This window comes from Trichosurus vulpecula, chromosome 1, assembly GCF_011100635.1.
Source record: "Trichosurus vulpecula isolate mTriVul1 chromosome 1, mTriVul1.pri, whole genome shotgun sequence".
Classification (NCBI taxonomy): domain Eukaryota; kingdom Metazoa; phylum Chordata; class Mammalia; order Diprotodontia; family Phalangeridae; genus Trichosurus; species Trichosurus vulpecula.
Window position 1 is genome coordinate 515,641,571 of NC_050573.1, and position 72,089 is coordinate 515,713,659.

Below are 72,089 nucleotides of genomic sequence, written 5' to 3' on the forward strand. Positions count from 1 at the left end.
CTAATTTTTAAAGAATTAGTTTGAACTTTATGTTAATGTTGGGATTTGTTCTTGGGAAGTTAGGAGTGTGTGTGGGGGGGAGAGAACCACTGTTTCAAGCTTCAGGCTTTTTCGCACTACTATTTTCAGAGCTAGCTTTGGGGGTTTGGAGGTTTTTGGTGCTTTCAAGGTGGTTTGATCTGGGGGCCAAAGTGAAGTACTCTTCTGGTCTGCATTCTGGTGCTTACCCAGTAAGGGTCCCTGTTTGATTGAATTATGATGAATACTGCTCCTCAGGTCCTCTGCTCCCTTCAGACCAAAAGAGATACTCTTCCTCAGGGTTCCTGATCCCTTGCTATCAAAAGCGATACTCCCCCTCAGGACTTCCATTCTCTGTTAAGCATTTTTTTCCTACAAACATCTCATTTCATTCTCACAACAACTCTGTGAGGTAGGTACTACCATTATCTTCATTTTTTTACAGTTGAGGAAACTGAGGCAAACAGGGGGTTAGTGTCTTGCCCAGGTCACACAACTAATAAGTGTCTGAGGTCAAATTTGAACTAAACTATTCCTGACTACAGTGCTGTATCTGTTGTTCAATCAGGTACCTCTGTACCTATCACAGTACCTGGCATAAAAAAATGTGTAATGCTCTCTGTCATCTATCTGATACAAAATGAAGCAAGCATGAACAGGAAAAGAATATATAGAGTGAGTAAAACAATGTAATTGCAAATGTAGAGAATGATAGCAAATCAAAATGGTATGCTGCAAAATTGTGACGAAGAATGGTCCCCCAAAATAAATGTAAGAAGGCACTATCACCCAGTTCTTTGCAGAGGTGGTGGACTATGAGTGTGGAACATCGGATGTAATGACTGACTTCTTTAGTTTGCTTTTCTGAACAGTTTCCTCCCTCATTTTTTTTTAATTCTTCACTATGGGGAATGTTTCTCTTGGAGGAAGAGGGGAATTATTGGGAAATATAGGTGATATAAAACAAATCAATAACATTTTCTTTATAATAAATGTTAAATAAAAATACATTTTAAAATTCTGCTTTTGCCCATAATGATAAAACTAACTTTCCTATCCCTATTGCCCTAAACTAACCTTTGAGGCCCTATCCCTATGGAAATAACATAGACTTCAAACCAAATGAATTAGTCTATTATGATCTCCTTCCCTAAGCTTTGTGTCCCTGTACTGCCTCCATTCCAGGTCCCCTCTTTCTTGAGCTTCTCTTTTCTGTCTAATCATGGATGATCGGTCAGATTCCTGTTTTCAGAATCCTCTGGCTCCCAGATCATACACGTAGAAGCCAATAAATATCTGGCATTTTTTCTAACCTTTTTATTGTTCTACGTGACCTTCTGATCTCAAATTAGGGGTTTGGAGCTTAAAGGAACCTTAAAGACCATCAATTCTAAATCATACATTTTATATTGAAGCCCTAGGAGGGGATGTTACCCACCTGGGTAGTAAGGAGCAGATACAAGAATCAAAACCTCGGTCTATGATTCCAAATCCAGCGCTGTTTCCCAGAGCCATGACTCGGAATTGTACCTGGATGCAAACAGCATCAAAGTCACTCTCAGCTGAGAGTATGGTGGAGACCAACTTGTAGGAAGAGATAAAGATCCCAAGAAAGTATGAGGCCACTTCTATAAAGACTTTCCCTCCCTCACTAAAAGCTTCTCCTTCAGAAATAACAAGCCATTTGGCAGCTTCCTATTTTAGCTAATTATTCCCCATAACAAGATGCTAATTTCAGTTGTTTCTTTACAGTTGCACTCAGGAAGCCTGATTATAGTTGTGGGAGTCAGGGTGCAGTGGTAACCCTTAGGGCCAAATGATAAATACTTTGGGAGAAGAGGCTGACCATGGGATTATCTCCTCCCTTCCTCTCCTCTTGCATACTTTTAAACGATCACTTTAGGGCTGAAAGGGACCTTAGAGATCATTTAACTCAACTCCTTCATGTGGCAGAAGAGAAAACTGGCTTCAGAGAGGAGAAGTTACTTGCCTAAGATTACAGAGGATCATAGATAGAGTTAGAGCAGAAAGGGAACATGTTTTTCAATACCCTCATTTTACAGAGAAGCAAACTGAGAGACAGGGAAGAGATTAGGTCCCTGGTCTCCTGACATACTGGCCAATCTTTCTTCTCTTTTCATGCACACACTGATAATTAGAGCTAGAAAGTACATTATAGACTACTTTGTCCAATCCCTTCTTTTCGTAAGGAAGGAAAGCTAGACCTAGAGTTAGTATCAAATGGGGACCAGAGTCCAGGCCTCTAGGGCTCTTTTAGCCACATTGTTGAAATATGTTCACCCTCAGAGATACAGCATCATTGTTCCTCCTAGAGCAGCGATCTTTAATCTCCTGACTTAAGACAAAGAGTTGGTCCAGAAAGAGGCTGTGGGCTTTCTAGGTCCCCTTTGGCCAAAAGTTCACTTGCCACTTCCTCCTCTTCTGCTCCATGAGAAAGTTTGAACATGTTGGGAGGGTAAAACTTCCCGGCAAAGATAATGTTCCCAGGATTAGGGAGCAAAGGCATCTCTATGAAAGTAAGGGCTTCCAGCAGGTCCTAGGGGGCTAGGTCCCTCTGCAGTTTAGGACTACAGGAAGTCCATCTCACACCTCATTGTCCCTCTCCCATGGTCAGAAGCAGCTCAATCAAGTATTGGAAAACCATTTTCCCCCTACTGAGCCCCAGGTCTCCTTTCCTTCACATTTCATATGGCTCTGAAATGCTTCCTCTCAGCTAAACCCAGTTCTCTCAACCAACAAGTTTGAGAAGATGAGAGGGTAAAACTTCAAAGGAAAGGGAAGGTCACCAGATTTGGAGAGATAAAGGCTAATCAAACAAGGCCCAACCCTCTAACATGAGTAGCAATCATGGTCTCATTCTCTTTTCCTTTTGCTGCCCCACTCTCCAGGGAGATGATGGATAAAGTCTGCTTCTTAGGCCACCAACAGCCCACCAACAGCCCAGTCTACCCTGGGCTCCAGGACTACTAGGAAGACGTGTTGTCTTCTCTCCATCCATGCAGTGAGTAATGCTATGGGACAACCCTTATCCAGATGAGGCAATAAGGTCTATGCTGAAAGGACCCAATTCCCTGGGCTAGGGTCAGGGATGGGTCCCCTTCTTCGCTTCTATGCTAGTTCTAACTCCAATTTCAGTCTGCCATAACCTCTGCCAATTCCTAGGAAACACTGAAAGATTTTTGGGCTGTGTCCCCAGAAGGTGTTTGCTTTGCCCAACAATACATCATCCCCAATAACTCTACCTCCATCACCAGGCCCAAACCCATCTCATCAGGTTCTGCTTTCATCTTCTTACTTAAAAAAAAATACATGTATTATCATTGGCCCTTTTATTTCCTTCCCTGGGGCAAATTTCTTTCTCTGGGGCAAATTCTTTTCCATGAGAAAAAGCCTCAATTGTCCCATCCTAGTTACAGCTCTGTTCTTTTCCCTAAAACATGCTACTTTCCTGGGAAACAGACTTTCTAATATACAGACTTTATACAATTTAAAGAAAAATATTTCAGCATTTCAATAGAGTTATACAGAAAAGTTGTTTTTACATTGCCTAAATTTACCTCTTTATCCCTTCTCCTGTGCTATCGCAGAGACCTAGCCCTCACAACGAAAGCAGGACCTGGTTCTACAGGCTGAGTTTGGCATTAAAGTTTTATCAGAAAGCATTCATCTTATGTGACCCTCAGAATCTAACATCAGCAGGTTAGGCCTCCAAGCTGGGCACCAAAAATGTTAAACACTAGTAGCATTTTTCTTCTAGGATATGGAGCTTCTATTACACAGCAATTAGTTTTCTTCTTGAGCATGTTACCTGATCTGCTGTTGTCTTCAGCAGCAGCACGTAGCCTAATAGAGAACTGAAATGTCCATACTAAAGGGGGGAAAGGCATTTCTTATTTTTCTTCTGTTCTCTATTTTTAGTAGCTAAATGATCTCATAAAAATATCTTAAAGGAATTTGATAAACCTAACTCAATGATTCATTCAGATCACTGTGTGACAGAGCTCAGTGATTGGATGACAAACTTACATTTAATATAGTCCCCCAAAAGGAATTGAACAAAACAGCAAACCTAGTAACTACACGTAAACATTCTCTAGGTTTTATTTATCAACTTCATAACACCATGTTTAGTTTAAGGAAGGAGGAACTAATATGCCACATTTTTTTGTACTTCAAAGTCTCATTTTATTTTGCTTTTGTTCATTGATTTGATTTGGAAATTATTCCCCATAAAATACTGAAATTTCCTCAGAATATTTTCTTTAACAAGTAAATTTTATGAAGCATAAATGTTATTTCTTTTGAAAAATATCACATTCAATTTGACTCAACTAAATCACTTTGAGTTTTAATTTATTTTATTGTGAAACTTCACATTAGTAAAATGTACATTGAATTCAATCAGAAAATCCTCTGCTCAAATCTCAGCCTGGATGATCTTAGATACTTCACTTAATGACTCTGGGCCTGGTTTCATTGTCTTTAAAGTGAGGGAATGAAACTCTAAGCTTTATTCTACCTTTAAATCCCATGCTTCAATGCTTTCAGATAAAGATCTTATATGAATTCCAAGATATGATATTTAATTTTTCTGGTCTTGCTCTGGACCATTATTTGCCATTTTTATGATGGTACTTTAGAAATAGAGTTATATAGAAAAGTTGTTTTTACAGTGCCTAAATTTACCTCTTTATCTCTTCTCCTGTACTATCGCAGAGACCTAGCCCTCGTAACAAAATTTTAAAGGCATATTTGCTATGCATCTCCTCATCTTTCTAATGGAAAGGACAATAACATTATAAGCATTGTAAAGTTTACACAGTGTTCATGTCACAACAACTCTATGAAATAGGGAAATCATTATTTCATTCTATAGAAAAGAAAACCAAGCCTCAAAGACATCCACTGATTTTCCCATTCTGTTGTCACATTCTCTGTGGTGGAATCTAAGATTTGATTCTAAATGTTCTGATTTCTAATACAGTGTTCTGACCATCATGCCCGTGTGGCTTTCATAATACTACCTTGGCTAATTTTATTATTTTGTGTATTTTGTATTGTAAGTGAAATTGTCATAACATTAAAGTGCTACTATCATCACTATCCTTATGTGAGTGGCAGTTTAGTGGAAATGAAGGCTGACTTCACAGTCAGAACCCATTGGAATCAAGCCCTACCTCTGAGACAAACACATTATGACGTTATATAAGTCAGTGACCTAGATAACTCTCTATGACTATAAATTGTAGAGCAGTTATCTGATGAAATAACAGATCTGGAAAAAAAGAGCTGGGTTTTCATCTGAGTGGGAACTCCCTCTGCTAATGATTTCACATGTCTTAGTAAATGGTTTCATGAGTTATTATGTCCAAAATTTTTTTCATCACCTCATAGCTTATCTGATGATGATGACGATAGTGGTGGTGATGATAATAGTGGTTGGGTGATGATGATTGCAGTGCAGGAGGGCAGGGACTAATGCATTTTTTACATGTGTGTTGCTAGCACTTAGCATAGTGCCTGGAACTTAATGTGTGCTTATTAAATTGTGGTCGATTAAAAGGTATCATGGCATAGGAGCTAGGATTCTTGACTTGAAGTCAGGCAGGTATGGGTTTAAATACCACCTCAGATACTTATCAGTTTTTTGACCCTTGGCAAGTCTCAGAGGCTGAATCTCAAATACGGATTTCAGAGGAAAGAAAGAAAGAGTAGGCACCTGTGACAGGGACCTTTGTGAGGGAAAGAGAAAGGGGGCAAGGGAGCAGAAGCAGATTTTACTAAGATTAGAGCACAGGTCTTGAGTGTACTTCTTGCCCACTACTCTTTCCTGCTTTGTAAATAAGGGACAGGAAGGAAAGAGATTAAAACATAAAAGAAACTAGGATGGATGAGGGAAATAATTAAAAGTTTTGAATTTGAGTGCAATAAACTCATTCATAAAACAGAAGAATGTAGAGGAATTGATCTGAGAGAAGAATCCCAACAATATTTTGTTTTCAAAATCATAATGATGCACATATGTACATGTATATATATGAACACATACATACACACAGCACTGTTGTATTGTAAGGGCCAATAAAAAAGGATTGAAAATTAATTGGAGATTAAATAACTTAATCCTAAAGAATCAGTATGTCAAAGATTAAATCATGGGAACAATAGATAATTTCACTAAAGAAAATGACAACAATGAGAAAACATACCAAAAATGATTAGATATAGCCAAACCAATCTTTAGCAGAAAATTTATAACTCCAGCAAAAAAAGAATGAACTGACCAACAGGGCATATGCAAAAAAAAACTAGAAAAGACTATAATTTTCAAAAGCATAATTTCTAAAAATTAAAGAAAAATATAACAAATTAAAAGCAAAAAATCCATTAAATTAATATTACTAGAAACTGCTTCTGTAAAAAAAAAGAAAGACACCAACATAGATACATAAATAACTCATTTGATTTAAAAAAAAGAAAGAAGGAAAGCAAATTATTGGTATCAAAAAAGTAATAAAAGTGAATTCACAACAAATGAAGAAGAAATAATTAGAATTTTTGTTGCGCAATTATATAACATAAATACCATATAAAACTCACAACCTAAATGTAATGGATGGATATTTAGAAAAAACCTTAAAATGTACAGATTAACAGAACAAGAAAAAGTCAATCTCAGAAAAATAAATTGAACACTATATAAATGATCTTCTAAAACAGAGTCGACATGGAAAGGGAGAACAGGAGAAGGTGGACTCATAAGTGAATTCTATGAAACTTTCATAGGACAGTCAATCAAAAATTACTTATAGTCTTTGAAAAAATTAGAAAACATCAGTAAGTCAATAAACATTTATTAATGTGTCTACTATGTGCAAGGCACTGTGATTAGTGCTGGATAAAAAGAAACTTAAAAGACATTCTCTGCTATAAAGAAGCTCACTATCTAATGGAGGAAGGCAACATGTAAAAAGAAACAAAAAAAGGGGAGGAAAGATGCCATGATGAAGTCCTGTAGCTGCGTGGGAAAAGATGAGATGGTATTTCTCCTTAAATGGTGGATCTTGGAGGAGCTCTCCAAGTTTACCCTCCATCTTCTCCAAACAGAGAGAGGGAAGAACCTTAGGGTCTAGGGGCATGGAGAAAATGTGAGTTACAGATTTGATGTAAACTTTCAGGAAGATGAATTTCTAGAGACTGTGATGAAGTCCAGGAGAGCTACTATGTAGGAAAATAATGTGCTTTGAACTGAGCCTGACTCATGTCAGTGCACTTGTAGTTTAGTTTGATGTTGCAATAAAATGAGACATACATACATCATTCAACTTTTAACAACAACAACAACAACAAAAAGATTTACTTAGCCATAGCAGGAGATGAATATTCAACAAGGATAGGTGATAAGAATCTCTTGAGTTGATTCAGCTGAATGAGGCTCTCTTCAAGATTCATAAGCCAAGCATCTGAGAACCCTGCCAGCTCCATATAGCTACTTTGCACTCAGATAATGACAAAGAGACACCAATAATCTGAACCTTTACTTCTCTGAGCCAATAAAGGCTCAAGGAATATCTCAATACAGTTTAAGGAAAAAAAAAATTAAAACTAAAACTAGCCTAACCTGCATTGGTGAATGATTTAGGCTATTTCTTCCATATTGAAAGGAGTCTTTCCAAATTCTTTCCATGATTTTGATACATTTACCAGGTAGACTTAAAAGAGAGAAAGAGAACCATTGCTCAATAGCTATAATGAGCATTGGCACAAACATTTTAGATAAAATATTAGTAAAGAGGTTACTGCAATACATCAATAAGATGACACACGTTGACCAGGATGAATTATAACTAGAATGCAGGATTGATTCAATATTAGCCAAACATCAACCTAAAAGGTCATATTAATAACAAATACCACAAAAACATATGATTATATGAAGAGATTCAGAAAATAATACTTTTGGACAACATACATAATTCATTTATTTTAAAAACACTAGAAAACAGGGACTAAATGGACCTTTTCTTATTAAGATAAGTAGCATCTATCTAAAAGTGAGAGCTGGCATTATTTATAACTGGGATAAATTAGAGACATTTCTAATAAGATCAGGGGTAAAGCAAATATGTTCATGATCAATACTTCTATTTGATATAGTGCCAGAAATGTTAGGTATAATATGAAAATAAATTGAAAAATAAACTAAGCAAAGAGGAAATTAAACTATTGCTTTTTGCAGATAATATGATAGCATACTCAAAGAACCAGAGAGTCAACTAAAAATTAATTGAAACAATAAGTAGAAAATTGCAGGATATAAAATATATCAATATTAACCATTAATATTTAATTACATTACCAATAAAGCCCAGCAGAAAGAGACTGAAAAGGAAATTTCTTTCAAAATAATTATATAAGGGGGTGAAACCAAGAAGGCAGAGTAAAAACAGGGACTCCCCTTGAGCTCTGCCCCACACTCCTCCAAATACCTTTAAAAATGACTCTAAACAAATTCTAGAGAAGCAGAACCCACAAAATGAAAGAGCGAAACAAATTTCTGGTCCAATAAAACCCAGAAGGTTGACAAGAAAGGTCTGTTGCATCGGGATGGGAGAGGAGTGCAGACCAATGCTGGATGTGCCAGCACAGATCAGCCTGGGGAAAACTGGAAGAGGCCTCAGGAGACTGAATCACTGGTAGCTGTGGTGGTTTTCAGACTTCTCAACCCACAAATACCAAAGACAACTTAGAAGGTCAGTAGGAAAGGTCTGTCAGACCTAGGTGAGAGAGGAGCATGGTCCAGCCCTAGCCCCAGGGGGTGGTGGTGGTGGTGGCAGGGCTGGGGTGGGGGGGTAGGGAATGGCAGCAGTGGTGGTGGCTGCAGCATCAGCCTCTGCTTCCAGAACATAGACAGTGGGGGATTGAGAGGCTGATCAGAGGGGGATTACAGGGATGTCTGCTGGTGCTGAGGTAGGATTTTTTTTGCTTTGCCTGTGCTTGGATTGGGTCACAGTCTTGGGTGGTGGTCCTGGGGCAAGGAGGAGCACTGGCTTGGAGGAGTTTGTGGCGGTGATGTAGAGGTAATCCTTACAGTTCTAAGGCAGAAAAGAGTGCTTGTGAAAAAAAAGGTGGGGGCAGCTAGGTGGCACAGATCACTGGCCCAGGAGTCAGGAGGACCTGAGTTCAAATGTGGCCGCAGACACTTGACACATTTACTAGCTGTGTGACCTTGGGCCAGTCACTTAACCCCAATTGCTCTGCCTTTCCCCCTCCAAAAAGAAAGAAAAGAGTGCTTGTGGTCACTCAGATACCAGAGCACAGACCAGAAGAAGAGAAAACACCTTTCCTTTGATCATACAACCTTGGAAGAACTGAAAGTTTACAGGTCCCTAGAATTGTCTCTGGAAACAGGTGCATAAAACCTCTGAAGGTTGTGACAGTACACCATTCACACTGGAAGCAGAATCCTACCTTAACAAAGAGTTAAAAGGTCAGGTGTTGGCTAGGAAAATGAGCAAACAGTAGGGAAAAGTCAGACTATAGAATCTTACTTTGGTGACAAGGAAGATCAAAACATACAGCCAGAAGAAGACAACAAAGTCAAAACTCCTACATCCAAAGGCTCCAAGAAAAATATGAATTGGTTGCAGGCCATGGAAGAGCTAAAAAAGGATTTTAAAAGTGAAATGAGAGAAGAAGAGGAAAAGTTGGAAGAGAAATGAGAGTGATGCAAGAAAATCATGAAAAATGAGCCAACATTTTCCTAAAGGAGACCCCCCCCAAATACTTAAGAAAATAACACCTTGGAAAATAGACTAACCTAAATGGGTCCAAAAAGCCAATGAGGAGAAGAATGCCTTAAAAAGCAGAGTTGGTCAAATGGAAAAGGAGATCAAAAAGCTCACTGAAGAAAACAATTCCTTAAAAGTCAGAATGGAGCAAATGGAAGCTAATGACTTTATGAGAAATTGAGAAATTATGAAACAGAACCAAAAGAATGAAAAATAGAAGACAATGTGAAATATCTTACTGGAAAAAAAAACACTGACCTGGAAAATAGATCCAGGAGAGATAATTTTAAAATTATTGGACTACCTGAAATCCATGATCAAAAAAAGAGCCTAGACATCATCTTTCAAGAAATTATCAAGGAAAACTTCCCTGCTATTCTAGAACCAGAGAGTAAAATAGAAATTGAAAGAATCCAACCATCACCTCTTGAAAAAGATCCCAAAAAGGAAACTCCTAGGAATATTGTAGCCAAATCCCAGAGTTCCCAAGTCAAGGAGAAAATACTGCAAGCAGCCAGAAAGAGACAATTTGAGTATTGTGGAAACACAATCAGGATAACATAAGATCTATCAGCTTTTACATAAAGCGATAGAAGGGCTTGGAATATGATATTCCAGAGGTCAAAGGAGCTAGGATTAAAACCAAAAATCACTTACGCAGCAAAACTGAGTATAATACTTCAGGGGAAAAATGGATATTCAATGAAATAGAGGACTTTCAAGCATTCTTGATGAAAAAAAAACAGAGTTGAATAGAAAATTTGACTTTCAAATACAAGAATCAAGAGAAGCATGAAAAGGTAAACAGGAAAGAGAAATCATAAGGGACTTATTAAAGTTGAACTGTTTACATTCCTACATGGAAAGATGATATTTGTAACTCATGAGATCTTTCCTAGTATTAGGGTAGTTGCAGGGAATAAATATACATACACACATATTCATATACATATACATATATACATTTTATATATATATATATATATATAACACAGGGTCAGTTGAATATGAAGGGATGATATCTAAAAAATAAAATTAAGGGGTGAAAGAGAGGAATGTACTGGGTGAAGGAGAAAGGGAGAGGCAGAATGGGGTGCTTTTATAGTGGAGGAGAAGGGGGGAGGTAAGAGGGAATGAGTGAACCTTACTCTCATTGGCTTAAGGAGAAAATAACATACACACTCAATTGGGTATGGAAATCTCTCTTACCCTACGGGAAAGTAGGGGGGAAGGGGATAAGAGTGGAAGGAATGATAGAAGGGAGGGCAGAGTGGGGGAGGGGATAATCAGAAGCAAACAGTTTTGAGGAGGAACAGGGTCAAAGGAGAGAATAGAAAAAATGGGGGTGGATAGGATTAGCCTTTCATAACATCACTACTATGGAAGTGCTTTGCGTGACTACACATGTGTAATCTATATTGAATTGCTTACCTTCTCAGTAAGGGTGGATAGGGAGGAGGAGAGACAATTTGGAATTCAAAGTTTAAAAATGAATGTTAAAAATTGTTTTTTACATGAAACTAAGAAATAAGATGTACAGGTAAATGGGGTATAGAAATCTATCTTGCCCTACAGGAAAATAGAAGGGAAGGGGATACAAGAAGGGTTGTGATAGAAGGGTGGTCAGATGAGGGCAAGGGGTAATCAGAATTCATGCCATCTTTAGGTAGGGGAAGGGGACAGATGGAGAGAAAATTCGGAACTCAAAATCTTGTGGAGGTCACTGTTGAAAACTAAAAATAAATTAACAAAATAATTATAGTATATAAAATATTTAGGAGTCTATCTAAGCATAAATATTCAGGGAGTATATAAATTCAACTACAAAATGTTCTTATAAAAACAAAAACAGATCTAAATATTTGTAAAAAAAATAGTTGTTTCTTCTTTCTCATGATTCATTCCATTGGTCATAATTCTTCTCCACAACTGGACTAGTGTATAAATTAATTCAATGCGAAGTTATATGTGGTAGTTATATGAGATTGCATGCCATCTTGGGGACGGAGGAGGGAGGGAGGGGAGAAAATCTGAAACTCAAAATTATGTAGAACCATGTGTTGTAAACAAATAAAAAAATGCAAAAAAATAGTTGTTCATTGGAAGGCCAAGCCAATGCCCCCCAAAAAGACAAAAACAGTACTATCTAAATTAATTTACTTATTCAAGGTTTCACCAATAAAAATTTTCTTAATATAGCTTGGGAAAAAATGAATTTCATCTGGAAGAACACAGGATCAAGTATCTCAAGGAAAAGAATATGGGTAAAAAAGGGATTATAGTAGTAGCAGATTTCAAACTCTTCTACACAGATGTAATCCTCAAATTTCTTACCAGTTTAAAAAAATAGGCTAAACAGTGGAACAGCATAGTGAAGCAGAGGAACAGAATAGCCTAGTTTTGATAAGCCCAAAGACTCAAGCTATTAGAGAAAGAACTTAGTATTTGACAAAAAACAAAAACAAAAAACCCTAATAGAAAAACTGGAAAGCAGTCTGATGGAAACTTCGTATAGATCAATATCTCATACAATTTACCAAAATAAGCTGATTATAGAAATATATATGCATATACATGTTTATTATATTCATACATACACATTTGGTTTTATATATATATATATATGGATATGTGTATATTGCATACATACATACATGTACAATTATATTATACATTTTAATCAACTTTGCAAATCTTATGACAGTGCAATAAAACATTAGAGTTGTTTTAGTTTGCATTTCTCTATTAGTTATTTGAAATATTTTTCACTTAACTTGGTAACTTGGATATTTTCCTATGAGAACTATCCACTCATATTTTTGAGTATTTGTTAATTGAAGAATAGATTATATTCTTATAAATTTGAATCAGTTTCTTATATACCATGGAAATTATACCTTTTTCTAAGAACTTGCTACAAAGATTCCCCCTTGCCATTTAACTATTTCCCTTCTAATCTTATATATAATTATATGCATACATGTATACATACATGTATATGTGTGTATGGATGCAGGTAGGTGGTACATTGGACAGAGTCCTGGGCCTGGGTCAGGAAAACCTGAGTTCAAATGTGACCTCATTTACTTACTAGCTTTGTGACCCTGGGCAAGTCACTTAACCCTGTTTGCTTCAGTTTCCTCCTCTGTAAAATGAGCTAGAGAAAGAAATGGCAAACCACTTTAGTATTTTTGCTAGGAAAACTCCAAATGGAGTCATGAAGAGTCAGATAAGACTGAAAAGAATGAAACGACAACAAAAATGTATGCATGTGTGTATGTATCCATTATTCAGTCTAAGATTAGAAGGAAAATAATAGTTAAACACTACTAGTTAAATAACTATCAACCAATGGGCAGCTAAGTGGCACAGTGGATAGCCTGCCGGGTTGGGAATCAGCAAGATTCATCTTCCTGAGTTCAAATCCGGCATCAGACACTTACTAAGTTTTTGAGTCTGGGAAAACCAATGAACTCTGTTTACCTCGGTTTCCTCATCTGTAAAATGAGCTGGAGAAGAAAATGGCAAACCACTCTAGTATCTTTGCAAGAAAACGCCCAAAATTGTCATGAAATATTGAACGTGACTGAAAAGTTACCGAACAAAGACAGCAACAATAGTTAAACAAATGCTCAAAGCTATGAACAGGTAGTTCTCATAGGAAGATATCTAAGCTACCAAGTTCTATGAAACCGTGTTCCAAATCACTAATGTAAAAATGTAAATAAAAAAAAAACTGTGATGTACCACCTCACCTCCATCAGTCTGGCAAAACCGATAAGAAAGTAAAATAACCAATTTGGAAGGGCTGAAAGAAAACACCTGTATTGTTCAATTGTTCATGGATATGTGAATTGGCCTAGATTCTAGCCTTTCTGGAAAGCAATTTGGAACTATACCCTCAAAGTTACTAAACTATGCATCCTTTATTTTTTTTCATTTTAAATTTATTTATTTATTTTTACTTTTCAACATTCGCATACATACATAAGATTTTGAGTTCCAACTTTTCTCTCCCTCTTTCCCCTTCCCCCACCCCAAGACAGCATGCAATCCTATATAGGCTTTACATATACATTCATATTAAACATAATTTCATATTAGTCATGTTGTAAAGAATAATTAGAACCAATGGGAGGAACTATGAGAAAGAAGAAACAAAAGAGAGAGAGAGCAAATAGTATGCTTAGATCTGCATTCAGACTCCATAGTTCTTTTTCTGGATGTGAATAGCATTTTCCATCATGAGTCTTTTGGAGTTGTCTTAGATCCTTTATGCATACCCTTTGATGTAGTGATGCTATTACTGCAAAGATAGGAAAGAAATAGGAAAATGATGCACACTGAAAATGACTTATAGCAATTCTTTGTGGTGGCAAAGAACTGAAAACTAAGCAGGTGCTAGGGAATCAACAGGGAGTATATGAACAGTTTATGGTATATGGGAGTACTGGTATACTGTTGTACTGTGTGAAATTATGAAAGGGAAATTTTCAGAGAAACCTAAGAAGACTTGTATCAATATATAGAGAGCAAAGTGTGCAGAAATAGAACAATTTATACAATAACAAAACTATAAATCCAAACCACTTTGAAAGACTTAACCACTCATGTCCATGTAATGACCAATAATGATTCTAGAAGAATGATGAAAAAGCATGATGCCTATCTCCTCACAGAATGGTAGAGGCAGGGTGCAGAACTGGGCATATAAATTTTGGTTATGGCCAATGCATACATTTATTTTGCTTTACCATGCGTTTTACAAAGGTTTTAAAAATGTTTTTATCTTGTTTTGTTTTCAGTGGTTCATTAATGAAAACAGAAAATAGATATATTTTAAATAAAAAATTAATTTAAATATTTCCAGTTTTGTTTACTAACTCTGTGACCTTCCACCAGTCATTTGCTCTCAGTTACATTTTTTAAAAATCTGGAACATGAGATGATTGGATCAAAATACCTCAAAGGTCACCTTCACTTTTAAATCCTCTGACCTAGAAAAAAACAAAGGAAAATGATCTTAGACTGCAGAATAAAGTAGCTAGATGAGATATTTCATGATGGTGACAATGGATTAACCAAGGGAAAACGTCATTTTCTGAAAGCTTTAATTTAAAATAGCAATAGAAGGGATGATTATATACTAAATCTATTTAATTTTTTAAAGTTTCTTTTATTTTAATTTCTGAAATAAAACAAGCACTTCTATAACGTAGTATGATAAAAAAGCTGATTGCACATGAAACTGCAAATCTACTGTATACAACTTACTATTTCTCTTATATATACACAACAAAGTTATCATATAAATTTATTTTCTCCTTTTTCTTTCCTCCCCTGCTCCAGAGATGGCCACCATTAGACACAAATAGGTATATCTATATCTGTATCTATCTATCTATCTATCTATCTATCTATCTATCTATCTATCTATCTATCTATCTATATATATATTTATACACCCCAAATCTTAAGTCTTTACACTTGTCATATACAAGTTTATTATGTTTATTTGCTGCTGTAAATTATATGTCTATTCTATTTCATTGATCTACCTTTCTATTTCTTAGCCAGTACCAAATAGTTTTGATAGTCACTGCCTTATAAGATAGTTTTAGATCTGGTACTGTTAAACCTCCTCCTTTATATTTTTTTCACTTTTTCTTTTGAATTTGAACAATATTTTGAAGTGCATAGTTGGGCTAAGGTACCGAATCATTTCATCTTCATTTCTTTTTCCTTTTGGCTACTTATAATCACTCAATGTTTTGAACAATCCAAGTGTGTCCTTACTGACAGTCGCTATTATTCAACATCTATGTATCATTTTAAAATTTTTATCAAAATGTACCTGTCCAACATCTTATTTCCTCAACACATAACTCATTGATTTCAAGGCAGTATTTTATAGCAGAAACAACACTAGTCATGAAGTCAGAAAACCTGGTTTCTCACTCCATTTCTCCTACTTTCTATGTGATTTTAAGCCAGTTGATTACCATTCCACCATCTCATCCATAAAATGGACGCAATAATTCCCAAGTGCCTGAAACAGAATGAATTTCTGATGGTTAAAAATTCACTCACTACAGAAGACTGTTGAGGGACATATATTAAGGTAGGAGGCCTTGGCATGTAAATCCAGCTATTTACTTAAGGAACATGTAAATGCAGCTATTTATTTTGCCTACCAGCACACCAGCTTTGTGTAGCTTTAATTAAAGTGAAGTTTTTTTTCAGGGTTTCTATGACTCAAATGACTTGATTAATATTCTTTTAAATAGAAAAAAAAAGGATTATACTACTCTCTGTAATTGCGGAAAATAAGGTTTTCAGGCAGAAAAATCTAGGGTTTCTGAACTGAGGGTTGCAATCATGCCATAGACGGAAATGAAATCAAATACTGCATCACTTACAAGCAGGTCATCTGAAGGTCATTTATTCATGGCCAGCAGTGTCCGTCCCTCTTCACATGAAGAGAAAGTTTTCCAAAAAATTGTCTTTATAGGCCAATCAGATCCTTAAAAAAGACCGGGTAATTTCTCTGCAGCTTGAAACAACTGATTTGTTTCAATTTCCTAAGAACTTTTTAAATTCTTAAACCCAAGTGTTCATTTAAGGAATCGTGTGGGTGTTCCCTTGTGAAATGTGGTCTTAGTACTTTTTTTTTCCTTCTACAAAATTACTCATTTTAAAAGCCAGTTAAACAGCCCTGGGTACTACAGATGTAAGATTGAACTCCAGTTTGCCACTTTTTACTGGGAAGAGTTAAACTTTAAAAAAAAAAAGGCTCCACCCAGTAAAGAGAAATGTTATCCTAAGAACATGCTCTATTTAGAGATACTCCCATTATTTAGCTCTGGCCAAAATGATTCAAATCCTCCTCTTCCCCTGCAAATGACAAACCTTTGAGTCATCAAATCAAAGTCAGACTTCTTGAACTTTCTTAAGCCAAGTAACTCAGCTCACAAAACTTGTTTCCTTTCTTGATCGATTTGCTTCTGTTGTAGTATCTGTATTTAAGCCTTTTCTCCCATCCTTGTATTTAAGGCATCGGTTATATAAAGACTTTAAAAGTAACAAATGCCCCATAGCTACATTTAACTCACTATAGTGTATCCATATATAAATGTAGCAAGCTAAACCTTATAGTTGAGAGGAAGTGGCTTGAAACTTTTCCCTTAGCAAAGTCCACGAGATTGTTCTCTTGCTCTGCATTTAATTTCCATACTGCAAATATCAAATGCTTTCGACAATATTTGTACAACCCATCTTTCCAATCCCAGGATGTTTTACAAGCTCTCCTGCTGCCCCCCAGACTAATCTTTTATCCCTTTCAGACAGAGAGTACTTTAAGTAAATTTACCTGTGTTCACAGTAAACAAACCACAGCTCAAGGCAGCTGACTTCTTGTTCACCCAGATGGAAATCAAACTGAAATGTGGATAATGCAGGCACCTGCCACAGTCTTCTTAAAAAATGCAAAACCTTAACCAGGCAACAGGGTCCTGTTTCAAATAGAGAGAAAAGTCTATGAAGGGTCATAGAATCATTCACTCTCTAAGCTATCAAATTCCATGCCACTCACTTCATTGTTTTGGGGATTCCTCCCCTCCCCCATGGAGACTTCATCTAGAATTCTAATAATTCTAATAAGTGTTTCTTTTCCTTCCTTCCTTTCTTTTTTCCTTTCTTCCTTCCTTGCATGTTTTCTTCCTTCTTCCTTCCTTTCTTTTCTTTCCCTGGAAGCACGCATGGTTGCGTATCAGAATTAGTAAGAATGTTAGTCTATATATGTTTATTCAATGCTTTAGGGAAAACTACTTGAAATCTCTATGTTGGTCTTTCAATCAACAAACATTGTTAAGTTGTTCTGTTCAGACATTGTGCTAGGTACTGGGGATACAGAGACAAAAATGAAACATCTCTGATCCCAAAGAACTTGCATTATATTGGAGGAGATGGCACATCCATGTATAAAGTTCCTACCATACAAATACCAGGCAAGATAGAGAGGCTGGCACCAATAACTGAAGAAATAAGGGAAGGCCTCGTGTTGTAGCACTTAAACTGAACTTTGAAGAACATTTCTATGAGCCTTCTAAAAGGAAGAAGGGAGGAAGGTGCATATTCCTTATCTGTAAAACAAAAAGGTTTGTAAGCGTTTTCACTCTTAACCTATGATTGTATTTGGTGAAGGGAATTTCAGACATCACAATCATGGAGTTAGTACAATATGGGGTGATGGTGAGAAGAATAAAAATATGTTCACTACCACTGGTGGATGAATTAGAAAGAAGACAAAGATCATAGGAACTGAGAAAATGGATGATAAAGGAAGCAAGATGTGAAGGGTATGGGGGTTAAAGAGAGACCCTTAAGAATGATCTAGAGGTTAATAGATCACAACAATCATGTTCCTGACCACTCGATGTAGATCTGAATCTCAGAGGATGGAATGTAAAGTTATAGGAGTAGATAGTTTAGAAACAGAAGTGAGGACCAAGAGTTTTATGACCTCTCCTCCTTAACCAGTGTTAAATGGTTAAACACCACTCATTTTGGAGTTCTTTCTGTGTCTTTGTTGGACTAGCCATAGGAAAGAGCTAGTTTGTATGGCTTCCTCCTATCCCACCATCTTTTTATTTTCCCTTTTGGCTTTTTTTGAAAATTGTTGACCACCTTTTCCTTCTAGATACTCTCTCTTTCTTTGGCTTCTATGAAACTTCACTCCCCAGTTCTCTCTCTACTTTTTGCCAACCTTAATTCTCCTTTTCTATATTATCATCCACATACTGCCTACTACTCTTATGTGTCCTCCAAGGCTATAATCTGTCCCTCTTCCTGGCATCCTTGATACACTCTATCTTTATGAGCTCATGTACTCCAATGAATTCAATAATCAACTCTATGAAAATGGCTCACATATCTACTTATTCATATCTAATATTAATCCTGAACTCAAGTCTCTCACTACCCACTATTTTTTGAGGCAATTGGGATTAAATGACTTGTCCAGGGTCACACAGCTAGTGAGTGTCCGAGGCTGTATTTGAACTCAGGTCTTCCTAAGTCCAGGGCCAGTGCACCTCTGCACCACCTAGCTGCCCCAATCCACTCACTTTTGGACAGCTCTACCTAGATGTCCCACCAAATCTCATATAAAATGTGTCCAAAAGGCAATGCATTGTTTGCTCCGCTAAAGTTGCCTCTTCTCCAAATTTTCCTTTTTCTGTTTCAGACACCAGTGTCTTTCCAGTCAATTGGGTACATCTTTTACTGAGTTAATTTTAATTATTTTTTTCTTGCTTTCCCTGTCTAATACCCAATCAGGTTCTAACTCCTGACAACTCTATGTTCCAGTTAAAATCGATAATTAGGTGTTCCCTAAATTCAATTCACCATCCTTTTGCCTTTCTACCTATGCTCTGGCTATTCTTTATTACTACATTTTAGTGACTGGAAGGACATTGGGGTCTGAAACAGAAAAAGGAAAATCTGAGAGGCAAGCAATGTTGTTAGTTTCATTTTCATATCCTTAGTACCCAGCCCCAAGACTAATTGAGTTGATTGTACTTTCTGCTCATGTCTACCTCTCACAATCCTTATCTTCTTTTATAGCTCATTCTAAGCATCTCTCCTCTGAATATTTTTTACTGGCCCTGTGTGTTGTTACCACTCTTTTCCTTTCCGAATCTTGTCATATTTATTTATCCTTGAGTATGTTTTCACAGGAAGTATGTTCCTTTCAAGGAAATATAGTCTCATTTTTGTCTTTGTATGCCCAGTGCCTATACATTGCACATAGTAATTGCATACCTTTTCCTACAATACTGGAACCATGATTAAAGCAGCTCTGCCTTTATTGCTGGATCAGATGTGTCAGTCTGTTCTCCTATGGCTTCACTCACCATCCCTATAATCTTCCAGACTAAAATCTCTCCTTCCTGTCTATCACTGCCCTATGTGTGGTTCTTCCCCCATTTCAACATTAGCTCTTTGAGGGTACGGATGTTCTTTGCTTTTGTATTTGTATCCCCAGAGCTTAGCACAGCTCGACATGTAGCAGATGCTTAATAGATTCTCCTCATTCCCTTCATTCACTGAAATTTATCAGTGAGATGGCACAATAGAGTATGGGCATTCTTAGCCTGGGCCTCTGAGTTTATTTTAAATTTTTTTTTGAAAACTACTTCAGAATATTTGGCTTCCTTTGAATTCTCCATATTTTAATTTATGATTTAGAAATATTATTCTGATAAGGGGTCATAGATTTCATCAGATTGCCAAAAAGATTCATTACACATGAAAAAATTAATGACTCTTATTGTGGTATAAAAAGAATTGTACTTATAATCAGAGACTCTGGATTCAAATTCTGCCAGTTATAACCTGTGTTACCCATCTAGTTTTGGTTTTCTCATCCCCAAGATTACATATTGGACTAGATGGTCTCTAAATGGCCTTTTCATCATCATGTCCTATGAAAACACTACATTGTATGTTCCATAAATGAAATATTTTACCAGAACATGAGGAAATTAACTTGAGTGCCAAGAATGATGAACTGTTATAGGAGAATAATTTGTATGAAAAACAAACAAAAAACTCAATTGAAGCTATAATTATAAAGCACAACCTTTCACAATGTTTGTATGTGAATAATTTTCTTACTGAACTTGGGAGTGAAAACATGAGGCCACACCTCACCTTTGCTGGAGTGGCAACTTTTGAAAGGAGGGATTTGGAATGAAATTAATCTTAATGACTAACAAAGGGCATGATGTAATTTTATGTTCTCTGTTCTTTGGCTTACCTATAGAGGAAAATAAATCCTCTAATCAAGGATAACAAAGGATTGTTGGAATACTATCTTGTTAATCCTCACATCATCCCTCCATTGGGAAGTGTCTTTTATGAATCACCAAGAGGGTTAGGTGACTCATCCAAAGTCATACTAGGACTTAGGTACAGAGATAGCACTAGAATATGGATTATTGCTTTTCTAAAAGTATACTCCATTTTGAGAAATGGTAGAGTGTGATCTGATCACAGGTATAGCAACTGTCCTCACCAATCCCATAGTTCGGGAAAACAAAAGAAGAAAGTGGAGAGTGAGAGTGGCAAGAGTGTACAGGAAGAATGAACCTTCAAAATTAACCCATTAACAGTTTGATTGGTAGCCATGACTGAAGTCACTTATCGATTTTGTGTCCAGTTAAATAGTGACAAACTCTTCCTTCCTTAGCTCAACTGTCCTCCTTAAAAATGTTTGCTGAATTTTATATAAAGCACCCAGGACGTCATGATATCTACCCTAGAATTTTAAAAGAACTCAAGCATGGAAATGTGGAAAAGTTGGCCAAAAATAATTTCAGCTCTTCATACAAATGCCTGGAAAGCATTAATATTAATGAACTAACTTCTATCTAAGAGTTCTAGAGTGGGTGATATGCTTCGAGCAGAATGCTGAGTGCTATTGAAAGTAAGTTAATCATAGTCCTGACCTCTGTTTGGTAGCAAGCTGAAATCATCTGCTTTAATAATGCATTATCCCCAATTAAGTACGGACATTCTGCCCAGCAGTGCTAGCAAGTGAATGGAGTTGTGTGCTAAATATTATGCTGCCAAAAGCCTTAGGCCGTATTCTTTCATTGTTTGCCATTAAATTCAGTTTGTCCTAAATTTTTTTTTAAATAGCCTTCATGCAATTCCACCAAACTATTTTGGAAGGGGGTTTTAATCTTCTGCATTGGGGCTATTTTCCCCCTCTATGTTTACTAGGTTGAGTCATTTAAACTGACATTTCTGACAGTAGGATCTTTGTATCTTCATCCCTTTGTGACTATTGGAAAAACTGATGCATTGTAGAAATAACACCTTTCCCAGAAGCAATCCTAGAAAAATCCTCATTATTTCATCTAAAGAGAAAGGATTATTTGGAATAATTTGGCAGAGCACACTTTGACTTTTGGCAAAATCACTTTCCTGGATTTTCTAAGGTTATTTTTACACTGTAGGTTTTGCTAAATCACTGTCAGTGAACTACTATGTTATTCTACATTATCAGAGTTTTGCATATGGAATACACAAAAGCACTAGAAAGGAAAAAAAAAGTTATAAAGCTGTATCATTCTGTTACCAGCAGTTATAGTATTCTTTCTTTTTTAAGTGGGTGCAATTATAACTGAGTCATCATCATTCAGAAACCAGGATAGGGATGAATCACAGTCCTGAAGATGTTAACTAGCATTTCATTCTAACACTGTATAGAGGCCACAATTAGTATTTAAATGTGTGTATTGGCATCAATTACGTTTGCATTCATTTCTGCCAACGTACCTGTTATTTTTGCTTGTTTTAAAATGTGCTAATAACCTATCATCAGGATAATTAATAGGTCTTTTTTTTCTTTCTTTAAGAGTAGGAGTTTAATTTTACAATGGTGTGACTTTATCTTGCAATTGTATCTGGTTGTTTAGGAAATGAAAGCCTTTCTACTTTTTGTTTAATTGTTAAATATTATATGTTCACACATCTTCCAGCACAACTCAAATCCAAAAGTATAAATTGTACCTTTTAGACATTTTTATGCTTATATTCTCACAACAGCCATAACAGTAATTATATTCATAATAACAAGTGATTGGTGCATTTGCTTAAAAAGAGTAAGGGGCATCTTGGTCTGTTTTACGTTCATTTTTCTGGATAGGCGTCAGGAAGACCTGCCTTTGGTCCTGCCCCAGACATGTATTCTAGATATGTGACACTGAGTAAGTCACTTCCTCTTTCTCAGCCACAGTTTCCTCATCTGTAAAGTAGGGGGAAATAACTGTAGCATTTCCCTCCTCTGGTTGTTTTAAAGGTCGCTATGTGCCAGGAGCTGTGCTGTGCTATATATGGTATTTCATCTGATCCTTGTAATAACCCTGGGAGTCTGGTGCTTTTATTATTCACATTTTTACATATGAGGAAACTGATGCATAGAGTGGTTAAGTAACTTGCTCAGAGTTACATAGCTAGTAAATGCCCAAGGCCGGATTTGAACTCAGGTCTTTATGACTCCTGATATGACACTCTATTCACTATATCACCTAGCTGCCTCTAGTAGTATATAAATATCATTCATAATCATGTACACTTTGTAAATCCTGTTTTATAATTGCATTTTAATTAGTAATTATTTATATTTCCAGGTATTCATTGAAAAAAATCCTACCAAACACCTGAATCACTTTTGATGTTAGAACAAACTCTCCACTCTTTCATCATACAGGAAACTTCTTAGAATACCTGTTCTGCGATACCTCATCCCTCTTTCATACACCTTATAATACTACTTCCTTCTTCACATTTATTTGCATATTTACAAAATTGCCAAGAATTCATTTGTTTTAGAGTTAACATGTAACTGAATCCATAGAAAAGAGGTTACTCAGACAGAACCCTTCCTGATAAGAATGATTACATTATGGCATTGTAGATCACTTCCTAAGCTTTTTCAGGTACAGATGCAATATGGTGATCACTATTTTCAGTAGACAGCAGATTTCTCATGCATCAAAGCCACAGGTTTAAATTGATATTAGCAAAATATGAGCCTGAAACAAAACAAACAAGGCCCCAAAGGATGATGCCATGAGCACAATGTTTTACAGAATGTATGCATTTAAGAAAAATTTGTTTGAAACACTGAGACCAATTTATCACTGTGGCATTATACAGTTTTACCAAAATTATTTTCTAGAATAATTTAGGAATTTAAAAACTTTGGCCAAACAGAATTGAACAATCTCATAGGCCGACCTTTCTTCATCAAATCCTACTGGCAAAAAAACCCCAGAACAAAACAAAAAGAAACAGTAAAGCCTATAAAAAGAATGATCCCTTCCCTCCAATGTATTCCTAGATTTTCTTTTCTTTTTTGGGGGATGGTGGGTGGATTTTATATTCAGTCTCAAATGACAGATACTAAAATAGTTAAAATTTCAACTGGTCATGAGGGGGTGGGGTGGGAAGAGGAGGAGAAACACTAGGCAACAAACTAGTTTCTCTTTTCTAATCTTCTTACCTATGGTAGGGAATGACCCTGGGAGAAAATCTATCTGCTAATTGTCTCACTTCTCTAGTCAGGATACTGGAGGACTCCAGTTAAACACGAGAGCAATGTTTCTCAAATTGTGCTTCCAAGAACCCTGAAATACCTCAAGTATACGTGTGTGCAGATGTGTTCAATGAACTTCGGTTTGTATGTTAAAAGGCATTAAAATACTAATTTCAGAGAATTTTACTATGAAACTTATGGCAAAGTTTTGTTTCAACTGGAAGGTTCTATCTGCCACTATGGAAAAGTTGGGAACTACTGATATAGAACCTTTTTGCATTTGCCCTAGATCCTTGCTTCTAACTTGCCACTTTAAGGAATAATTCCAACAGCTTTCTCTAGCTCCTTTGGAATGGAAGTTAAAACCAAGAGAACTAATAAATTGTAGATTTCATCCTGCAGGGATTAAAACAGGATCATAGATTGAAAGCTGGTAGGCACATTTAAAGGTTATCTAATCCAAAATTCATATTTTACAAATAAAAACACTGAGGCCCAGAGACATGCCGAGGTAATCCAGTTGGAGAAAGAGCAGGGATTTGAACTTAAGTCCTTTGACTTCTCATCAAGTATTTTTCCCATGTGTGGACTACACACCTTCTATGTATGGACTTCCCAAGCCAAGTTGCGGATATCAAATCTTGGAACTTAAGCTTAGTAGAACATAACATTAGCTAGGGGCAGGGTCATATAGAGGTTTGAACATTGTAGGCAATTAATAAATGTTTTTGGAACTGGATTGTCTCTGGGTTTTCCTCTATAACGTTGTATGTCTAGAAATCATTTTTTTACGGTCAAGCAGAAATCAAAAGTAGAAAGAAAACATAAGAAAAAAAATTAAGTGACATATTCATCCTTCCTAATCTGTTCCTCTTCCCTTATTTTTTTCTTTGAGAAGTCAGCTATGAGCTGGCTAGCTTTGCAAGCCTGATTGCATTTTGTTTAGGGGGAGGACTTAGTCATGTCCTAGACAAAAGGCAGCCAATCACTGGAGTTTGTGCTACAACTCTGGTTGCTAGGTGTGGTCAGTCCTTCCAAATATATAAAAATTACAAGCTCTGGTTTTGCACTTCCAGCTTTAAACTTTCCCTGAAGGTTCTTTCATTAGCTGTTTGAGAGAGAAAGAAAAAGGTAAGTTTTTATTGCTAACTTAGGAGCTATCTGTTGCTTTTAAAAAACTTTCCTAAATCCCCTATCCCCTAAAGTTTAGCTATTAGAAGCAGCTGGCTCTGGAATTTACAGAAGAGGTGGGTGTGACTTGCCGTTTTCTAAAAGTTTTTTTAAAGTGTTTGTGAAATTATATTCAGAATTAAAGAGTTGAAATGGACAGTACTGTTGACTTTTGATGCCTATTGGAAAGAATAAAACAGAAAGAATGCCATGTAGCCAGTTTACTTGGCATTAGAATCTTTCACTTTCTGGTCAGTTACCATGGAAAAGGGTGTTTTTTTTTTCCCCTTTCTCTGCAAGTTATGAGTTTCCACCAAAGCTATGCATGCCTTATATGGACAGGAAAGGGAGGGGAAGGGAAGAGGAGACTGTGGTTTTCAGTGAGTCTCTGAGAAAACAGGAAGCAATTCATAGTTTTATTTATTGCAGCTGGGAGCCAAAAGTTAAATAAATTTGAGTTCACAATAGAACAATCGTCTCTAAGTAAGGCATTTTGAAATTCATGCTTTTGTTTTACTTGTCCTTCATGAGCTACATATAAGCTTCTCACCACTTTTCTTTTTCAAGGGTGTGGTCACATTCCTTTTCTAGGTAGTTCATGTGCTAACCTGTTTCTCAATTGCTTTATGTCATACTTGAGGGGAAAGAAAATAGATGATTTCCTGGGTGGTGTACAGTGACTGTGTACCCTGCAGAGATAGGAGCTGGGGCATTTAAAGCCTTCTGCATCCTAGGGACCACTGTCATTGAAAAATTAATGGGTGGGGCAAGCAAGAAGAAAAGAGTCTCTATGGAAGCAGCTTTCTTAAAATGGGGAGAAAGCTGGATTAGAATTTAGAGGAACTGTATTTTTAAGTCCTAGTTCTATTTTTTATTACTTGTTTTACTATGGGCAAGTTACTTAAGTACTCCGTGTCTCAGTTTTCTTACCTTCTCAGAGGCGGCCTGGAATAGTGGTTCAAAAATCAATCTGGTTCAGGTCCTGACTGCTACATATTACTGGTGTGACTCATACCTCTTAGTGGTGCCTGCAACTCTCTAAGACTCTGAAGCACCAATTTCCATTGGTAGAGGGAGTTCCTGGTATTACAGGCCCTGTTCAGAAAATCCCCTAAACAAATCCCCTCGCCCACAAAAGAATATCTGAATTATGTGAACTCTACAGTGTCCTTCCAGCTCAGAATGTAATCTTAATGAAACTTCTTATGCTTTCAGACATAGAAGTACTGGGGCTGCATTATGTTGGGGCTGTTCATTATCTCAAACTATCCTTCAAAGATTATTGCTGAAATCCTTTTGTGAATATTAAGTTTATAAACATTTATTAAAAACAGTTTCTAATACTTAAATACCATGTGCATAATCAAGCTCTTAATTAGCTTAAATTTAGGATGCTCCTAAAAATCTTCCTCTACTCTCACTTTTGGAAAATTCATGTCGAAAATAATTTAAATGCGGTGAAATTCTGATTCAATCATCTTCTTAATAGTATAATTTTGACTTAACCATGTGTGCTACCTCATTTGAAAGGTGGGGAATTAAAACCTAGTTAAGCTGATACTTAACAGGTAATTAGTAATGACTTCACTATCTGATAATGATTTTGCTAGACATTAAAATGTATATTTATTTAAGAGCTCCTCAAAAAAGAGTAAGTTGTTAGAAATCTAGACCAGGTGAATTGAGTACCTCCCAGTTCCATTATTCAATTCAATAAGCATTTATTATGACCCTATCAAGGTAAGGTGAGTGATTGCCAAGGAAACATGAGAGACCACACCACTTGGTGGAAAGAAGCCTGGCTTTAAAGTCAGGAAGACCAGGCCTCAAGTCCCTTCTCAGATACATACCCTCTGTGTGACCACAGACAGCTCATTTAACTAGTTTAACTTCTCTAAATGGCCCAAAGAACTGAATTCTAAGACTCTAAGTTAAAGGTGAGTTGGTGATCTGCATTATCAGTGTCTGAAGTTTCTACAAGAAGTTTCCTAAAGGGATTAAATTATATATTAGGAACATCTCTCCTTCCCTCCTTCCTTCTCTTTCTCACTCACTCTCTTCTCCTCCTTTCTCTCTCCCTCTGTCTCTATCTGTCTCTGTCTCTCTCTCCCCAGGCTTGGGGGACAGTGCACACCAAGGCTAGAGGTATGCCAAGGGAAGGCAGATTTTGGGGAAGGGCAATTAAATCAGTTTGACTGAAACTTAGAGTATTTGCAAGAGCATAATGTGAAAGAAATCTTGAAAGATAGGGTGGAGCTAGATTATGATGGGCTTTAGATATCAAAGAAAGTCATCATTTATATTTTCTCCTGGTAACAACAGGAAATCCCTGAAGATTCTTGACATGATCAGACTTATACTCTGGTACAATTACTTTGGCAGCTGTGTGTACCTTCCAAACAAGATTTGTGTTTGAAATATAGGTAGCATTTATTTTTTTCCTGTAAGGACACTAATCTGAGAGTGCAGAGGCCTGAGTCCCTGCTGTACCACTAGCTAACTAAATAATCTTGTAATTCAAGGCAACTGAGGCCAGGGAGTTTTAGTGACTTGACTGAAATCACATTGTGGGTTTCCTTCCCATAAAAATTACCTACTCAAAATAGACATTTTAGCAATTAATTCAGTAGTCTTTTCACTACATCAATTAATCAAGGAGCACTAAAATGCCTACTATGTGGAGGCAGCTAAGTGGCATAGCAAATAAATAGCACACTAGGCCTCAAATCAGGAGGACCTGAATTCATATCTGGCCTCAGACACTTATTATTTGTGTGACCCTGCTCAAGTTTCTAAAACCTGTTTCCTCATCCGTAAAATGAGGAAAAAGCCCCTGCCACCTAGGGTTACTGTGAAGATAAAACGAGGTCATATTTATAAAGCAAACCTGAATGTGCTGTTATCACTTTTGTTCCCACTGTGTGACAGGAGCTGTGTTAGGTGCTGATTGATTTTGGGGGGATGGAGCAAAATTAAATTAGCTACAGTGTTTTGTGATTACGTGTGAAAAACATGATTTTCCAAAAATATTAGGGTGTCATTCATATTTTCAGGAGTTAACCTCCCATAGCTTGGTATTTTAAAAGGTAGACTGATTAACTTTCTCATTTACATAGGTAGGATGGGAGATTCTTGTAGGCAAGAAATAAAAGGGCAGAGGTTGACAGATTTTTTTAAAATCACTCCCAAATGCCTTTAGAAACTCGCCACTTACTGACTCAGTCTCCAATGATCATATGCTTTCACTTTTCAATGAATTTGCATTGCAAGTGGAGATATTACATCAACAATTTAGTTGCAAAATGCCCTAGGCCCTAGAATTATGATGGGTTGCCATATTCGAATTATATTCTAGTCTTGTTCTGTCATTAGGATGATTCCTTAGCTCTACTAGAAATTTGTCTTCTTTTCAAACTCAAGAAGCATGAATTCATTAGGTAGGGATAGCAGATGCAATCAGAAAGAAAACAATATTTTAAAAACTTGAAAAATTTCAAAGTCTATTACCTTCAAGTGAGTTGTCTAGTATTATTAACATGTTTCTTCTGGAATACTCTTATCTCAATTTGTACTTAAAAGGTGTTCTTTGTTTATTTGGTTGGCTTTAATATTGCTTAATAAAGCAATTATTTGCCTTGTCCAAATATTTCTCACTGCAAAAACTGAACAAAAGTCTCTCTGGACATGCAAATACAGAAGCATCGCTAATCTCTAGAAATCGACATATTCAGCAACAGATATCCTAGGATTAGTAGACAGTGATTGTTCAGTAAATGTATTAAAGAGAAGAGATATGTATTGCTGCAGCTCTTGTGGCAGGGGAGGCTTTACACTTTACAATGAAAACAGCCAATCTGCAAAGGGACTGGCTTATCTTGATATGAGAACCAACAAAGCACAGAGAAGCTTTATTTCTGGGTTATAAGAGGAAGTTAGGGTTTTGTCAGTGTTTTTATAAAGAGTACTGGATTTGGAGTCAGAGCATCTGGGTTCAAATTCTGGCTCTGTCATTGTTATTCTGGAAAAGTCACTAAACCTCTCAGCCATCATAAGTTTCTGTAAAATGGGGGAACTGGACAAGATGACTATTTAAGTTTCTTCCAACTTGAAATCTTTGGGTCCTTTAACATACTGACTGTATTGCATGGGTAAGCCATTTGTCTTCTCAGTGCTTCAAACTCTCAAAAGCTGTGCTGTTAATGATGTTTCAGGTGTGAGAAGACCAAAAAAAACCCAGCCTCAAACCCAAATCCCAAGTTCTTTAAGTATTTTCAAGGCATAAGACATGCTGCACGAACGAAAATTGCAGACAATGAAAGATTTTTTTATTTGAAAAATAAGTCTAAATGTTTTATTAAAAAATTCTGGTCATTTGATAGAAAGAAAACTCAATGCATTTCTGCCTCCTTGGAATATATCAAAGATAATTTAGCCTTTGCCTCATAATTATAAATATATACTATATTTATATAATATATAGTGTATTTTTAGTATGATATACAGTGTAAATATACACTATATACATTATAAATATATGTATGCAAACATGCATGCATCCGTATCAAAAATACACATACATACATATACTTGTATATATACATATAAATATATCACTATTAGAATAATACATTGTTGCCTTCAAGGGAATATGTGTTGCATATGTATACACATGCATGTATATATGTATATGCATTCATGAGGATATGTTTATATATGCGTTGTCCTCAGGGTAATTTGTACTTATAAAGCTGAGTGTTCTGACTTTTCCATGAAGGTTAGTTTTCAAGTCTCACTCTTAGAGTACTTGCCTCCAATTGACTGACTTCTTGACCTCCTTTTATTTTACTTGTATAGCTACGAAAGTAGATATTCAAGATTATTGTAATTGTGAGTCAATGAGGAACTATACTGAGTGCAAACCTAAGGCCTCTGAAAAAAGTGCATGAGCTTTGTGACAGAGATAGGATCGGTTATTTCTTGTTCAGATTCTTATCTTTGTCTTTTGGTAGAACAACTCACCTCAATAAAAGTTAAGGGTGATTTTAAAGCTGTGTGCTATATAGTTTACCTCAAGTACCAGTTACAATTGGATTTGTGCCAAAACACTCCAGGAAAATGAACATTAAAATGCTATCTAAGAGTTATTTCCCTTTCATTTTGACTTTTACTTATGTTTTCTTTACAGACACTTCTTTGAAAATGGCTATGGTATCAGAATTCCTTAGGCAGGCCTGGTTTATAGACAATGAAGAACAGGAGTATGTTGTAAGTATAGATATTAGTGGTTTATTAAAACTATGCTATCTTCTGCCACCTCCTATTCCATTCTTCTTCATGTGTTGTATTCTCACATTAGGATGGAAATGCTCCTTTATTTGCTTCCCCCCTGCCCACAGTGCTTTGCACAATGCCTTACCCCAGTGCTAACATAGTGAGCAGTTAAAAAATGATGTATTTATCTATCAACATTTCACCCAAAGCTGGGTATTTAGAAACAAGTTCCTTTATTTTTCTTTGCCCTTTAGAAAGCCGTGAAGGATTCTAAAGGAGGACCTAGGCCATCACCTAATACCTACCCTAGCTTCAACCCGTCTTCTGATGTTGCTGCATTGGATAAAGCTCTAACTGTGAAAGGTAATTATGCCATATCAGAACATTCCCCTTTGGAAAATGTGTGGATACATAATCTTTAAACAACGATCCATGAAAGTGAGAATCATCAGGAAGTTTTTCTTCCCCAGTACCTAGCACCAAGGTGGCCATAAATAAATATATGTTTGAATTGAAATAAGTGGGGAAAATATTCTACTTCCACTTCAAAGTTGAGGGATTTCCAGGTGAAATAAAGTTGTGGTTTATTAATAGTTAGAAGGTGCTTTGTTTCTTATTGGTGATTTCAGATTTGTAGAATCATAGGCTCTAAAGTTGGTGGGGATAGTAGTGTCTTAAGGGTGGGTATGAGAAAGAATAACATTACTGTTCCTTTCTACCCATTGTCTGGTCCAAGTTTGGGCTGGAGATACCAAGAATCAGGATTGAAACTTCTTTTCTCTATTCCTTGCTGTCTGGCCAAAACTCTGAGAATTATAAGTTGGGCAAGAGAGGAAGCTATTTTACCCCTTTCCCACCTAATGGGAGGTTGAATGAATAATAGGTCTCAAAGCTATGAAAACCTGGGTTCAAATCCTGCCTCTAATAAATATATGGCTGTATGACCTCAATAAGTTATTTAATGTGTCAGGGCTCTAGATAGCTCTTTGACAGTATAAGTTGAAGAGAAAAGGCCAACCTGTAGTGGTAGAGGTAACTTGCTAGGGAGTTTCATTGACCTATGAAATCACAAGTCCTGTCTCTCTCCTCTATCTCTGCTTTTCTAACAGGTTGGAAAAGGTTTCTGTGTTGACTTCAGGAAACTGTTCCCATAACATGCCTTCATGATTAAAAGAAGAATAATTTTGAGGCTATTATTTAATCTACTCCTTTGATAAATATAGTTGGAAATTTTGTTCTATGGCTTTTGGAAATAATTGTTAACCTAAAACACTCTCTAATATGGTTCAGAATATAGTAACTTTTCTTGAATAAAATTTAAATGCACAAGTCTAAGTGGTGAATTGACTTCATAAGACAATCTAATCCATATTTTAATGTTTAGCAGAACTTTTTTTTTCCAGAGGAAAAGGTAATAGGTTGTTTATCTGCCATTTTGACATTGTAGAAAATCCAACCTAACCAATGACATCGAAGTTAAGAACATAATTCTGAAAGTGTGGTTGTCCATCATTTTTTAGGTGTAGATGAAGCAACTATCATTGATATCTTAACAAAGAGAAGCAATGCTCAACGCCAGCAAATCAAAGATGCATACCTCCAGGCAAAAGGAAAGGTAAACTGAAAACTTCTTTGCTGAGACCAAGACCTTAATTTTAGCCTCGTTGGAGGAGCTCTGAGGTAACAAGCCACAAGGGAAGGAGAACTACTTAGGAAGCAAGAGGATCCCACTTCTACCACTTACTGCCTGTGTTACCTTGGACAATTAACTCAATATGTCTAGGCCTCAGTTTCCTCATCTATAAAATGAGATGATTAGGCTAGATGATCTTTGAAGTCACTTCTGTCTCTACCTCTAGGATCCTGTGACTTTTTAAGCTCATTTATAGTCCAACACAATTTTAGATAAGAAGATATTTAGCTTTTGATCACCATAATTTAACTTTTAGATATTCAAGTACAAAAGCAAAGACTAGAGGAACCAGGTCACACCTCTAACCTCTTTCCCTAGAGAGAATCTTGTTTGCAATAAATGAAGAGCCTAAATAAAAGTACCTTATACCAGCATTGTTTGAAAGGCACTATTTGAACTGAGGGCAGCGAGGTAGTGCAGTGGATAGAGCACTGGTCTTGGAATTAGGAAGACTCATCTTCCTGAGTTCAAATCCAGCCTCACATAATTACTAGCTGTGGGACCCTGGGCTAGTCACTTAATCCTGTTTGCCTCAGTTCCTCATCTATAGAATGAGCTCAGTTATCTGATCTATCTCCATGAGATTATTTTCTTGTCCAGTTGAGGCCATCGTGTATGCATCAAAACTTTATTTTTGGGGGGAGAAAGGGTGATCTTAAAGCTAGGATTTCTTTAAGTCACTAAGTACCATCTGATTAAAAATTTTGCAAAGTTCAAAGGTCAACTAGAATGCTTTAGATTAGCACAAGTTTATGGTTGTGATGAATTTTAATAAGCATATCAATATCTAAAAATTTAAATAATCAACTTTTTAAATGCTTTTGTAAGTTTATAGCAGTTAGACTTCTGAAATTAAAGTTTCAAATTGCACTGAGACTTTTGGAACAAGCGATATGTATATGTATTTTTTATAAAAAGAAGTGTGTGTGTGTGTGTGTGTGTGTGTGTGTGTGTGTGACATGTTTGATCTTTTCGAACGAGAGAATATTGGTGCTAGAAGGAGACATAGATCATCTAGACTGCCCCATCTTTTTCTTTTTTTCCAAATAGATGAGCCAATGGAGGCCAAGAGAAAGGAAATTATTCTCCCAGGGTAGTACAAGTATGAATGACAGAACTCAGACTTAAATTGACACCTATTTATCCTAAATCCATTGTTCTTTCCACTAGGCCATGTTGCTATTTCTTTTTTCTCACCTGAAATAAATGCAGCAATATTTATGAAGTCCCTGTTACACTTAGACTTTGTGGAGCCTCAGATGCACTGTAGCAGTTTAAAATTTCTCTACTTATATAGCTAATTTTGAGCTTCCATGAAGCATGGTAGAATGAGCAATGGATGTGGTATCAGGAGATCTGGGATCTTCTCCCAGCTTTACCATTCATTACCCTTCCTAGGCCTCCATTTTCTCAATTGTAGAATGTAGGTTTGGGGCAGGATTGACTTCTAAGGTTTCTTCTAACTCCAAGTCTACAATTCCTATGAAGAAAGGTTCATGGACATGTTACATTTCTTTCTTCCCTCAGTGCCTGAAAGTGTTTTATTAACTTGCCAATGCCATTTTATGGATTCCTCCTTAACCTTTAACCCCTTTACAGCATCATCTGATTGCTTTGTTTAGGTAGCATTCTGCTTCCTCTAGACTTATCCAGGGAAAAAGCTACAAGGAATACCAAGGTGCTTCATAATTTGACTCAATAATGCCACCTATTCTTTTCTATAGCCCCTGGAGGATGCTCTGAAGAAAGGCCTTACAGGCCACCTGGAAGATGTTGCCCTGGCTCTGTTGAAAACCCCAGCCCAGTATGATGCTGAGCAGTTGAGGGGTGCTATGAAGGTAATTTATGATGTTTGCAGAATATCTAACTGATGTGCTCCTTGTTCGCCAAACCTATAGGACATAATGCACAGACTATGGCTTTAGGTAATTTGATCACCAAACATTTTGTGAGTGCTTATTATGTTCCAGGCACTGTGCTAAATGCTGGCAATACAAAGAAAGGCAAAAAACATGGTCCTTGCCTTCAAGGAAGTCACATTCTGATCAAGGTGACAGAATGCAAATAACTATGTACATTCAAGATATATACAGTGTTCTATTTGCCAAATTTCCAATTAACATAACATGTTAGTGTATGTTGTGGGGCTGGGACACTATGATGCAGACCCAGGCAGCTTGCTCCCCCAGGCTGTTGTGAACCAGGATATTGTGAAGCAACCCAGGGAATTTGAATTATATCCAGCTGTGGGTCCTTTGGGGGAGAAGTATACAGGCTGTGCCAAAAGTCTTAGTGTACAGCCGCTTCTTCTAAAGTGAAGGGCTGGGCTAAAACTTTTGGGATGCCTTTTCTAAGGATTGCTTTCTATACTGAGTAAAGGGCTTCCAAAAGCTTTAGAAACTTCCTTGCTGACCATTTTTACCTGGGGATCACTGAATGTATTTTAATTAAATAACTATTTATATGAACATTTAGAGTCTGAGTGGTTCATTGCAAAGGATGTGGAACCCTTCCTCCAACAGTACAAATGATATGTAATGATTAAAACTAATTATTTCTAAGTGATGGAAAAAACACAACCAAACAAGTCAGATGCTGATGAATGATATTGTAGGGCTGATCTTTGAGAGTATATTTAATGGTAATGCCTACCTATCTAAATCCTTTCTCATTAAGATTTCTCTCACAACAGGGGAGGTAGGGTAGAGTTAACATTCATATATTTCAGGGCTTCAAACAAAGTAAAGAATTATTTTTATTTAATAAGGCATTTCCTCACATATTTTGTGCAGGGTCTTGGAACAGATGAAGACACCTTAATTGAAATTATGGCATCAAGAAATAACAAGGAAATCAGAGAAATCAACAGAGTCTACCGAGAAGGTAAGTCAACAGTGGCTTATACAAATATAATGAGATAGATGAGAAGGAGAATATTATGTTTCCTAAAATTTTAAATTTGTTGATGGTCATAGGCTTTTTGTAAACTCCATATGTTCAAATGTTTGGGACAAGCAAAAGGGCAACAGGACAGGCAAATTGAGAAAAACAACAAATAAAACAAGTTTTTTACAATTAAAATTTGTGACTCAAATGAAATCAACACTTATGACAAAGAATTGGTCATTAAATGGTATTCTGAGATGAAATGTAGTAAATATGTGTATTTATTAATTGGATTTTTGTAAGTGTGCCCCTTTCCAATGTTTTGAGACTGGTTTCTGAAGGAGAGCTTTTTCTTTGAAGACAGCCTGAAAAATGGCCCAACCGTCCTTTTTCCTATACAAGATGACCTAACTAGGAGGTTATAAGTAACATCCTTAATTTTGGCTTTTCAAACATGGGTAAATCGCTACATCTCTAGGGGTGACCAAGAACAATAGAAATAATTATTTACCTACTGTAAGGACCTGAGAAAAGATATGTATTTCTTTTCTTATTTTAATTTTTAATTTTACTTTACCACATTTTTATTAATGATGTGCTAGGCATTGGAAAGAGCAGAACTGTAGTGAGGAATTCTCTGGCAGCACTCTGTATTATTCAGCATCTTTTGTCTCTCAACCTTATAAACAATGTACAGCAGTCCAAAAGATTTTCACTGGAGATCACACTTACCACAACACGTTGAGTGGCATATCTTGAAGGAAGCAGAATATATAATTAGTCCTCATATAATAGGTTTATAGTATAACTTAATAGAAGAAATTTAAAATCTTGTCTTTTGAGGTCTCATGTGAAACCTTGTATTTTGGGCCTTTTGGTGCCAAACAAATAAGTCAGTGGCATCCTGTGCCAGGAGTTGCAAGTTCATGGCTTACTTGGGCCATTTAGGCTTTTGGAATTTCATAAAACACCCCCAATTTTAATAACAACAGCTAATATTTATATAGCTTTTTAAAGTTTTCAAAGAACTCTACATATATTATCTCATTTGATCCTCACAATAATCCTACGAGTTAGTCGCTATGATTACCCACATTTCATAGATGAGGAAACTGAGGCTGAGAGGTTAAGTGACTTGCAGCAGGTCACACAATTAGTAAATGTCTTAGGTAGGATCTGAACTTTTATTCTGTCATTTTATTCTTTTGGGCACTTACAAATAATCTGAATTCTTGTTCATGTACACATATATTTTATTATCTCTACTTGATCATAATCTTCTCAAGGGTAGGGCCAATGTTACATTTATTTTTGTATGTCATCTGGTACCAAACAATGCCCACAATAAAATATTTTTTTCAATGAATAAACAGTGGTATCAGGAAGCAACAGGAAAAACAAGATTTTTATTCAGCTGTTCAAAAATGGAAAAAATACCCATCTCTAGTTTCCATTAAGGTTCCACATTTTCCTGTATTTTGCAACCTCTATGTATTTTCTAGCATCATATTGTTCTTAGTGTTTCCATCTTTTTATTTTTTGTGTGTAACCAAAAACAATGAATACAAACTGAGTTTTATCCTAGCATCTCTCTTTATAATGGGAAAGTATTTCTTTTTTCTCACTTTGCCTGTGTAGGTTTAAGGAACACATATATTGCTGAATGGATCATGCATTTAATGAGTATCTATATGGTTTAACTCTGCTATCAATGCAAATCAGCCCCTGAACGTCTCTGATGGTGATGAGACAATGTGGCACTCTCTCATTTACTGTTGCTTTACTGAACAAAGTCACTGTTACTTTGATTCTACTATTATGTACAGAAGGATACATTTTTTTCACACTTAAAGTATAACTTCTTTTATTTTTCAATCTTGTAATATAGTACTTAAGAGAGATCTTGCCAAAGACATCACCTCAGATACATCTGGAGATTTTCAGAAGGTTTTGCTTTCTTTGGCTAAGGTATGTAATTGATTTAAGTAACTTCAGTGAATGTCACCTTTTGAAAAGTACAAACCATAATTTGGAGATCTTTCAAGAAATTTATCTTCTTTCCTTTGTGTAGGATTCCTAAAACTTCTATGAAAAAATTTATTATAAAAATGCTTTGGGTTGTGTTGTAGAAAATGTTTTAAAAGAATAATGGCATTTCCTCTTTCCCCTCCCACCAGGGTGACCGAAGTGAGGATGTTGGTGTGAATGATGATCTGGCTGATAATGACGCCAGGGTAAGGGCATGCTTATTGTTGTGAATTTTCTTTTCTAATATGCTGTTCTTGCTGTAGCTACCTTTTCTCGATAGAATTTTCCAATTTTCTTTATGAATGTCTCCTCATGACTTTTTTTTGGAGGCCAATTGTTGACTCACATTAAAGACTAACTAAAATCTGATGCTTTCCTTTATCTTTATTCTTCCTGTACTTTGAGTAAAGAAGGAATTAATGAGGGGGGAAAATATTTATTAAACATTTTCTACATGCCATACTCTGTGCTAATCACTATCAATACAAATACAAGCAAGCAAGAAAGTCCTTGTCCTCAAGGAGCTAACATTCTGATAGAGAAAAACAGCATATATACATGGAAGTAGAGTTGCAAAGGAGGGGGATGGGTAAGGCAAAGCTTAGAGATAGTCAAGAAGTACTGTAATCCTGAGATTGTTCAAGATAAGGCAGAAGGTTACTGATCAGAGTCCAGGGTTCCAGGGGGCAAGAATAGAATCATGAATCTCATGCTGGAAGGGATCTCAGAGGCCAGCTAGTTTAACCCCCTCATTTCATAGAGTAAGAAATTGAGGCTCATTGTAGTTAAGTACTTGCCCAAAGTCATAGAGGTAATAAACATCAGAGGCTAGATAGATATAAGGTCAAATCCTCTAATGCCAGAATCAATATTCTTTTCATTATACTATGAGTTTATATATTAAATAAATGAGGGAATGGAAGTATTTGATACTCTGTATTTGTTTATAAAATACTTCCATACGTTCTTGCTGATTCCACTAGTACTTTCAAAGGATAATATTAAACTTTAGGATAAATCCCCTTAACCAAAAACATTTATTGGTCACATAATGTTGGTTTTATATTGTTTCAAAGTCAGTGATAACCTGTGATATGAAATGTGTATTCTGGGGGGAGAGATTAGAGGAACTAGGGATAGGGGCAATTCTGAATTGGCAGTATCAGTCTGGGGTTAATAAGTATTGAAAAAATAGTGAAGCTTCAGATGATATCCTCTTATTGCCACCAATTAAAGGATATTCTTCTGCAGCCTTCACCAATAATGCTGGGTACATAGTAACCACTTAACAAATATCAGTTGAGAAATCCTTCAGGAAGCATGCCATACTTTCTACTTCTCCAAGTGGGTAAAAACCCAATTTCTGACTTAGCTTGTTTTTATCTGAAATTTTTGGTTGAGCAACATTTAAGGAGGAACTGCTGTTTATTTTCTACTTTACAACAGGCTTTATATGAGGCTGGAGAGAGAAGAAAAGGAACTGATGTGAACGTATTCAATACTATCCTTACCACCAGAAGCTTCCCTCATCTTCGCCGTGGTAAGTACAAGACATCATTTTTTTTTGGAAGGCGACGGGGTAAGAAGTGGGTTATGTTACTTTTTAGAGCTGGATACAGAGAAGAACTTCCCTGGAAACAGAGTAGCCATATTGGAGAAATATAAACTATCAAGCTCATATTCATTCTTTCTTTGCTATCTTGCAAATGAAATCTCTTAAGTTCCTAGCCCATTTTCATTCTCAAATGAAAGGAAACAAATCTTTTTAAAGATCATTCCTATATTCCATGCTACCCTTTACATAGTTGTCTTTCCCATGTCTTTTTGAATACTTTTTCAAATGTGTAGCATTTTTTAAAACACAAATAGAATCCATTTTATAACTTTGCTGTGTGATTTGAATTAAGAATTTAGGGTTATAAGTGAAGGTGAACTGTCTGTATCATTCTCAATAGCTAATAATGAGAAAGCTTGTGATCTGTATTCCCTCAAGCCTGGTTCTTGCTCCCCTCATTGAAGGGTTTGTTTCTTCTCTTGGCCCTGAATTTGGCTCTGGGGGTGAGAGGGCAGATAATTTAACTCAATTTTATTTTTCTCTTTTAGTGTTTCAGAAGTATTGCAAATACAGCCAACATGACATGAACAAGGTATTGGATCTGGAACTGAAAGGAGATATCGAGAACTGCTTAACTGCCATTGGTATGTGACCCTGTAGTTGAAATAGGCTATGGTTTGAAGTTTGAAAATGTATTTCCTACCGAGATATTATCTTTTTCTTATATTCAAGTTCTGCTGGAGTAAATCTGACCCACATTCTTGGTAAAGAGCTTTCCTCTTTTCCTCTAACAAGAGATGCCTGTATAAGAATTCCAACATTGCCCTTTTATGTCAAGTACAGTTGAGGGTGGACAATGTATATTAGGAGAGGGGGAATGTTTCAGTTGAATCAATTACTCCTAGTATGTGATTCAGACTGGGAATATCACTACAAAAGTGAGACAGTCTTTGCCCTCAGAGAGCTTGCACTCTACCACAGGATATAGCATGTTCATACGTAAGTATCTGAATGATATGTACAAACAAATACATGGTGATTTGGGGAGATGGTACACCAATGACTCTGGGAATTAGGTTGAAGCTTTTGTTAGTTTATGATTTAAAAATCGTGTAGAATTTCTTCCCATTTGAGAGGGGATGAGTTCTAGAGAAAACTGAGAATGCTCAAATCTTGGCATAACCTGCCCTGACAAAGAGTTGGCTATCCACTTAGAATCATAGAATCTCTGAGTTTGAGGGAATCTTAGAGTTTCACATAATCTAATCTGTATGTAATAATAACAGCTAGCATTTAAATAGGTTTGCAAAGGGATTTACAGATTTTAACTCACTTAATCCTTACAAGAACCTTATGTTCTGGTACTATTATCCCCATTTTACAGGTGAGCAAACTGAGGAAGACAGAGATTAGATGACTTGTCAGGGGTCACCCAAGTGACATTAGGGAAAATTCAAACTCAGCCCTTCTTGACTCCATTCCACCCACTGTACCATCTACATCCTTTCAGTGGTTAATATCCCTGACAGATGTTCATCTGGCTTTCATTTTTAAACTATTGGTGATGGACTCCTACTAATTTATAAGGCACTGTTTCTTAAGAAATTTAAGAAACACTAATTTATAAGTACATTTCATTGGACAATAAAAATGCTTACTGACCTTGTGATCTTCTTACCTTGTGAATCTGCTTCCCATTGATCCTAATTTTACTACCTTCTAGAGCCATACAGACTACTTAATCTATTTTCCAGATGGCAGCTACCCTTGTATTTGAAGTCAGGTATCAATCCTCCTTAAGTTTTGCTTTCTTAAACATCCTAGGCATCTTTGGCTATTCTTCCTATCACATCATTTCAGCACTGTCTCATAGAGATGCTCTCAATTTTCAATGTCCTTGAAATATGACACCTAGAACTGAATACTGTACTCCACTGTGGTCTAATGACCACTGTAATTTATTATTCCCTTGTTTTGGGAATAAAATTTCTATTAATATAGCCTTTCAGCTTTTATTTGTCAGCTTTCTTACATAGCACATTCACTCATGTTGAGCTTATTGTTAACTAAACCTTCCAACCACCTCCACATGAGTTCTGTCTTACCTTTTCCAATATTTGTACAGTTGAGATTTTTATCCTCATTTTGTATTTTATGTTTATCATTACTAAAATATAGTCTTTTTAGTTTGCTCCTCATATTTTTGATGCTCTTGGTTTCCCCAGCTAGAACAAATGGAAATTGCTTCAGTTAGATGCTAATAAATCTTAAAACCTACTAGTCTCCTCCTTAAGGAAAGTGAGCATTCTTGTACCAGCAAAAAAGGGAATGGAGGAGTTTCATGAAAGCACAGTTTGAAAGAGCATAACAAACATGAATCAAGGCAAATAAAATGCTGCCCAACCATAACAACTAAAGCTCTATAAAAGTGGATTAGATTGCCACCAGGAGTGGGTTTCCCCCCACTACCCCATCACTGATGAGCTTCAATTGGAGATGGTTTTATCTGTTGCTTCATCATGTTTCTTAGCTGCCCAATAATACTCATGCAATAGAGTCCTCCACACATCTGTAGGATGATAGGGCAGTTTTGCCTCCATGTGCTACAATGGGGAAGTACTACACAAAGCTTCACAAAAAAGCTACATAGACCATGTGACTGACCATTTATCAATCAGCAAATATTTATAAAGCACCTGCTGTGTCCCGGGCACTGTGTTAAGTTCTGGGGACATAGGAAAAAGGAAAAGTGGACCCTGTTCTCACAGAAGAGGAGAACATATATAAAAGTAAGTATATATAAAATAAAAAGAGTAGATAGAAGGAAGCCTTTGAGGAATATTATAGCATTTTGTCTATTACAGGTTAGATTAGAAAACCTCTAAGGTCCTTTCAAATTCTAAGAGTCTGTCATCCTATAATTTTATATTTGGGAAAGAGTAGATCCTCATTTACCATCTCCCCATAATGTCTCCATGATTTTCTCCCCTGTGATAAGGATGTCAGCTATAACATATTCATATTCATTCATTCATTTTCTCTCTCTCTCTCTCTCTCTCTCTCTCACTCTCTCTCTCTGTCTCACAGTGAAATGTGCCACAAGCAAACCATCTTTCTTTGCTGAGAAGCTTCACAAAGCCATGAAGGTACAGTTTCCCTAACGTATTTTCTTTTGGGGGAGTCTCACTATTTACAAATGAAGAAATGATATATCTCTACTAGCTAGGAGGAAACATATATTTAATTGAGCAACTTTCATTCAGCTCAATCAATGCCTTCAATGATAAAGAGAAGTTTATTTCACATTTTTAAAAAGGTGTAGTTGGATTTGACATGTTTGAGGTGATTTTTGAGCATGCACTTAAATTTGTAATTAAAGTCCTTTATGAGAAACTTTGGTTTGCTTTGAGCATTGCATAAAATTCCAGTGCACATGAAAATCATGACATTTTCTTCTTCCTCTTGGCCCTTGCTGCGTTTGACTAGTACCATCAAGATTATTGGCTTTCTAATTTTCTTATGATTAAATTTCATCTTTTAGTTATGTATTTTTACTATCCACAAAGCAGTAGTTGAATTTAAGAAACACAGAGAGCAAAAAATATTTTAAGTATTGTTTTAATTTTTAGAAATTATTTCCAGCAATCATTTCTGCTAAAAAAAAAGAAGAGATGCTTTGGACTTAGATGATTTTTGCTGGGCTAATAACTTCACAATATCCTTTATACTTATTTGTTTTCTGTTGATCTTTCCATTCCATTAATGACCAAGAAGCACCAATGGAATGGAAATCAAGGGATGTTTAACAAATACTTAGTGGTTTCATCTTTTATTTCCCATTGATTTCCCCCTGCCACCTTCTTCATGAAAGAAATAGAGGGAAAAAAATTTCTAAACTATTTTTATATTTTATTATACAATAATTGGATCAGGAAAAAATTTCCACACCTTATATTTTACTACTAGCTGTGATAGAATAATTATATTTGTTTTTTTTTTGTTTCTGTATCAAAACTTTATTTTCTGCATTTTGCATAAGGCTTCTCACAGGGATTGTTGTCTTCAAATACCAATCTCTTAGAATAGAAAAAAAAGTTATTTTTCTTCGTTGCTAAAGGTTGCTAATCAGAAAGCAAAATGCAAAGGGAAAGCATAAATGTTTATTTGTTTCCATCCATTTACATATTATACATGAATATATATCAGTTTATACATGTTCATATATATATATTCTAAATTTAAAAAAATTAATAGGAAAGCATGAAGAAAGATAGCAAATAATAAGTCTATTCATTATTTCCAAAATAAAGAGGGTGGACTAGACCGGTGGTTCACATAATTTTGGGTCTCTTTATGCTCTTAAAAATTATTGAGGACTCCTCAAAGAGCTTTTATTTATACGGATTATTCTATTGATGTTTAATGTATTAGAAATTAAAATGTCTTAATATTATTATGAAAATAGCTTTTACCTCACAGACCCCCTAAAAGGGTTTTAGAGATACATATGGATTCTTAGATCATACTTTGAGAATCCTTGGACTGGATGATATCCAAGTTCCCTTCTAGCCTTAAATTCTGTGAACCTATGAATATTTTCTAAGAAATAATTTGTTTATATATATAGGGCTTTGGAATAGAAAAGCCAATGAAGAGTCGAAGTATAACCAATAAACTTTTAAAAAAAATCTCAGATTCTTTTGCATTGAATATGAACTCTGGTCTTACTATAAATCTGAGTTCATTCTACTGTGCCGTGAGAAGTCCTAAATTGTTGCCTTTAGTGCATAGAGATGTGTTCAAGGTTATAGAACTAGCATCAAACATACTATCTGAACTTGTGTCTTCCAAAAACGGACTACCACTCTATCTACTATGCTACATGATCTGTATGTGTGTATACTCTACCACAAATTCTTTAAGAAATGAAATGATATAGATGAGCACCAAGCCTTTTCAACCTTACAACTATTTAGTGAGAATGTCATAAGTTAACAGTAACAGTTATTTGTTTTGAATAGGGTGCTGGAACTCGTCATAAGGATCTTATCAGGATCATGGTTTCTCGTTCTGAAATTGACATGAATGAGATCAAGGCATACTATCAAAAGATGTATGGCATCTCTCTGTGCCAAGCCATCCTGGTATGTTTTGTCTCTTGTTACAACATTATATGACTATCAATAATTCTTTTTGTGGCTTAATGTATTATTTGTTCCAAGGAGACAGGCAAATATCTCCCTAAGGATTGTGATTTTTATTTGTTTGCTGTTTGGAAAACTGCTAATTTTTCAATGTAATGGAAAAATCAGGCTGATTTTTATTCTTGAAGAGAAATATTTCTAGTTTTTAGTGATATTTTCTTGGATTGGGGGCCCATTTCAGAAACTACTGTCCTAGGAATGAAAGATAAAATTTCCTCTGTGACAAATGTTAGCCTTTGTCAGGAGATTTTGATCATAGATTAGGGTAAGAAGTCTTTAAAACATCTAGTCTAAACTTTTCATTTTGAAAAAAAAATAGAACTAGAGAAATTAAATCATCATACTGTTCTTTAGTGATAGAGTCAGGACTAAAACTCAGAGCTCCTGATATAGAGCATGCTCTCCTTTCCACTGAACTCTACTATCTCAAATAAAATTAAGGAAAAAAAATAGTAATTGAGTTTGGTGCAAGCACCTTTTTATTTTTAGAGATTTCTCAATATTACAATTAATTTCTTTTGACCATAAAAGGACCTTGTGACTTCAGCAATGGATTGTTGGTTAGCTATTCAGGTGGAACCATCTTCCAAATAGCATTTTTTGGAGGTTTACTTTGAGGAAATAGTGCTTGGTTCTGAAAATGGATTCATTTTCTAAGCATTTGTCAGTGAATGATTATAGTATGTCTCAATTTGCTGTCTTAAAGGGGAGACAAGGGAGATGTAATTATAATTTCTTTCAATTTATATAAATAGGATGTTGCAAGAATAAATGAATGAGAATTATATTTATAGATGAATTCTACTAAACTTAAAAATCTTTAATACTAAATTATACAAAGTGTTCGCAAAAATTAAGAAAGCACCCTACCAAACTCACAGTTGTCCTATTTTATATTTGAGGGAAGACTAAAGCAAAGAAAGATAATTATGAACCAATGTCATTAATAAATATTGATTTAAAATTATCAGTAAAAGTAGCAAAAAAAACCCTATAGCATTTATTTACAGAGTCACCCACTACAGCTAAATTGTATTTATACCTGAGATCCAAGGCTGGTTTGGCATTAGGAAACATAATTGATCATGAACATAATAATATTAAAACAAAAATCTAAAACCACATGATTTCATCAATGGATGCATAGAAAAAGGAACATATGAGAGAATAAATTTCAGAGTTCTTAAAAGAATTGGCACTAGTTTATTCAAACTATATTTTTTATTAAGAGACAAAAATCCACCTAATAGAAAGGAGTGGCTAAAGAAATATAACTGTCTCTGTTTCTGATGAGCTATCATGAACAATTCTAACATGTGATATGGCTAGCTTGATATCATGTTAGGACTAGTCATAATGGATGGCTTTGTATTTCATCATGTGATTGTATTACAAAACATTATCTGCTTCTATCACTTTGAAATCTGAATCCAGTTAGCTTTGCTCATTCTGGGAAATAGTCAACAAATAATTATTTGTTAAATGCCTATTGTGTCAAGAGTATTTAAAAATAAATTATCCCACAATTACAGATGACCTCAAAGAAGTGATGGTTGTTTTTAGGTAACATTAATTTTTTTTCTTAAATCTACAGGATGAAACCAAGGGAGATTATGAAAAAATCCTGGTTGCCCTGTGTGGAGGAAACTAAATGGCATTATTGTGATATACTCCAGGTTTATCACCAGAAGATATTACATTTATCTCTGCTACTTATAAAATATTGCATAGATTCAGAGAAGTTTTGTTTAAAGTTTGGATTATCATTCAGCCATCTGCTTTCTGGAAAATTTAGTCTGGAAAACTTATTCTTTTTTATCTCAATGTTGTATAATAGTGCTAAGATTTTTTAAAAAATATTTATCCAAAAAGCATGTACCCAAAATGTTTACATTTAGCAACATTAAAAGGTACAACTTAAGGACTTTATATAACATGAAAAATAAAGCAAACATGTAAAAAAGATTGATGTGTCATTGGCCACTTTATATTGTTTTAATTTTTGTATCAAATATGCATGGATACATATAGGTATTGGTTGAAGGCATTGGACTGAAACTTAAATTACAATGTTTTAGTGGAATAGGCACTGAGGTTTCTGATTCTTTGATTGAATAGAATTGGCTTATACTTTAAAAAACAACCACTCAGATCTTAGTATTCTGTACTAGTTTCACCGCGGGTAAACAGTTTCCATATTAATTAATTTGTTTAGTTTATAAGTATCGTAAACATTGTACAATTGAATATATTTCAGGAGTCAGTGTCAATCAAAAAGACCAAATTAGTAAGACCCTATTTTTATATTAGGAAATGGTGTACAAATATCACAAATAATTCTTTTTTATTCATCAAGTTTATTTTTAATACAGCAAATAAGAATAAATCAACTACATATACACTATGGGCCTGCAAAATACCAAGAGAATAATTCAGGCTAGTTGTATCTATTGATGCAAGCTTATCCTCTTGTGAAGGAAGAGTGTGTGGTAAGACCCCAATAAGACAGCACCATACTAATATTGCCCATCATTTTGAGTGGATTTTTCTTGCCTCTTGATGTCTTCATTTGAATAGTGACACTCTTTTGGTTTTGAATTGCTTTCATAAAAGTCTTCCCATGTATATTTGTTAGAAAGAGGGCTGAAACAGAGGTTGCAGGGAGGTAAAGTTTCGAATGCTGGGAGTTTACATATATCTTCCTCTCTACCTTTAATAATAGTAGATTAACATCTTAAGGAAAACTGGAAATAAGGGTAAGAAAAATAGGAAACTACTGAAGGTACATCATGGCGGGGGGTGCATAGGAAGGAAGCCTTTTTAATATGACTTTTAAAATAAATGTATATATTTTATGCAAGATGTCAGAAGATTCCACTTCCCATGACATATAAGTTTTAATTTTCTAAGTCAGGTCACATGTGGATACTTAGAATAGGCACAGGTTTTCAAGGTTGCCACATTTACATAACTGCTTGGCCTGGTTCTGAGCTTTTCTTTTTGTACAGTCCTCTTTTGTTTGTTTAGTAATAGGCTTTTTAAAAACAAGTCTTAGAATCATCGATCCAGAGTTCAAAGGTACTTCAGAGCCCCTCTAGTCTAATCCTTTCTTTTTATAGAGGAGGAAACTGAAGTCAGGAACATAAGTGACTTTCATTACATTTCTCCTAAAACCCTCCACTTTTCCTAACTTCCATCTAGGGCACCACTGTCTTCCCAGTTAGCTAGGCTTCCAACTGCAGGGTCATCCTTCATTCCTCACCTCACCCCAGATAGCCAATCTGTTGCCAAGAGTTTACATATTTCCTTCTTCCCTCTGTCACTGCTGCCACTCTGGTTCAAATCCTTATCGCCTCATGCTGTGACTACTGCAATAGTATTCTGATTGGTCTTTCTGCCTTAAGTCCCTCCCCACTCCAATTCATCCTCCACTCAGATGCCAAAGTGATTTTCCTAATGCTCATGTTACCCTCTTACTCAGTAAATATCAGTGGCTCCTTATTACATATTCAGGATCAAATATAAGTTCCTTTGTTGAGCTTTTAAAGTGTTCAATTACCCAGGCCATCCCTACCTTTCTAATCATATACTTTACTCCTGACTACAATAGCATTCTTGGTGTCCTTCCTATAGGACACTCCATTTTCTGACATGCCTTTTCATTGGCTGTCCCCCATGCATTGAACATGCTCCCTTCCCACCTCTACCACTTGGTTTGGCTTCTTTGGCTGCTTTCCAGTCTTACCTCAAATCCTGCCTTTTTCAGGAGGTCTTTTCCATTCCCTGTATCTCCTATCTCCTATCCTATCCCTCTCCTCTATGCAACTGCTAGTGCCTTTCCTCTGAGATTATCTCCATTTTAGCATGTATTTATCTCACTTGTAGAGATGTCTGCCTATTGGCTCCCCCATTAGAATTTGAGGTCCTTGAGGGCAGGGTGTGTTGGTAACCAAAAATGTGCTCCTTAGCACTTAGTTCAACAAGTGCCCTTGAATAGTTTGGCTTTTGTTCCCTTTGAGTAATTCATTGAGCCTTACTAGGTGCTAAGCCCCAGGCCCAAACCCCTATTAGGTGTAAAACCTTAGTGGATGTGGATTGGCAACTAAGGTGGGGTCCAAGGTGGGGCTAACTCCAGGGAAGGCCTAGTTTACATGTCTGGGAGAGCAGAGGCTTTTAGACCATGTGGGTTTAAGTCCGCCTCTTTCTGAGGATTCTAGGTCACGTGGGTGAGTCGCATGTGTGACTCACCTCTGACACTGAAAAAGATACAAAAACCAGGGGTTGGCTGTCTGTTCTTTGGAGCTCTTTGCCGCAGAAGTTGTGGCGCGTGACTCTGGGCCAGCCCTTGTTCTGAGCTCCCAGGCTGAACCTAGATGTTGGTAACTATGAATTGTATTGGTCTGTCTGTTGAAATTTGTAATTTGTTTGTATTTTGTTCTGAAGTTCAGGGTGCTGGCTTTTTCCCCTGGACTAAGTGAATGCTGTCTGTATGCTGGATTAAAGTAAACTTGTCAACCCCTTTAACCTTGCTTTCCTTATTAAAGCAGATCAAAAGAACCTGTGCTTTCCCAGCATGCTGGCAGCTTTCTGGGTGCTGGCTGTGGGTGGATCTTACACCCTCACAGAAGCTGCTAGCCGGATTGTGGAAATGCAGGGTTGCCCTGTTTTGCTTCCTTCAGTGCTTAGCATAGTGCCAGGTGCTTAATAGATAAGTGCAGAACCAGTATTCGCTATTTACCTTTGGGTAGAATTGACTAGCAGTTCCATAAACCACACACTCTATAAGCTTGTCTTTAAGAAGAAAAATCATTGCTTAAGATTATGCCAAAGGCAGAGTTGGGAGGTGGGCCTGAGAGATGTTGCCCAGGGCATGGATCTGAAGGAGTAAGGGGGCAATGTGATTTTTCCTAAGGCTGAAAGGAAGTAGGGGTGCTTAAGGATGGGAGGCAGAAAAGTACATGGATTTTTGATCTCTCCAAAGAAGAAAGTGGTACAGGGTTCAATAGCGGTGAACCTTTGGCAATGAAGTGCACTTCTCTTCAGACTTGAGCAGTAAGAAGGAATAGGGGATATTTCCCACCATATTCCAGGAAGCTTCTGCTTTCCCTGGGAGCAGGGGGAAAACTGCACTTTTTTTAGCCCTCTTGCTGATAAGTGGCTATAAGCAGAGACTAAATTTACTCACATCATTTGGGTTGATTTTCCCACATGCAACATTAAAATGGCTTTAAGGGAACTAGAAGCTATCAATCTCTCTTCATTATTGTTTTCCTTGTTCTTCTTTCATACTTTCTCTTCTTTCTGAGAAGCCTAAACTCATATATTAGGGTGCATCTTTATGTTATGTATAGGGGCAGAGAAGTTATTTTGAGATATTACTCTTAATTTGAGTGGATGTCAAGTTTTGATTTGGTAATCACCCTCTGTAGAAGAATGGATTATATTATAAGTTTGTATCTGGCAAGTCAGACAGGGAAGAGGAACAAAGGAACTCAAGATGCCAGTTTGGAAAAAACTGAGACAACAGTTTCTTGATGCCAGAAGTCACACAGCTAGTAAATGCCTGAGGCTGAATTTGAATTCAGGTCCGCCTGACTCCAAGGCCAGTCCTCTATTCACTGTACCATTTAGCTGCCCAAAAGATAAAATTAAGAAGTATTTTTAAGTCTATACCATCAACTTTGTCCAATTCAGATTTATTTTACAGCCTTCTGCCAAATGTGACTAACCTATCTCATACACTAAATCCTGGGAATATAAGTATGATTTTTTGAACTTGGGATGTTATTTTAAAAATAAATATCACTAAAGTTAAATAAAAATAACTTCATTTACTCTAGAAACAGTTGATTTTACCCTTACTTGACTTGGTACCGATATGTTCATAGGTCTGAGACAGAGTGAAGACTTTCTATTACAAAGTCATACATTGCCATCTATTTTCTAGATAAGTTAGTATTTATTGAACAGAAAAAAGAGAGGCTAGAAAATAATGAATAGCTGCAGTCTCAGGTCTTGAGAAATGAAAGCCTTCTAGTAAATTTCATAGGAATACTGAGACCACATGTGAGGAAAAGTTGTATATTTTCCTCCATGACTTTTCATGTATCCTATACTTCTTGAATTTTTCCGGAGTGGAGATGGGTTTGATAAGAGCAGACATGGCAGTCATGGACATGTTGCAGTCTGGAAATTATGACTAATAGCCTGCAATCATGAGAATTTCCGTATTCTGCTTAAAGAAACTATCACAACTCTATTCTTGAGTGAGGAAACCTAAAAATGAGCTTAATCTTGTGACTACAGATGCCAAGTTGTTTTAGCTACCAGTGGAGAGCTCACAGGCAATTTAGTCATGGTGTTGGCTCAATGACAAGAATAAAACAATAAGGCTATGTAATTGAGTACAAAAGAAATTGAATTTAGAAGCAGAGGACTTGGGTTTGAATCTTAGCTCCTTTGTTAGTTGTGCCATTTGACCAAGTTTTTGGCATAGATTTGTTTCTTTTGCTTGTTTGCTTTTTTAATAGAATGAAAGATTTGATTAGATGATCTCTAAGACCCCTTTTAGCTTTAATTCCTAAGGCAAATAAACAGACTGGAATATATCAACATGAAAACGATATGACTGAGCAATATGGATTCATAATTAATTTTAACTCAGAAAACATAAGATAAAACTAAAACATAAGATAAAACATAAGATAAAAGGAAATGAGGTGTGAGGAGCAGGGATGTTTCTGAAGTTTTGAAATGAAAAAAAAAATCACTTTTCTACTGAAAAAGAGTATAGCATGTCAGAATTATAAAGAACCCCAGAAGTCATCTATTCCATTCTGCAACTGAAAATGAATCTCTTCAACAATATTCCAGGGAAGTGGTCACCAAGTCTTGATCGAAGATGACTGGTAATAGGAATTCATTACCAAAACAATCCATTCCACTGTGAATAGCTCTTTCAATGCTTATAAAATTTCTTCATTCGATTTTTTAATTTTACATGTGGCTATCAATAATGAACCAAAACTTCCAGGGAAACTTTTTTTTTAAAATCACTGACTAGAATTGATGTAGATTAAATCATCATTGTAGTTCCCAGTTATGCATATTTACTTTTAATATAGCAATCATGCCCCAGAATTTGATCATTATAACTGATTTCACTAAACTATTAAAGGTTAAATTGATTAGTTTATGCTGATAATTCAGTCTCAGTGAGATTAGCTCTTTTTTTTGTCAAAAGGGCAAATTCATAGGACTTAAAACTTGAAGGAACCTTATAAAACCCTCTAGTCTTCTACTCCTTATTTTATAAATGAGGAAATGTAGGAGAAGGGAGGGTAAGCAACTTGCCCAAAGTCACACATTTAGTACAATTGGTAGAGCTGGGATTTGAAACCAGAATCACTGAATTGCAGAGTTTGGTGCTCAGAAGGAACCTTAGCAGTCCAACTCATACATGAAGGACTTCCCACTATAAATCAGGTTTGATGCTCTTTCTGCCAAACTAAGTGGATCATGGACCTCCTGAATGCATCCATCTAGAGACCAACAAAAATGTAAAATCATTCATATTTTCAAGGTCACATGCACATGTCACAGGTCAAAGATTACACTCTGTAAATTGATTTTGATTCTAAAATTAATTTTCCTGGGGTTAATGGAAGGGACATGAGGTTGTTTTAGAAGACACTTTTTGGGCCTTCTTTTATATAAAGCTAATCAAACTAAAATGATATTTACTGGCAATTTTCACATTCTCAACATATACACACCCTTGTCTATACTATGATATTTACTGGGAATTTTCACATTCTCAACATATACACACCCTTGTCTATACTAAGTCCAAACTTGAAAATTTACTTCGTTCTTCAAGCCTATTACTTGCTAAGTAAACCATGAGTAATGATGCATTTTTCTAGTGGAAGAAACATTTGTGTTCATTAGAATGTTTCTGTTAGTTTTGCCATAGAAATGTAGAAATTGGGGGCACTAAGCAAGGAGGCAGTTATTAATAGCATTATTACGAACATAAACCTATCAATCTGTAACTTTTTAAACAAGCTATTGACTCCAAAGAATGGGAAGTAGATGAAAGTAAGTATGACTCTAGCACTATTTTTTAGAAAATTTTAATTGATATAAACAGTTTCTAAACAAAGAAATCCGAATGAACATAGTAACCAAGTCAAACAACCAACAACACTTTCCTTGCCAAGCAGAGAGACATAGTATTCAAGGCATGTTTGCATAAGCTTATTTGCAACATTTTATGAAGGAAGAAATAATTAGGAGACTTTTTGCTTTGAAAACCAGAGAAAATCAGTGACAAGGAGAATACGCCTCCAGAAAATTTGGAGTGAGACAATAAAACCAGTCCCCAAATTACTTTTGATAGAAACAGGAAAGAGGCCCTTCTAGCCAAGATGGCTACCTAGAAATGGCAGATCATCTCATTTTCATATATCTATTTCAGGAAAAACGTGAAATTCACACAAGATACATACTGATAAATCTATAAAAAACATTTGATTACATAGCCAGTTTTGTATTTGTACCTAGAAATAATATTGTTGGTTGTAGTCAGTCGTTTCCAACTCTTTGTGACTCCATCTGGGGTTTTCTTGGCAAAGACACTAGAGTGGTTTACTATTTTCTTCTCCAACTAATATTCTGGTTGAAAAAACCTGAGACAAAAATGGTTAAATAACTTATGTAGGGTCACACAGCTAGTAAGTGTCTGAGGCTAGATTTGAACTCAGGTCTATGCTGATTCCAGGCTGGGCACTCTATCTACTATACCACCTAGCTGCTTTATGAAGTTGTAGGATTGACAAAACCAGATGATTTCCCAATATGCAATTTCTTCTCCTTGCAGTCTTTTGTAGTCTCCTATCCCCATATCTTCTTTTCTGCTCTAAACCTTTTCTTCTCCTGTCTATTCTAAGGGGTTCAAAGAAACAGTTCCCATGCTATGCCAAAATATTATCATCACCTCTCATTTAAATCATATCTTGGGCTTAGAATCTCTATTTCTGCTAGGGTGTAAAAGAAGAATAAAATTTAGAAATAATGATCTTTCATTTCTTTCAGACTGAGCTTAAAAATAACCATATGAAATAATTCTGACATTATGCTTTACATGGAAAACATCCATTTATTTGTAGTTTTTTTGGCCAGAAGCATGAAAGCTTTGCTTGGATTGAGTTTATATTAATTGTATCAGAAGATTATTTTCTAATCTGAGTAATGTATTTCTCCAAAGCTCAATATCTTTCTATGCATCTGTCCAAGTATTCCAAATACTATTTCATTGTCTCTTTCCAAATTGTTGGTCTTTTGGGGGAGCCATGTGCTGCTTTGGTTATTAATACAAAACAGAATTTGTCCGATACTTTATGCTCTAATGCACAGCTCTTCATATAAATGTCCCCCTACCATCCCTCCTAGAGAGAAAAAGAAAAAGTTAAAAGTCACATGAAACTGTGTGTAATTGAATCTTCCCCCATTCCACTCTGACATGCTTCAACGCTTCTCAGGCCCTTACAACTGTTTCAGATTCTCCAGTCACCAACTTTGACGGACAACAGTGCCTGAAATGGAAGGAATACTCTTGGCTCACTCTCTTAAGATATCATTAAGATTTCAACCACTTGCATAATCCCTTTCCCCTAGGGACATCTTTATTCCTGCTGTCCTTAGACAGTTTAAATGTTGGTGTCCACTGCATTTCAGCTATGGCTTCCCCATGCTGTACCCTTAACAAGGGGGACACCGAGAATAAGACTCTGGTTACAGGCAGATGTGGCCAGGTGATGACAAAGGAAAAGTAGGGATAAGGAGCAATATAATGTGACCTTGGAAAGAGAAGTATGGCTTGAAGGAATACGAAAGTGAAAGTCATAGTCATTCTGTACTTTGCTCTGCTCAGGTTACATGGGTAGTACTATACTAAGCTCTACTTAGTAGGGGATTTTAGGAAGGACATCAATTAGCTGGGGAGCATTCAAAAGAGGATAAACCAAGATGTCAAAAGCCTCCAAGATGTGTATGGGTGTAAAGTTAATCAGGGTGGGCCTTTTTTTTTTACTGTTTTCTTTTTGAGAATGCTAAAGTGATCAAGTGCCTTGATTAAGTCTTACTATGTGTGAAGCCCCAGGCCCACACCCTTTTGCTGATTAGGTGTGAAGCCTTTGGGGCCTGAGAAGGTATATAAACTCAAAGGTTAGCATTTCATTTGGGGCTCTCACTCACTGGAAGAGTGTCATGTGATTTGACTAGATGAAACCCTGGGTAACTGTTAAGAGCCCCCTGGCTTTGGAAAACCCAGATGTTGGTGCTTCTCTGGTAACTATGTATATTATGATTAGGTTAGACAGAAATATTGACCTGTTTATATAGTCTCTGTTTGTATTTGCTCTAAAGTTCAGGGTACTGGTTTTCTCCCCTGCACTAAGTGAATGATATATGTATGTTTGATTAAAGTGAGATTGTTAACCCCTTAAAGTTGCTTTCCTTAGAAAAACAGATCAAAGAATCTGTGCTGTCAGCCTTCCTGTGTGCTGGTGTTGTTGGTCTTATGCCCCTACAGCGGCTGCTAGCAACATTGTTGTTACAATGGTTTAGATGGAAAGGCTGCTGAAGTCATTTACAACTCTGAAGTTCTGTGATTCTGCAACTTCAGTAATGGAAGTGCTTCTTTTGCTCAGAAAAATCAATAAATATTATGAACTGGGGACCATGACAATCCTCCCCACTCCCACCCCGTTAGCAGTTCCCTCAGAACTCTTGCTGACTTCCTTTTGGGGGCACTATTCCTGCTTGTTTTTAACTAAAAATAAAATTAGTATCTAAAACTCTATTTCTCCCCTTTCGGCTTTTTAAATGTCTGAACCTTCCTTCTTTTCTTATTCCCAAGACAACAGGCAGAGCTTTTATTTGTCTTGAATTGAGGATTATTGTCAATTTTTGCAATTATGTACTGAATATACCACAGGATTCAAAATCCTCTTGGAATGGTTGCTTATGTAAAAGCTACACACTATTCATTATGCATTTGCTAGCTTATGCTTTTAACTTAATGACATGGTGGCATCAATTTCACCCTGCATTCTTCCTTGTTGTTTATGATATCAGCTAGTGCTGTGGAAAATAGAAAAAAAATAATTTTAATCAGTGCTTTATATCCAGTGGGAATAAGTCAAAGTTTCTCACCCAAGGATTTCATCTAGTTCCAGAGGCAATAGCTAATGGTTTTTGATACCATTGCCCTCTCTAGGGAAGTTAACTGGACTACTTTAAGTATTACTGCCCATATTATTACAAATTACAGAAAGGTAAAAAAAAATTCAGTATTAGAAGCTGTTACTTTTAACTAAAATCCTAGAGATAGAAATCTTGATTGGCTAAGGTAGCAAAAGGTAACACTTTTGGTGACCTAACAGGACTCTTAATGATGAATTAACATTTACTGTAAATAATACCCAGGGTACTTTGTGGTAAATTTGACATAGGATTTGCTTGAAATACAATGGACCTTCCCTTCCATAAACTTGCTAGGCTGAAAACATGCCAAAATCTTTTATTAAGAAATGAATGAGGGGGGCAGAGCCAAGATGGTGGAGTAAAAGCAGGGACTCACTTGAGCTCTCCCCCAAACCCCTCCAAACACCTGTAAAATGACCTTAGACAATTTCTAGAGCAGCAGAACCCACAACATGATGGAGTATAACAAATTTCTAGGCCAAGACAACTTGGAAGATTGACAGGAAAGGTCTGTTGCACTCGGCCAAAAGAGGAGTACAGTCCAGCTCAAAACACACCAGAAGAGACCCAGCCCCAGTGAACACAGAGCAAGTCTCAGGGGGCTGAATCACTGGCAAGTGTGGTGGTTTCCAGACTTCTCAACCCACAAACTCCAAAGATAACTTAGAAGGTCAGTGGGAAAGGTCTGTCAGACCTGGGTGAGAGAGGGGTATGGTCTGGCCCCAGGTCCAGGGCAGTGGTAGCAGCAGCCTTGGTGGCTATTTCTGGAGCTCTCAGCCCACAGATGGTAGGGTGATTGAGTAGCTGATCAAAGAGGTATTGCAGGGATCTCTTTGTTGGCTCTGCGGAAAGATTCTCTTTCTTTTCCCAGTCCTGGGTGCCCGTTCTGAGGAGGAGTGCTTGCATAGCAGAGCTCATAGCTGTGGTGGAGATGAAATTTTCCTCACAGTTCCAAGGCAGAAAAGAGTGCTTGTGGTTGCTCAAAGATGAGAGCAAAGGCTAAGAGAGGAGTAAATACCCTTCCTTTTATCATACAACCTTGGAAGAACTGAAAATTTACAGGTTCCTAGAAATATCTCTGAAAACAGCTGCACAAAACCCCTGAAGCTTGGGATAGTACACTGGAAGCAAAGCAATACCATAACAAAAAGTTAAATAGTCAAGTAATTGCCTGGTAAAATGACTAAATGGTATGAAAAACTCAGACTATAGAATCATACTTTGGTGACAAAGAAGATCAAAACGTACAATCAGAAGACAACAAAGTAAAAACTCCTAGGTCCAAAGCCTCCAAGAAAAATATGAATTGGTTTCAGGTCATGGAAGAGCTGAAAAAGGATTTTGAAAATCAAGTAAGAGAAGTAGAGAGAAAATTGGAAGAGAAATGAGAGTGATGCAAGAAAATAATGAAAAACAAGCCAATAGCTTGCTAAAGGAGACCCCCAAAATACTGAAGAAAATAACAGCTTAAAAATAGACTAACCTAGATGGCAAAAGAGTCCAAAAAGCCAATGAAGAGAAGAATGCCTTAAAAAACTGAATTAGCCAAATGGAAAAGGAGGTCCAAAAGCTCCCTGAAAAAAATATTTCCTTAAAAATAAGAATGGAACAAGTGGAAGCTAAGGACTCTATGAGAAATCAAAATTATAAAACAAAACCAAAAAAAATGGAAAAGAATAGAAGACATTGTGAAATAGCGCACTGGAAAAACAACTGACCTGGAAAATAGATCTAGGAGAGACAATTTAAAAAATAATTGCACTACCTGAAAGTCATGATCAAAATGATCCTACATATCATCTTTAAAGAATTTGTCAAAGAAGGCTGATGTTCTGGAACCAGAGGGTAAAATAGAAATTGAGGAAGTCCACCAATCCTGAAAGAAATTCCAAAAGGAAATCTCCTAGGAATGTTGTAGCCAAATTCCAGAGTTCCCGGGTGAAGGAGAAAATATTTCTAGCAGCTTCTACATTAAGGCATCAGAGGGCTTGGAAAATGACATTCCAGAGGTTAAAGGAGCTAGAATTAAAACCAAGAATTACCCACCCAGCAAAACTGAGTATAATCCTTCAGGGGAAAAATGGAATTTCAATGAAATAGAGGACTTTCAAGCATTCTTGATGAAAAGACCAGAGCTGAAAAGGAAATCTGACTTTCAAGTACAAGATGAACTGTTTACATTCCTACATGGAAAGATGATATTTGTAACTCATGAGACTTTTCTCAGTATTAGGACAGTTGAAGGGAATATACATACATACATACATACATACATACATACATACATACATATATATATATATATATATATATATATATATATATATATATATATATATACAGAGAGAGAGAGAGAGAGAGAGAGAGAGAGAGAGAGAGAGAGAGAGAGAGAGAGATGTACATTTGTACACAGAGGGTACAGAGTGAGTTGAATATGAAGGGATGATATCTAAAAATAAAATTAAGAAGTGAGAGAGGAATATATTGGTAGAGGCCAAAAGGGAGAGGTAGAGTGGTGTAAATTATCTCACTTAAAAGAGGCAAGAAAAAGCTTTTACAAGAGGGGGAAGATGAGAGATAATGAGTAAACCTTACTCTCATCAGATTTGGCTTAAAGAGGGAATAACATACACAACCAATTGGGTACTGAAATCTTTTATACACTATAGAAAAGTAGGGGGGGAAGGGGATAATAGAGGGGAGGATGATAGAAGGGAAGGCAGATTGGGAGAGGGGGTAATCAGAAGCAAACACTTTTGAGGAGGGACAGGGTCAAAAGAGAGAATAGAATAAATGGGGGTGGGATAGGATAGAGGGGAATATAGTTAATCTTTCACAACATGATTATTATGGAAGTGTTTTGCATGAGTACACATGTATATGTATATATATATATATATAACGTATATGCACACGTTATATATATATATAATGTGTGTATATACGTGTGTATAACCTATATTGAATTACTTGCCTTCTCAATGAGGATGGGTGAGAAGGGAAGAAGAGACAGAATTTGGAACTCAATGTTTTAAAAATGAATGTTAAAAATTGTTTTTACTTGCAACTGGGAAATGAGATCTACAAGCAATGGGGTATAGAAATCTATCTTGCCCTACAGGATAATAGAAAGGGAAAGGATAAGAGAAAGGCAGGTGGATGATAGAATGGAGGGAAGATTGGGAGAGTGGGTAATCAGAATGCATGCAGTCTTGGGGTGGGGGCAGGGAAGAGATGGGGAGAAATTTTGGAACTCAAAATCTTGTGGAAGTGAATGTTGAAAACTAAAAATAAATATATTTAAAAGAAAAAAAGAAATGAATGGGTGGAAAGAACACTGGAGTGAGAGACCTAGACTCTGCTCTGAGCTCATTATGTAACTTGGGACAAGTCATTTAACCTCAGTGGACCTCAGTTTCCTCATCCAGTAGGTAAGGGGCTTGGACTAGAGGAACTTTAAGGGCTTTTCTAACTCTAATGTTCTAGGGAATTAGAAATTGAATGCTAGGGTTTGAAAGTCATGTGATAGGTTTGGGAGAGAGGAACAGAGGCATTCAATGTTTAGTAATACTTCTAGGTCTCTTCATTACTTAAGTGGTATCTCCTTATGAAAATCTATATAGTCTGTCACGTTCAATTCTTTTCTGGTTTATTGAATAATTTTGTTTTGTTGCAGCATAGAAAGCCCATTTAATTCATAATTATACTCCACCAAATGTAAAGCCCACAAAATAATGCAAAAGGATGATTGAGTTTGATTATGTATATGATGTTATGCCTTACTAGTTACATCATTTGTTAAAATGAATGGATGAATGAATCATAAAACATTTAAGTACTTACTGTATGTCAGATTGTGCTAAATGCTGCTGATACACATGCAAACTAGCAAGATCGACCTTGAGGAGCTTACATCCTACTAAGGGAAGAAAACACATAGAAGGGAATGATGGTCTTGGAAGAGTGTTTTGGATATAGAAGACAGATGGAAAGATGATCGAAGTAATAAGGCAGCTGCTTAACATAGCCTTATCAGAAACGGCAGTCTTTGATGGTAGTTCAAAGGAATGAGGGATATTTCTTTTAAGGTTAGTACCAACTTAGTCTATTTTTTTCTGTCACTTCTACTGGCAGTGATGGTATAGAGTCTGATATTTTGTCATTTTTTAAATCATAACATCTAGTATCATGTTTTATACCCAATGAATATATAGTTCACTAACAGACATAATAAAAGAAAGTAAAATCATCTCCAAGTGCATCCTTCCTTTTTCAAGCAGTTTAATTCCAAAGAGAGATAAAAATCATTTAAATGTTTTACCTCTGGTAATATTTTCTTGAACTGATAAGGCCTATCCAATTTTCTTTATCTGACAATTTGGGGGAATTCTACTGCTTATAAAGAAAAAAGAGATGCCTCCAAATTGATACAAAATCTGAGTCAAGCAATTTGTGAAATGAATATCAATGCCATTTCCCTTTCTATGAAAATGAAAGCATGTTGAGAGCAGAAAAGAGGAAAGAAGCAACACACAACATGTTCTTGATTATTTAAAGTGCACTAAGCACTTCCAATTCTCCATTAAGTATATCCATACATCTCATCTCTGACCCACACTGTATGAAAGTCACTTAACACCTCAGTGCTCTAGGCAACTTTTTAAGATTATGAGGTATGACCCTTCCTTGGTAGAGTGAATTTCCTCACCTACTGGTTCCTTTACTATGAAATCATGGGTTTGGTTTCCCTTCATTTCCCTACCTCTTCCTTTGGTTTCAAACCTCCAAAAAGAATGAGAAATATTCTGCCAATCTGTGGGTTTCTAAATATTCGTATTTTGGCACTGGCTGTGCAAACATTTGGGAAACTGACACTATTTGTTTGCACTTTCATCCAGCGGTTCTTTGTGTCACGCAGTCATGATTGAACTTGGCTAGAGCTCATTATACTGTAGGGCAGTGCAAAGAATGCTAGATTTAAAGTCAGAGGACCCCAGATCATGTCCCAGTGCAGCTACTTAGTACCTGTGTGACTACGGACAAATAACTTAACCTTTCTGAACCTCACTGAATGGAAGAGTTCAGACTAGATAATGTCTAAGACAACATACCTAGATGGCAGAGTGAATAGAAAGATCTGGGTTCAACTCTGTTTTCAGGAACTTACTAGTGGTATGACTCTGGGTAAATCACTTAACTTTCTCTTTGCCCAAAAGGGTTGTTGTGAGGGTCAAATGAGTTATTATTTATAGAGTAACTGGCACATAGTAAGCACTATATAAACACTTACTCCCTTTGAACTTTAAGTTCTATGATCCAGATTCCAGTAAATTAATAGTAAAATCTAAGCTACCACCAATTGGAAAGACTGAATTTTTCACTTTTTGGCTCTCTTGACTTCATTATTAAACTTCAGGACTACAAGAAAAAAACTTAGCCATTAGATCGACAGTATTCCTGTTTCTGGTTTGGCTGGAAATACTAGAGGAAGAAATGTGTAATACAGAGATACTTGAAATTTAGCTATGCGGAAAAGAAAAAGCTTTCTTAGCTTTGGGACGGGTTGAGGTTCATTTCAAAGGCCAGCACTGGGGATTGTATCTGAGAATCCAAATTGACCCACCCTTCCAAATCCTTGCTTTATATTGATGAATAAATTAATTTGTGATGTTACTCATTATTTACTTTCAGAATATGACTCATAAGGGGTTTGCACATAATGCAGAATTGGATTATACACAGAGTATTCTAATGGGAAGACTATTCTTGGGGACAAATTGGCAATGCATTTCTAAGAGGGGAACTTTCATTTCTAAGTTTTTAAAAATACTTTCTAATTAACATTTTCTGGTGAAATTTTCAATGATTTTAAAAAATCATATTACTTCTAATGTTTACTAGAATTACTTAAATATTTACTAGAATAATAGCTTAAAACTATTTTGACTTTCAAGACCCCTTGAAGGCCCTGTCCTTTCTGAATATAAGATTCCAACGTGATAGAAAATGCTTGTATGAAAGGGATCATAGATCATAGATTTAGAGTTAGAAAGGCCTCCCTAGAACAATCTTCCATCTTAGTCCTCTCTTAAATAGATGAAAGATTTGAGGACCACCAAGGTTAAGCATTTGTGTCAAGGTCACACAGGTGGTAAGCAGCAGAGCTTGGATATGAAACCAGCTCTTCTGACTTTTTTTTCTATTACTCCACAGAGTGTGAAGAAAAGAGAGTCTAGAGAAAGGGAAAGGAATTCTAAAATGACGCTAACCTCTATGATCAAAATTTTTGTTGACTCAGTTCAGGCAGAGGAGTTAAACCTCCATGTTAATTGACACATATGCTTGTTTTTTAAAACCCTCAGAGGGTTGTAGGCCAACTGGCCCATCTGGAATGAATTTTGTTTGTTTCTGGCCAAGCTAATGGAAATAAATACTCTATTCCTTTCTCCTCTGTGGAAATAATTATTGTTACACTGTCTCTGTGGAGTCTATGATGACTGGAAACTTGGAGTGTCAGAAAAAGCAACCCCAGGAGGAAGATGGGTGCTATTGATTTCTTTTTCCCCCTCAAACTCAATATTTTTAATATGTGAATCTTGCATTTTAAAATATTGAATATGGATCTTCATTGAAATAAAGCTTTGAAAGCTTTTTCAAAAAATAAAAACATAACCAAAGAAACATACTCTGAAACATTTTTTAAAAGAACTGCATACTTTAAAAAACAGCAGTTACCAAATAAGCATAAGAGAAACTATATTTTAAGTCACATTTTCAAAGTAGAATATCTATGTAGTTATAACTATCTATTTATCTAGTTAGCTCTTTTTTGTGGGAGCAAAAAATTGGACATTGAAGGGATATCCATCAATGGGGGAATGGCTGAACAAGTTGTCATATATGATTGTGATGGAATATTATTATGCTGTAAGAAATGATGAGCAGGATGGTTTCAGGAAAACCTGGGAAGACTTATATGCACTGATGCAAAGTAAAGTGAGCAGAACCAGGAGAATACTGTGCACATTAATAGTAGTATTGTAAGGATGATTAACTATGAAACGCTTTGCTATTTTGATCAATAAAATGATGCTTTCAAAGGACCCATGATGAAAAATGCTATCCACCTCCAGAGATGAACTCTGAATGCAGATTGAAGTACACTTTTTCTACTTTATTCTTCTTGTTTTATTTTTAATCTGCCTTTTCCTTTGCATATGTGGAAATATGTTTTGCATGACTTCACATGTAAAATTGATATTAAATTGCTTGCCTTCTCAAGGAGGAATAAAAGGAAGAAAGAGAATTTGGAACTCCAAATTAAAAAAATAATTTTTTTACATGTAATTAGAAAATATTTCATTAAATATATTTTAAAAATAAAAAATATAGTCTGTAAGAATAAAGAATGTTTTCTTGAGGATTTTAATTTATGACATAAAATTTAATCCACAGAACAGATGTTTCTGAACAGAAAAAGTTTCTGGAAGTAAATCTCTATTTCTCATATCTAGTTCTATTTTCTAAGGTACAAGGAGACCACAGTGACTCCTTTTATTATGAACACTGTAGGAACACATCAAGACTGGCAAGGGGTCATATTCTATATATTTCTTTTATAATTTGTTAGTAAATTTCTTGTTTGTCTGAATCCTTGGGCTCCACCTCCCCCTTCCTCATCAGATCATACTACTTAGTCCCATCTTCTCATTTAACATATGAGAAACCATAGTTACTATTTTCAAAATTTTTGCTGACTCAGTTCAGGCAGAGGAATTAACTGTCTGTTAATTGACACATATGCTTGCTTTTTAAACCCTTTGAGGGTTGTAGGCCAACTGAGTGCCAGGCACTGGGCTAAATTCTGGCAATGCAAAGAAAAGGAAAACAAAAATAGGCAAAACAAAAAACCAACTTCCACTTTCAAGGAATTCACAGCTGAAAGGAGAAAACAACTATGTACAAACTATAGTCCAGCCAGGTTTAATTACTTGCCCATGGTCACAGAGCTAATGAGGGGCAGCACTAGAAAGTGATCCTTGGTCTTTCAGTGCTCTTTGGAGTCAGTGTAGCATACAGGGCGGATTACTAGACTTGGAGTCAGGAAGACCCAAGTTCAAGACCCATCTCTGAGGCTTTTTAACTATGGGACTTTAGGCAAATTGATTAACCTCTCTGTCCCAGTTTGTTTAACTGTAAAATGAGGGGGTTGGAGTAGAAGATCTCTCAAGTCTAGCAATAAATCTATGATCCTATGACCTCTCCATATCACAAATCTCCTCTCCAATGCTGTTATTGGTAATGTGCTGATCTGTACAATTGGACTGCACATTCTACATTGTTTCCCTACAAAGATCAAAACATAGATCCAACCCCTCACTCCTTCCCCCCAGATACCCAAGGTTCAATATGAGTCAACAGTACAATGTGGCAGTGAAACAAGCTCTTGTGATTTTAGATTTTGAAAGGAGGGAGGCCATAGTCCTGTTTTCTCTGACCTGGTCACACGTAAAAATTGCAAAAAATAAATCAAGTTAAATCCCTAGAGCCAAGAGATTTCACTTATTTGAGCAAAGGAAATAGAGTAAGATCTCTCTAGATACTGCTCCTACTCTTCATGATACCAATTTACATTTTCACTGGTTTTAGGGGTGAATGGATAAAGCAATAGTGGAAAAATCTCAAGGATATTTTAACATTTTGTAACTTCTATGGTACATTCTTAAATGTGTTGACTCATAATTATCCTTCTGACGTCACATTAATATGCCCATATATAAGTTCTAATTGTCAAAGTTGTTTCAATATGGAACTGGCACTCATTCTTCTCAGAATAGTATACTTAGTTCTAGGCCTCATGTTTCAAGAGGGACGTATGCAACCCAGAGAATATCTACAATCAGTGTGGCAGATGGAAATGCGCAGCTATGCTGACAGAGGATCTAATGAGGAAACTGAGAAGGCTTAATTTTGAGAAGGAGGTGGAGAAAGGCATCAAGGCTGTCTTTAGGTACTTAGGATACTGTTATATAGGGGGAAAAATTAGAATTTCTGCATGGTCTCAGAGGGCAGAAGTTGGAATGATGAGAAGTTCCAAAGGGCAGATTTAGGCTTAATATACAGAGTAACTTTCTAAGAGATGGAAAAGAAATGTATTGCCTCTGTGGGTAGTGGATTTTCTCTTATGAGAGGTTTTTAAGTAAAGGCTAGATGACCATTTGCAGAGATGTAGAGACAATTTCTGTTTAGATAGGGGTTGTATTATATTGCCTCTGAGGTCCTTCCAATTCTGAGATTTTATATATATATATATATATAAAATTCAGAATTATAAATATAATTATTTATATATATTTTGTTTGGACAATTTTAAACTGAAAACAGTAGGGAACAGCAAAAGAAAAAAATCTCCAAATGTAGATCTATTATAAAATTAAGTGGATCATTCCCTACTTAGAGGCAAAGTGAAAACTGGGAAGTGAACAGAGATAATATTCATATTCCTATCGTAGTCAGGTACAAAGAGAATAATTAAGACTAATTTGTCTTGTATAAAATGATCTTATTATCTAAAAAACATAGAGGGCTGTCTCTATTGACTAGGCTATGGAAAAGTTGTCATAAAAAATATGCACAGTACTACTAGGGTACATTTTGTGATGATAATGCTTTAGTAAATCTTATAACTAATGTATATATACATGTATAATGTATGTATGTGTGTATATATACTTATATACACATATACACACGCACACACACACACACACGCACACATATGATTTGTAGCTGGTCAGGTAATCCAGTTAGACACTTATAGTACATTATTGTAATTGTTCATTACTCACGATTAAGTAACACTTGACAGTAGGGTTTATTTTGTTTTTTCTGTTATTTCTAACTGCAAATTCTTTTCCTATACTGCATGTTTTTAATTTGTTTTATATGTATCATGGTTTATGCAATTTTTGACACTTACTGCCATCTAGTGGATAGTGTTCACAGTATATTTTCCCAACAACTTTCTTTTTGACCCGAGTCATTTGACATTTATTGAATACTATTTAAACCTACTCCAGGGCATGAGTAATAGAAAGCCCAGCTTTCCATTTCAGAGCATACACAAATTTAGCAGATTTAAGGAGTTTGACAGTTAAGGGAATTGTTTGTCACTAAACAATATGCCACTTTCTCAGCACCCTGTCAAAAGTGGTAGGGCCATCTGCAGTCATCCTGATCCATATCTGGCTACTGGACCCAGATTGCTCTATAGGAGAAAGTGGGGCTGGTAACTGCACTGTCCTCCCTCACTTAAATCCAACTCACTTGCAAGTCACTTCCTGATGTTCTGGTCCTCTTTGAGAATGAAGGACAGACAACAACTGTACTGGTGTTAAGGATTGTACTAGGTAATACAAACTAAGTGGATGACATTATGCCTGTTCCCCAAACAGTTACCAGATTATTGGTTTAAAACTTATGTGTGTACATTAAAAATACTTCTCTATGATATAGGATAGGAAATGTTTTTTCATTGTTCTAGGGAATTTTCTGGTGAGAAAACTCCTTCTCCCAAAGCAGATTGGCACTTTTTCTGCAATTTATATGCTTAGAGTCACCTAAAACAGTGAGAGATTAAGTGATTTCTGCTGATTTAAAGGGTAAAATCAGATGCAGATCCAGTTCAACTCTCTAGGCATTGTGCCACACTGCTTCAAAGTAACATGTAAGAGTACAAATTGACTCATTGAAAACTATATAATGATCTGCATGCAGAAGAACAAAAAGGAGAACCTTAGAATCATAGGATAGTGAAAGTAGATGTAGAACACATGAGTTTAGATCTTGGCTCTGCTATATACCTAAATAACCTTAGAAAATATAATTTCCCTTTTTGGACCTAGTTTTCCTCATTTATAAAATAAGGGTTTGGAGTAGGCAAACTATTAAGGTCCTTTTTGATTTTAAAAGTATAATCCTAAGATTGCAAAGATACCTTCTAGCTCTAAAACACTGTAACCCTACTGCCATGGTATTAATGATATGAAAACTATAAACCAAAAAGAGAGTTGGATAGATTTTTGTGCCCACCCACCCACTTATGTGTGTTTTGGAATTGATTGGATGATGTGGGAGACACTAGCATAGGACTGCCCAGCATGGTCTGCCTGCATCAAAGAAGGCATCATGCTCTATGAGTGAAGCAGAATTGCAGTAGCTCAAAGGCAAAGAGAGATAGACAAATTTAGAGACATCTCCATTCCAAATGTTCATATGGACTATTCGTGTCTGACTTGTGGTAGAGTCTTCCAAGCTTGTATTGGTCTGATCAGCCACAGCTGGAAACACTGTACCTTAACTCCAACATAGTGATGTCATTTTGGTCTTCTTCGAGAATGAAGGAAAACAACAACAAAAAAAAACAATAGCCAGTGTGTACATGCACGCATACACACACACACACACATGCATGCATGCATGCATATGCGCATATATAAATGTTATATATGTGTGTATATACACAAACATATATGCACATATACACATAGATTCTCTGGCCCCACTGTCTTTGGGCTGGGCCTGTTATATCTTAGAGCCTCCTTTGCCTACCCAGGGTTGTTCAGGACCCTAAGGGGGTTGAGGAATCTCTTTTTCTACCACTGGCTTGAGCCCTACACTGATTATGTTCCCCCACATTTAGTTGCTCAGTGATTAGCAGACCATTTTCATTTAACCACTTGACATTAGATTAGCCTTTACAACAGGATATTTATTTAAAATACTCAATAAGAATAAATACACAAACATTCCTTTGGGGGATACCACCCCCACACCCTCCCTACCCCTGGCTTGGTCTACCACCTTGGTCTCCAGGAAGAGGATTGGGATCAGACTCAAAATTTAGTTCAATTCCTACATGGCACTGCCTGTACCAAGTCTAAAAGCCCTGCTGGGTCCTCAGACACTGCAATACCCTGCCTGGAGTTTTAGATTCCTGGATCCCCATGGTTTGAGGTACTGAGTTGGACTATCTATTCCATGAACTTATAGAATAGCAAATGTCAATTTCTTGGTGCCACATGGAGTAAGGGGAAAGACTTGATATTGAAAGGAAGTACTCCTCAGGCCTTCCTTCCTTACCACTTCTTGTAACTGGGCATCAGTGAACAAATCCTTCCCTCTCAAATGGCAATGGAGGAAAAAAGCCACATGATCATGCCCATTCAGACCGTCTTAAAGATGTAGTCACTTCCAGCCACACAGTCAATGGAAATAAGTATGCTTCTAATCATGTGGTAGGCCAACAGAATGTCCATGTTAGCTCCAAATCTTCAGTGTCCTGGAACCAGATCCTAGCTGCTTCCATGTAGGTGACTTCATCTTAGGTGTTCTTAACATATGTGTCATCGAAGACTAGAGACTAAACATAACTGAGAAGGCAGTAAGAGGCTAACTGGGTACCCTCTGTAAGCTGAAGTCACCAAGCCCAGACACACTACATCCTAGGTGCTGAAAGAACTGGGAAACATGATTGCTGTTAGTCGTCTTTGAAATTTCTTCACAGACAGACTGTTTTTATGTAAAAAAAATGTGGTGTGGCTATAAAGTGATAATGTTAATTTTTTTGTAGGCAAATAAATTGACTCAAAAGCTATATTCGATTTCTTTTTCATTAATTATGACCGCTCTAGAGAAGTTTTGCTATATTAATGGTATTTCTTCATGAAATATAAACATGAATTAAAGTGAAGTGATCTATATGCATAAAGACAATTATCATATATATGTATACATATATATATCTGTAGTATTAATATGATCAAAGATCTTCCCCACCCATTCAATAGGCCTCAGGTGGGCCTAAGTGGGAAAGCTTGATTATATCTTTGTTTGTAAGTAGGCCTAAACCCCCTACTTACTAGGTGGGAAGCCCATGTGAGTGTGAAGCCCTCAGGACCCTAAAGGGAGTTGCTAAGGCCAGAGCCAATGGTGTGTGTGCTGAGTTCTACTGAAACATGAACTCAGTCAGAGATCTGAGTTCTAACCAATCAGATTCCTCCTAGGACTGTATGAAAGGAGAGAGAAGAATTAAAAAGGACCAGAACTTGGAGTGGTTGAACTGAAAGCAGTAAGACTGAGAGGAGCAGAAATGAGAGGAAGGCATTGAAGGGGCAAACATCAAGAGGGCGCTGAAGAACAGACATTGAGAGAACCAGCATTCGCAGAGCTGGAAAAGAAAGTGCTGAGCAGCAGTTAGGATTCATGAGTGATTACTTACAGGCAGGTCCTACCAGCAGGGAACATTACAGGATGACTTGGTTCCTTGCTATAATACTTTGTTATAATTTCCTTGTTACTACATTGAGGTGGGCTTACTGGTTTTGGAATATAATTGCTATTATATTGAATTGGGGGTATTGGTTCTCAGATTTGATCCTCTGGAGTCTAAATAAATGTTATACTTCCTCTCCCTTCTACATAGAGAGTTTTTTATACTTTGTGATTCTGAACCATTTAGGGGTATTCCTGGTCATCCTCAAAATCATGAATCTTGCCTTACTGATATAATATCAGGATACATGTTATAACAAAACATAACATAACATAACATGATAAAAAATTATGTAACACAATATAGAGGTTTGTACACATATTTATGCATAAAATATACATATTCATCTAATATGTACATCTACACATAGATACACTCACACACATGCATATATGTATACACACATACATACACACATACATATATACACACAAGCTTGGTGCTTAACCTGACTAAAATGACTTCCCTTTAGCCTGACCTTGGCAAATTGAAAAAGGTTCTTTACTTGGTATATCCTATCCAGAAATGCCAGGAGAGGGATTTCTAATATGTATGTAATGAAAATCTTTCATGTTTAGTGACTGATGTTGTGGTTTTCAATTCTGCCTTTAATACAGCTTCATGTTTTACTTAAATTAGGAAATTTATGAAGTTGATTCCTCACCACAGACCCAAGAATCTGGAAAGCATCATCAGACTCAGGTGCCAAGTTCTATATTTTCTAATCAGGTTTCCTGATGTGAGCAGGGGCAGTTAGGAGGCAAAGTGGATAGAGCACTGGGCTTGGAATCAAGAAGACCCATCTTCAAATCTGGACTCAGAAACTTACAAGCTGTGTGACTCTGGGCAAGTCACTTTACCCTATTTGCTGACATCCTTATCTGTAAAATGAGCTGGAGAAGGAAATGACAAACTACTCTAGCATCTTTGCCAAGAATGCCTCTAAAATGGGGTCATAAAGAGTTGAACATAATTGAAATGACTTAACAACAGCTGTGATATGTGTGTGTATATATGCATACACATATGTATATACATTATATATACATATGTGTGTATATGTGTGTATAAATGTGTGTATATGTGTATGTATGTGTATGTAGGTGATATAGAGGGTTTTGAGTTTTGTAATGTCAAAGAAAATTATGTCCAGAGACTGTATTTGGGTGGTAATAACTGGGGAGAACTCAAAGAAAAGTTTAAAGAAAACTAATTTAGCTGAAGGAGGAGGATTTAAAAAAGAACCAGTTGTGGAAGAAAAGGCAAGATAAGTAAAAAAAAAACATAGACAAAACAAATTGGTAAGACAAGGTAAAAGGCTAATAATAGGAGGAATAGGGAACGTATTTGGTTACCAAATAGTTAAAGGCTGATAACTTCACCTACTTGTTATAGTAGATAAGGTATCAGGCCTGAATCCTAATCCTGAATTCAAATTTGGCCTCAGCCACTTATTAGCTGTGTAACCCTGGGCAAGTCACTTAACCCTGTTTGCCTCTCTAAAACAAGCTGAAGAAGGAAATGACAAACAACTCTAGTATCTTTGCAAAGACAACCCCAAATGTGGGAGTCGTGACTGAAAAATGCCTAAAACTAAAACAACAAGAAAGGAATTTTGAATGTCAAAAAGTTGTATCAATGTGATTTAATATTGTCTGCAGGTATTTTGAAAGACAGTAACTGAAGATCTCACCTACAGTGGAGAACTAATTGAATCTTGCAATGAATTACACTGATTATACAATGTTTGTTTTTCTGCTCTAACAAAGTGGTTTTTATGCATGCTTGAAGTATAGGCTCTCTCCCTTTCAGAAGAGAAGCTGACAGGACCATCAGAATACATAGGTTATACAGGCCAATGAAGAGTTCCTAAGGGGAAAAGAGATGTAGAGATATAATGTGAAAAGAAAGAAGTAAAAAGATCTGAAAAAGCAGAGGAAAGTTGTGACCTGACTCAGGAGAGTGAACAGAGGAAATATGTCAAGCAGTGGATGAATGAAAGATCACTGGACACCTGGAGCTAAAAGCAAACAAAGCAAAAACAAAACCGAATTTGAGACCCCTTTAAAAGAGAAGTAGTTAGATGGTTTTAGAGGGAAGCAACTGTTTATCCTCTAAGGAATGATAAAGTAGACCCATAAGTGTTGTCAGATAATTGATCATCCAATACAATTGTACAAAAAACAGCAGAATAATGGGTAGATATCTCCTGGTTGGTGTCAACTATTTGTTGACCTTATAGTGATAGGCATATATGTTGTCTTTTTGAGGAATTTAGCTTATAGAGCATGACAGAGACTGTCCTAAGACTAGTCAAAACAGTTGAATATTAATCACCTCTGGTGATTCACATGGCTTCAAATGACACTACTAGAAGGAAACTATAAAGGATTGCCAAACATTATGAAGTCCTCAGCAGAAAACTGAAGACCTTAGGCAGAGGTGATTTTTTTGGTCACATGTCTGCTGAAGGCAAAGGGCATAGAAAAGAAAAGCAGATTTGTAAAGTGAACAGATGGTTATGAAGATGGCATCTAAGAAAGGGATATGTATTTCTGGATCATGGCTTAAAATGTATATATGACAGTCCCCTAGATGATTTACACCTACCAAGTACTGGCAAGACTATTTGACTAGTGCTTTACAAATCTAGTCAATCAGGGTTTAAACTGAAAAAGAATGGGGAAGGGCAGCATATGAGATACTGAGAATATCACAAAAGTCAAAATCCAAGTAGTAAGTAAGTACAGATTTAGAATCAGATCTTAGAGGCCATCTAGTCAAACTCAAGTGCTAAAATGCCTATGTCTATAGGATGTATAAGGTATAGGAGGCACAAAAAACTGGCATCAGGAAGACTTGAGTTCGAATTCAACCTGAGACATTTATTAGCTATATGACCGAGGGCAAATGAATTAAACTTTGCTTGCCTTAGTTTCCACAACTGTAAAATGGCGATGATGATGATGATAACACTTATCTACCTTGCAGGGTTGTTGTGAGGATCAAGTGAGATCATATTTGTCAAGCATTTAGTATAGTGGCTGGAATTCAGTAGGTGCTTAATAAATGCTTATTCCATTTCCCACTTCCTTTCATGAGGCAGCAAGTAAGTTAAATCAGAAGTCCTAATGGAGGGAATGCATATGGCAAGCTGTATCAGCATATATGAATATAATCAGTACTGTCCCTTCAAAGAAAAGACAGAGATTTGTGGAGGATGAGATATTTTCTTTTAAATTTTGTAGTGTTTTGGTTTCTTAGGGCATTAAGCTCTTTAACAAAATGATGTCTCACTTATGAGAAAAAGAAATCATTCATTTAATTTCACTTTTTAATGTCTCTATTTTCCACATTTTTCAAGGTCATGAAAGAAGCAATGATGAAAGCTTTTTGTGTTAAGAGGATGAAACAACTTCTCACTGCCGACTCAAACTACTACTGAAGTCAGTGGAATTTGTGCCTGCATAAAGGCTTCAGGATCAGGGCCAGATTGGTTAATCTGGTGTCTTTCCTTCTCAGGGACACACTTTCATTCCCAAACGTAGAACACAGAGTGCCTTTTGAAAACAAATGTATGTTGTAGGTTCCCTGAGAAATAAGACAGTTGTGAAAAAGCTGCTTTTATTCTCTCTTCCCACTAGATGTAGCTGTTGGCATTTGCTAGAGAAAATGTTATCAGGTTATATATGTGTATGTATATATGTCATATATAATATACATATACACATACATATACATGTA

General features: G+C 36.3%; 1 protein-coding gene across 1 annotated transcript; it reads left to right on the forward strand.

The window, feature by feature from the left end:
- The first annotated feature begins 24,964 nt into the window (after window positions 1-24,964).
- ANXA1 (annexin A1) lies at window positions 24,965-45,709 on the forward strand. The gene is made up of 13 exons (XM_036764930.1): window positions 24,965-25,068; window positions 30,293-30,372; window positions 30,633-30,741; window positions 31,899-31,993; window positions 33,796-33,909; window positions 34,864-34,954; window positions 36,846-36,925; window positions 37,135-37,191; window positions 38,432-38,525; window positions 39,089-39,184; window positions 41,628-41,686; window positions 43,562-43,684; window positions 45,339-45,709. The coding sequence occupies exons 2-13, from the start codon at window positions 30,307-30,309 to the stop codon at window positions 45,393-45,395; spliced, it is 1,041 nt and encodes a 346-aa protein (XP_036620825.1). The 5' UTR covers window positions 24,965-25,068; window positions 30,293-30,306; the 3' UTR covers window positions 45,396-45,709.
- Window positions 45,710-72,089: the final 26,380 nt, after the last annotated feature.

Bases quoted from the DNA above. Each gene is read 5' to 3' on its own strand.
- ANXA1 (XM_036764930.1), top strand. From the start codon at position 30,307: ATGGCTATGGTATCAGAATTCCTTAGGCAGGCCTGGTTTATAGACAAT. The intron at 37,192-38,431 runs GTAAGGGCATGC...ACTTTACAACAG, and splicing joins TGGCTGATAATGACGCCAGG to GCTTTATATGAGGCTGGAGA. The intron at 38,526-39,088 runs GTAAGTACAAGA...TTTCTCTTTTAG, and splicing joins CTTCCCTCATCTTCGCCGTG to TGTTTCAGAAGTATTGCAAA.